This window comes from Patagioenas fasciata, chromosome 7 (genome assembly GCF_037038585.1).
Source record: "Patagioenas fasciata isolate bPatFas1 chromosome 7, bPatFas1.hap1, whole genome shotgun sequence".
NCBI lineage: Eukaryota > Metazoa > Chordata > Aves > Columbiformes > Columbidae > Patagioenas > Patagioenas fasciata.
The window spans coordinates 8,580,747-8,652,835 of NC_092526.1; the positions used below are offsets into that span (position 1 = coordinate 8,580,747).

Sequence of the window (72,089 nt, forward strand, 5' to 3'; positions counted from 1 at the left end):
TATTTCCAAAATCCCTTCACCCCTGCAACTTTTCTTGTTTTTTCCCTTGTTCCTTACACTTTACTGTGCTTCCCAGGCCTCGATCTATATATGGATTCACAGAGTTGTTCTTTCTGCACATTCAAGGGCAAGCCATCAACTGCATGAAAACAATCCAGAACAAGCAGGATGCTGAAAAGCTTCCTGCGTAGCTTGGCAAGTGATTTGTAATGCTTTTGTCTAGATATGTACTTCTTCAGGCTGAAGGACTTGTGAAATTTTAATATGTAGTATTGCTGGAGCTAGTAAATCATAGCTGCATCATGGAAAAGATTGGGACCCCAAGACTTTTATAAAAATTGCAGAAAGCTGTCTAAATATTCCCTCCATCTGAATCAAACTGTTAGGCTGCTCCTGTGTTTACTTGTTGACTAATAGAAATCCTTTCCTTCTGAGCTTTTATCTTCTCATTCCTTGTGCATTTGTATTCATCTGAATTGTCTCGTTTTATATTTACATTGTAAACTGCCTGGAGGCAGACAGCAACAGAAGGAGGATGCTCTGCAATGGTAATTACTTGTGTTATCATGGATATTCAGGAAAAGATCACCTGAAACCCAACTGTGCTTATGAAAGATGGGCTGGGGTGCTTCATAGAATGATGATATTTCTGGATTATGTCTGCTGTATTGGATGGCACCAGGTAAAGGCAATTTACGGTTTTATTGACCCCCATTCCATGGGTGAGACTGATAACATACTAAGACATTGACTCTACATATAAAAGAAATTGATTTCTGGTACACCATGAAACAGTGAAAAGCTTTGCATAAGCTTGGAACTGACTTCTGGCCAAATGGGAATGAAAAGACTCACAAAATTACACCATGAAAACAGACAGTAGGCCTTTCTTACTGCTCCTGTACTGAAGAAATAAGTAAGGGTTGGAAAACATTTCAAGGCAAGAAAGTTTCAAAACATATCAGTCAGCACTGCTATCCTGCCAGATCTAGCTGAATTTTAGCTTCATAAGCTCAATTTTGTAATTTGAGCACAAGACTTCTACGTTAAAAACATCCACCAAGATAATCCAGGTGCCAGTGTATGAAACTACAAAGGGTCTATAGAAGAAACAGTATAGAAATTTAGATGGATCTATTTGAATCTTGATGAGTAATATGCCAAACCTCTGCTTATGGTACAACAATGCGAGATAATATTGTTTAAAGAGAAGTCTTGCACCTTTATTTTATTGGACTGGTGCCTGAATCCACAGCCACCTAAAGAACTGCATCTGGTGAGACTAATAAAGTGAAACATGAGATTCCATGGCCAGGGAATTCAGCCTTTCAACTCCTTCCCTTACAAAACTATGATTGCCTTGGCACCTTGATATTGACAGAAATTCTGTGCTTTTTGGTTCTTACATGTAACCACTGTAACCTAGCAAAACAAAATGCACCAGTACCACTCTTTTTAAATGTCACTCAATGCAGACTCAGGAGGAACACAAACTCATAGCAAGAGATCACAATGGAGTTACTCAATAGATTTGTTTCATTTTCCATATGAACCTCAGTATTTTTTTTCCTGCTCAATGCCATACAATTTTGCCGAGAACACTTGTACATACGTGGAGGAAAGAAATAAATCTAGCTATGAGATATATTCTGTAGAGTGCATTACAGTAAGTGCTTGTGGATGTGATTTAATGTTTTACAGTGAAATTATGCTTCTGTTAGCAGAAAGTCATCAGCATACTTTTACAGCAGTTTTACTATCTGTCTTTTGATTTTGCTATTAAATCTTAGATGGACTAACTGGGAGCATTATTTGGAAACATTACGTAATAGAGGACAGTCAGTTATGGTATACTAATGATTGCACTGTTCCAAACTCACAGCTGGGCATAAGAACCGGTAGCACAGATCGCCTCTATGCCAGCTACATGAACTCTATAGCCAGGACAAGACCTGCCAGCTCCGTGATTTTTGTATGCCCCAGGCTTTTTGTCTCATGCTTCTCTGGGCGTCACTTGAACACCTGCAACTGGTGCACTAAGCTGTTCTCTCGTTCCAGGTCTCTGTCAGACACAGCAGCTGAACCTGCTGCGTGTATAACCCTGAATACCAGGTAATAATACCAAGAGGAAAGTGAAAAGTCCACCTGGTACTTTATATACTAACTGTATTTATTTTAGATAAATATGTACCTGTGCACACACAGAGGCATGTGCATTAAAAAATGGGCTATTTGCACTTCCTCTGAAAAGCTTTCAGAGATATTAATCTTTTGTATTCTAGCACAGCATAGTTCACAGGCTGTATAATACCCTGCAAAAATCCCTTTCATTATCTGTAAACTACCTCATAATGTTCTATTCATAATTTCCTTTGACATTAAAAATGTTAATATTCTCAGTATCTCCTTTCCTTGCTTATGTTCCTCAAGATGATCTGGCATCCCACAGAAGCCAGATGGTGGCTTGAACTTCACAGCTGAGCTGTCTAGCTGCTGCTACAAAAAGGGATGGTTTTCCTCCCTCCTATCCCTTCCTTTGCACTGACTCTTGTCTAACCCTGCAGTTAACTCTGGGAATGAGCCTATTAATTAGAGACAGCTTAAACTAAGTGAGAACCAATGTCTGAACAAGGAAGCAAGACCACTGTGAGAATACCTCGGGGGCTGGTGGCTCCCTAAGGAACACGGAGTTACCCGCAGTGATGCAGCCAGAAGGGCTGGGGACTCACCAGCCTGGGCTTGTCCCACAGCACGTGGCTGTGGCAAGAATCCAGAAACCAGATCATGGTGGTGAAAGAAGTCTAAGATGAAACCAGCATGTCAGACTGGAGCCCAGGACCAGTTATGGTAACTAGGGAGGCCCACAGGGACAAGACAAATCTCAAATCAAGCCAGAAAGCAAGGCCAGGACAACACAGACCTACAGCATAGCTCAGGTAAGAACTGAGGGCCCAAGGCTGAGCTTGAATGGGCTTCCTGTGGCCTTGGGCAGGGAGTGTGGGGTGGAGGCCTCAGGTGAAGCTGATTAGGGCCATTAAGGCCCATTAGTGCATGCTGAGCCCTGACAATTACTCCTTTTGATGGGCTACCAAATTGTCTTCAGCCTGCCATCAGATTACACCTCCAAGCACACATCCTCACATTGCCAAGGCGGTAGCAGCCAGAAAACGACTGAAAATACCTGAAAGCCCCAGTACCTGAACTAGAAAATAGCCTGTGGCTACAGGACACCGCGGGGCAAGAACTGGGCCAGAGCTGGTGGACACAGCTGCCTGTGAAAGGTGGAAAGAGAGAGAAAGAGCGAACCCTTGAACACCAGGGCCCAAACAGTGCATGCCCTCACCCGCTTTGAGATGAAAAATCCTTCAAAAGGAAGATGGGGGCCTATGGCTAAACCCAAGGAGCGATGGATGCTGCCAATGCTGCCAGTGGGTGTGCTGGGGTGGCCAAGCGGGGCCCCAGGTCTATGGGGTGAGATGGCAGCGAGCTGGCGAGCGGCAGAGCGAGCTGGCGTGGCTGGAGGCTGGAACAGCCGCCTGCTTGGCTGCCTGGCAGGTCCGTGCCACCCTGCCACAGGCTGGGGTTTGGTGCTCCTGTGGGTCTGCGGGTGAGGGGCTTCGAGGATTCCCTGTGATAGATGGCTCAGGGGAATTGGGTTTTCAGTAAGGCTGGGCTGCTCGGGGCTGGTGCTGTGGGATATTTGGTGCCTTCCCAGCAGGTGTTTCATTCACCAGCCCAGCTGGCTTGGCAAAGCCAACAAGCACCAGGAGGAGTTTTGCCACCTGCACTTGCCCGTCAGTGACACTTTTTCTGTGGGGAGCTCTTCGTAGAAACATAGAATGTCAGGGATTGGAAGGGATCTCAAAAGATCATTCAGTCCAATCCCGCACTGGAGCAGGAACACCCAGATGAGGTTGCACAGGAAGGTGTCCAAGTGGATTTTGAATGTCTCCAGAGTAGGAGACTCCACAACCCGCCCTGGGCAGCCTGATCCAGTCTCTGTCACCCTCACTGAGAAGAAGTTTCTTCTCATGTTTAAGTGGAACCTCCTGTATTCCAGTTTGTATCCATTGCCCTTTATCTTACTATTGGTTGTCACCGAGAAGAGCCTGGCTCCATCCTCCTGACAATCACCCTTTAAATTACATATTTACAAACATTAATGAGGTCACCCCTCAGTCTCCTCCAAGCTGAAGAGACCCAGCTCCCTCAGCCTCCCTTTGGCCCCTCAGCAGCAGGAAGTCTGATTCCTCCGTCGTTATCAGCACCCTCCTCACACCACACACCACACATCCCCATGTTCGCTCGGGTTTTCGCATTGAAACAGTAGCTCAGCTGACCTCGTTCCCTCGCCGCTCCTGAGGATGCTGGCGGCGGTTGGGCACGAACCCTCCCTCCCGCTCCGCTTCGCACCGCCTCGCAGGGGCGAGGCCGCGAGATCAGACGTCATCGCGGCCTGGGGTTGTCGCGCCCGCCCTCGCCGCCGTGCGCAGGGAGGGGCGGATCAGCCATCTTGGGCTCGCCGGGCCGTGCCTGCGAGCGGGCGGGGGAGGAGGGAGCGCCCGCCTTGCGGAAGTGCCCTCAGTCGGCGCCGCCGAGCCCCGCCGGAGCGCGCCTAGGGCTGCCGCCGTCCCCAGCACCGCCGCTACCCAGGAGCATGGCAGGGCGGCTTCCGGCCTGTGTGGTGGACTGCGGCACGGGGTGAGCGACGGCCGGGGCGGCCGCTGACAGCTCGGTGCCGCCCGGGGCGGGGCCGGGCGGGTTCCGTTGCCGCAGATGGCGGCGGGGGTCGTGCTGCCCGTGGCGGGGCCGGGTTGGGCAGCCGCGCTAGAGCCGGTAGTGGGAGAGCTTGGCCGGGTGGGGGGTGGTGAGTCGGCTGCCTTCCCTTCCCTTCCGGTCTCCTCCGCCGGGCCTGCCGCGGCCGCCCGCTGGGGAGGGTGTCCTGGCGCGGCCCCGCTCCCCGCCCTCAGCAGCTGGATGGCACCGAGGCCGCGCCGGCCGGGCCCCCTGCTTGGCCCCTCACCCCCCGGAGCCCTCGGGCCGCTCGGAGCCGCCGCCTCCGGCTCGTCGGCCGGTGCGTGTCGGGCTGCGGGGGACCCTGTGCGGCCAGGGGAGGCGAGCGGGGAGAACGACGGGGCGGCTGCCGGGTGCGGGCTCCTGAAATGCCCTCGCTCAGAGGAGTCACGGTGCTGCTCGGGAGCCTCTTATGTATTTATTATTATTATTATTTTAATATGTGGATAATGCCATTTATCCTGTGTTACTTCTCCCTATGGAAGAAAAAAACCCCTCCCCCTCCAGCGAGCAAGCGCAGAGGAACTTCCTTAGTTTTGTCAAAGCCTCTTCCTGCTTTCGGGCTTTTATACCTTATAAGGCAGTTTTCAGTGTCAAACCTGAACCAAATCCGTTCTAGAAACTCATCTTTTTATTTAGTAGGTACCAGATGATGAAGACAATGCGGTGCCAGTGATAAGTAGCATAAAAAGTGATTCGGAGGAGGCCCGTGGGATCCAGACTCCCTTTTCCGCGGTGTCTCGGCTCTTGGAAGCTCTGGGTTGGGAAACAAGCCCTTAGAGGTGTCTGTAGGAAGCCGACCTGGAAGGGCTGCGTGGTACCGCTTGCAGGAGTGTGCTCAGGAAGTGAAAACCACTCTATCACTTGCCGTCTGCAGTGTGATTTTTGAAGACGCAGTATTTAATTTTTGGCTTTATGCATCAGGCTTTTACTGGAAAGTAAAGTATTGGTATATTCTCAAGGCTCTTCCTCTTTAGCTAGTACTAATGACATGCTGATTCTTTACCTCGTCTTTTTGTTTCATTTCTCATCCAACTTGCTAAAAATAATCAAAGAAATTTCATATACTGTAGTATATGTACAAATATTTGCAATATTCTGAAAGGGCATGTTCTTTTGAAATCCAGGTACTTGTTTTTTGAAGGCACATGCTCATATTGTATTGAAATCTATTTGATGCATAACATTAATAAATTGGTCTTTAAGAAGAGCAGGCATGTATGTATCTCATGTCTGTCTGTTTAACAGTTGTATGAAGAAGCCATACTTGTAGTTAGAACAAGAACTAAAACCTTGCGTTTTGTGGGATTGAGGAAGGTTAGCACAGCAGGAATGAGAGTGTAACTGAATGTAATGGAAGTACACATGTGTTTAACATGATGTATATATGCACTGTTTATCTTTTAGAACAGAATATCTGTAATATACCCTGCCACATGCCACTAGAGGCTTTTTCCTGTCTCACATGTTTCTACATTGCAGGTAGTCCCATTAAAGTGAGTAATTATGTCTTTATAGGTTTGCAAAATAAAGGTTGTGATCAATGCAGTAGGAGAAATTTGCTTAGAGATTTCGGTGATACCAACCAGGAACAACATGCTAGCATATAGCTGCAGAAATTGCTTAGTCTTTTTAAAGTGGGAGGCATACCAAGGGATCTGGGTGTTAAAATAAGTGTGCCTGGGTAAGACCCGTGTGTAAGTGCTCCATTAATCAACTTCAGCGCACAGGGCGTGCTCTGTAACCTTCTTGTATATGATGTTTACCAAGTCTCGCTCCTATTTTATTTGTATATATCCATTCAGTCTTCAAAGATCTTTCTAAGGTACTGCTTTACTATGCACTTGTAGTTTTGTTGTTTGTTTTTTTTAACATGGTACTGCTTATTCTCCCGTTAAAGATTTTTCTTTCTGATGCACTTTGTAGTCTGAGGTGGTACTTCCATTAAGTTCTGCTTCTGGAAACTGTGGGCAGATTTTTAGCGTTGAAAACATTACAGAGCGTTGGAGTTGTTGGAATTCATTGATTTCAGTAGTCAAAGATTTGAAGTGGTGAATTTACAGAGGAAAAATGTAATACTTAGGATAAATAAGGAGCAGGTGGGTAGTAGTGTAGTGGGATGTGATAGCATAATCATGCTCATAGCTTTTTTTAATCAGTGCAGCCCTCCCACCCCATCTCTGTTAGTGTGTATAAGCCAGAGCATGACACATAAGTTGTCTGCCTTGAGCATTCTGTGGATCAGTTGAGGTCTCACCAAGCATACTGTCTTGTCTACCAAATAAAACAAAAAAGATGAAGATAGCCCCTGAAAACAGGAAAAGAGGTCTCAAAAATACAACTGAAGCAGAAAGGTTGAAACAAATGGCCTTATTTAGAACAGGCAAGGCTTTAAAAGTGCACGATTTTTCCAATAAGTAGGTTTGGTATTTTTTTAGATGGAGAGGAGGATAATTAATTTACAGTCCAAGGAGAATTTACCTTAGCAGCAAAAGAGCAGATTTAGGAGAGGTTTTAAGGGTGTCTTCCTACGTGGCTTGTGCATGTAGCTGCAGGTTCAGTTTGTTCATCTGAGTAATTTCTGTATATGTGTATGTGTGTGTGTGTGTTCATTTTTGCCAGCTAATATTGATGGGAAGGAGATGGATGAGAAAGGTGGCAGAGTTGTGATTTTCACCATCAGCCTGCACAAATTAAACAGATTTTAAGAACCCCTTTCAAAGCATAAAGAGACCAAAGCACAGAAGAGGTTGGGGAGATTATATGAACCTTGTTTGAGGCTTTAACAGGTTAGTCAAACTTTTTAGGACTCATCCAAGTACATGTCATAAACCTAGAGCTGCCATGTGGGTGAAGTCAGTGACACGGTAGTCAGATTATGGGTGCAGCAAAAGTTGTTCCAGTGTTACGTTTGTTATTTTCAAGTTTTTATTCTTGGTTTAAGTAAACCTGATATCTAGAAAATAAGGTACTGGATACCTACTAAGAGTGCGTAGAGACTGTGAATGGGACTTACGTCAGACTAGTGTATCTAAGGATTGCATACAAAAATAGTAATAAAAAAGATTACATTTAAAAATTAAAAAAAAAGTAATGTGATATTATTTCCAGAAAATATATGGACAATACACCAAAAAAAGAAAAAAGCTCTTTCTAATATTTTAATGTCAGTAGGCTGCAGTCTTTTGCTCTGTACCTTTTGGGTGATTGAATAGTTCTTGCTGCCTGTTCTATAGGCAAACAGCACGACCTGCAAGTCGTGATTAAAGCTCTTCCTACGCCACTTCAGAATTTAGCTTGATTAGATTGACAAGTAGATTTTAGCTGTGTCTTTCTGTGTGAATGCATTTTTTTTTCCCTTAATATAAACTTGTATAACACTGAATTAGCTCACTTGGGATGGCAGATAATTGGAAGTGTTCAAATTAATGACTCTTCAGCTGAGCTGAAGTAAGTGGCTGTGTAACCTACTGCAGTTCCAAAATGAGAGCTTAATTTTAGCAGTGGAAGTGATTTAAAGAAAAGTATTTTCTGTACCTAGACTCACTTTTCTATAGGCTGGTGTGCAGTTTTTCCTGTGGCTGTCAGGCAGATCAATTACCAATCAATACTTGAGTGTCATAGGTGACCAGCTTCTCTGATCTCCTCCGGATTCTTTTTGGTGGTAGGGTCAGTATGTTGGTTTGCCTTGAATAAATTGGTTATGTGATTGCGTGAAAAGAATTTCTGTTGTCTCACATCTTGCTTTGTTATATCTCTCTCATATGCCAAGCTGGGGCCCTTTTTCACTTCCATTTCACAGGTTACAAAAATTGGTGTGTTTAGGTTTTTATCTTCTTTTTTCCTGAATACTAGGGGAGAAGGAAAGGTTTCGGAGCTGGCTGGCTCTTGGTGGTAGGAGCATGAGAGTCCCTTGAAGCCTCACAACCATCTGGGTTCCCTCTGAGCTGAGAACCTGAAACACTGAGGCTGCTCAGGATTTCCAGCCTTGCTTGACGTGAACTTGCAAACTGTTCTTTGAAATGAATTGTGTCTCTGAGAGTTTCTTGGCTGTTCAGTTGCTATAACCATTTTTGGTGTGAGGGAAGGATAAACTTGGGCATGCGAAATCTCAGAGAAACTGAAATCCTGGCCGGTGCTTGAGTGGTGTGGGCAGTGGAGCGAGATTCACATTGGGGAGGTTCTCTACAAATCCTGTCTCTTTTGTTAATCTTAATGCAACACCTGTATGGCTTTCTGCTTTTAAGAGGAGTGAAGTATTTATGGGTTGAGTGTCCTTTGTTGTGAGAAGTTATGACAGGATTGTGTCATTCTGTTTCTCTTCTGGGTTTTGACCTGGTAATACAAATGAGTACAAGATCCGTGAAAACTAATAATGTTTGATAGACAGCAGAGATAAGTGAGGTGAGAAATCCAGTGCTATAAAAACAAGGTAAGGGGAAGTATTATAACAGCCTGTATTTTGTTTGCTCTGCAGTTGTTTTTAGTTTCTAATACTGGACCTTGAAATGATTCTTCTTTCCCAGCGTTCCAGACATGCGTTATTTCTGCAGATTCTCAGATCATAACTTCTCTTCAGTATAAATATTTCAGCACTGTGATGTTCTTGCAGTTAATATTTCAATCTTGTCATGACCTTTCATGGGTTCCAGTCTTCAAGAAAATGTGCTCTTTTGGGATGAGTTTTCTCTATGTTGTGTCATCCCAGAAGTAATTTTTCAGTGTGGAAAGCATGAACAAAATAATTCCTTAATGGAATATGGAAAAAAATACTCTTCCAGGATTTTGAGAGTATCTTTTTCTTGCCAGTAGCTGAAGTGGTTAGGGAGGGTTGGGGAAATGCTGCATCCTTAACGTGGAAAAACGAGTTGTGCTAGATTGAGAGATGTGGTTTAATATATATATATATATATATAATAATTGCAAATAGGTTCTGAAGACCCATGATGACCTGTTGTGTCTCTTAAATGATTCTAATACATCACAGTCCATGTTGTAACACTAAATGAGCCACTTTCCGTGTCCTGCTGGTGTGTGCAGGGAAGGTTGTGCAGCCCCTGAGCCCAGAGCGTGGCTCTGGCTGGGGGAGGTTGGAGGGAGGTGGGACAGGGCAGGTTCCCTGCTTGTTTCATGCTCCTTGTTTATTCACCACCATGAATGTTCTGCCCAGAAAATAAGTTGATTGCATGAGTTTAATGTGTAGTTGCTCATCTAAATTAATCGAAAATACAGCTTCTAGGAGTTCAAAACAACTGTACCAGTTCCTGAGTAGTAATCTGGCCTCTGTGTTGTTTTGTAGTAAAAGATACTTTGCAGTTGGTCTTCTAGGTCATGCAATTTAAAAGTTTCAACATTGTGTTTCGACATTTAGTTTCATCATTGCTTGCTTTCTTTGGGAAATACAAAAAGACTTTGACAATTTCAAATAACTTTTTATTTCCACTTGTAATTTTGGTCAAACAGTCCTCATCTAAAGCCTTTAAGGGAAAAATGTTAAATTTGAAGGTAAAATAATTGAAATAATATTTTAGTTTGTCCCCAATAAAATTCTTGAGTTCTTTCCTCCTCTGCTTAAGAAAAAGAATCTATATTGCTTTAGTTTTTAATTTTTGTTCTGTTTTAGTCACTGAACTAAAATATATTTAGGTGTACCAATCAGAAATCGTCCTTGGGTAGAGGCTTAAAAGTACCAATTTGATTGCAAACTTTTTCTTGTCCATAGCAGGATTATTTTAACCATCAAAATGAAGCATCTGTCCTTTTCAAGTGCTGGTGCTGAAATATTGCTTGCTTTCTTTTGAATCAATTGTCACAGAGGGTTATATCCAAAATTGGAAAAGTAATTATTTTGTCCACTGACTTAATGTAGGATATAACGTAATTCATTTTTATTTCTTTTTGTTCTGATCATGAGTTTGCATTTTTTAGACTAGACATGGAAAAGCTCTAGATAAATTTAGATTTTTTTTTTTCCCTGGGGTTTCCTTTTTCTATTTTTCTCTTGTGGTCATCGCAAGTGTTTGCAGCTGTGCACAGGATGTGTTTTGGCGTGCTCAGTCTGCAGAGTAAGATGCAGACAGGAGGTTATCTGTTGACGATACTTCATTTTGATTGTACCCTGCTATCAATGAATGAATCGAAATTTTGATTCTTTAGTTGATGCAGCATCTTTTACTTATCTATTTTTTCAGTATTAGCATTTTATTTGTCATGGCTTGCCTTAGATTTATCATGCTGTTTGTCGTCTGCAAGAGCTTTCACAGTATGACTGCTTGTGTATTTGCAGTCAGACTTGAGAATCTCTGCGATATGATTAAACGAGACCTGCTTTGTATATTAAACAAAATTCAGTGGGATGTTTTTGTCCACAGCTTAGCGGGGCGTTTTTTTCTGCAAGACAACTGTTTCTAATTGGAAGCTGTTTTTTACTAGGAGCATGGTGTAAGACAATAAATATTTGATCTGGTGTTTCAACGCAAGCCTGTTCTTGATGGAAAACATTTGGTTACCTGCTGAAGAGGTGACCAGAGTACTGGGCAGGCTGGAGTGTGCTGGGACAGTCCCCTGCAGTGCTGCTGTGGCTGCTCCTCTCCTGGCCCTGCTCTGCTTATTTGGTTTCATCTCACCCGCTGCTTACGTTGATGTGATGGACTGATAGTGGAGGAGTAGTCAGTTCAAAGCTGGAGCTCTCAGGTGCTGAAATTGTGCAAATAGCAAGCACAAACACTCAATTTGTTTTTGTTTTTAATGTGGAGTAACATTACAGTTTTAGCCACTGTATTGTGTTTGTTTGGAAAAACTTCCAAATTGAGGCAGGTTTATATCAGCTGTGGCTCTTTCTGCATCCTATGACTTGTGTTTTGCCTCTTTGATTTCTTCAAGTGCAGGATTTTTACTTGGAAATGATGTAGTTGTAGATTGAGTTGATCTCTGCTTGTCTTATCTGTTGAAAAGTATGTATAGTTAATCTATTCTCCTGGGCTTTTTTCTTCGTGACAGTTATCTGTACAATGTTCAGCTTATTTTGGGCACATGATGTAAAAGGTTGCCAAATTAATCCCTCCCTCGTAATAAGTAATTTATACTATTAAGTAATTAGTCATGGGGATGTCCAAACTTCTGGGACATTCTTTCTTCATTATTTGGAAAGATTACGTGGAGTAGTCAGGCTGTGGAAAATGCTCAGAAAACTTGCATAAAAATTAAATATAAACTTGTTTAAAGATCTGGCAGTAGAGGTTAGTATTGTGGGGGTGTGGTGTAACACAGAGGCACAGTGAAGACACTTGCTAAAATGAATTAGTCTAGAAGTCTCGAAGGAAGCAGTGAGTGAAAAGAGAGCATTCTGCTTTCGCCAACATGAACTACTTTCATTCTACAAAGATAATATCCAAAAGCATTTACTCTTCTTACTTTGAGGAAAATGTAGTCAAAGGAAGCTAACTTTATTTATATTTGTAAAATCCATTTCAAATATTGAATACTGTTAAGTACACAGAAAATAAGTTGACTAGGATGATAAATATAGATGGCAATATTGTCAAAATGACTGAATAGGATTTTGTGAGTCTTAAACACTGAAGTATGGACTGGTTTTCAAGCACACTTTTCATGGCTCAATCATAAGCTAGAGTATTTTGGTAATAAATGCTTCCTGTTTACTTTCAGGAGAAGAGCATTTTTCCAGAGTTTAGCTGTCAGTGCTGCTGTTTATTTTTATTTTGGTGCAAGTAAACATGGAGCAAATTTGAAAGTAGATTCCTTCTACTCCATACAAAATGTTAGTGAAATCAAAAGCTGCACAATGTGGTAGATTCCTCTCCAGGCTGGTGTAAAAACTCATTACAACGTAAGTGAATTTACTCTGCATGCTGTGCAGCACACGCTGCTATTGCCTCTGTGTTCCTCTTAGTAATACCTGGATGGGTCTGGTCTGCTCTTTGTGGCCATGACTTTGCGGCTTTTCACTATATATTTTTGCTACATTTTACAAGCATTATGGTCCTGTCTGTATTCTGAGTTGTAGCTGCTGATAAAAAGCAGCACTGGATAAATATTCTAGATAAAAATAAAGATACTTTGAAAGGTAAGTTAGCCTTTCTAGAAGTGTGTGTGTGTTTTTTCCTCTTTAGAAAATAAGTGTTTGTTAGATGCATTTCTCTGAAGCTGTTTTTGAGCTCACTTTTTAAATTGCATCTCACTTCAGTTTGCTTATAGTTTGTTTTACTGTGACAGTTGCCATATGTAGCGAAGAAGTATTTGTTGTAAAGGTGAAAATAGTTTCAGATACACAGTAATGTAGTTAATTCCAAGGCCAGGATTGCAGCTTCTCACATTTGTAACATCTCTGGTGTCTAGGGGTCCCGTATGTCTTTAAAATGTCACATTTTACCATCCCCTGTGTCTCATCTACAGCTTAACAAGATTTTTCGTCTGAGAGCACTTCTAATCTTGTGTGGTTTTGCCATTTATAGAGCTAATTCTTTGGCTTTCACTATTGATTACTTAAAACATTTTCAATCACCAAGTGTTTTAAAACTTGACAGAAGCAATTTCGATTTAAAATGCTAACTAGTGATGTGTAAAAGGTGATATATATTTTAGCTAAAGATAGAAAAATATGAAAGCCATGACTCATTTCAAATATTTTGCTATCTTGTGTTTTATCAAGGACATTTGAAAAGAGATAGTAAACTAATTTATTAATACAAGTCCCATTTTCCTAATATAATCAGTTCCTTCAGGGACTTCTCATCTGCTGCTACTTAACCAGTTTGCACCTGATGCCAGAGCTGGAAACTTTTTTAAAGAGGCAGAATGGCTTTCCTCTTTTGTCATTGTTTTCTCATTACTTCTCTTTATGGAGACTGGAAAAGTAAATACTCCCAAGGCTTTTCAGTCCCATCTGGTGTACAAGGAGGACGATAGATGAAAAGCAACAAAAAACCCCATAAAATCTTGTTCAGGCTTTTTAGTCACATGAGGCCCTATGTGTGAAGAGTAGGGACTCGTCCACGAGAAGTTTTCCACTTTTTTTTAAGAGCAGTTTTAGTATCAAAAGACATCAGACAAGAAAAGCGCTGTACAAATCTTCAATTCTGTCTAGGTAGAATTGATGCACTTAAAACAGGAAAGGATATTAAGCCCTTTTTGGTGAAACCTTTGATGGACAGACCATCTGTAAGGAGCTGGCGACTGAAGAGCAGGATAGAATCTCTTTTTCCATCCGGTTGAAAAACATGGAGTTTTTGCCATTTGATTTATTTCATGCCCTTTTGATTATATTATATTATATTATATTATATTATATTATATTATATTATATTATATTATATTATATTATATTATATTATATTATATTATATTATATTATATTATATTATATTATATTATATTATATTATATTATATTATATTATATTATATTATATTATATTAATTATTCTGTGTGTGTGTCCTCCTTAGAATCTCCACACTTTCTGGGCTTTTCTAGAGTGCCTTCTACAACCTGCTCAATTAGTTAAAATTTTCCTGGAGTTAAGATAACTCTGCCAGCAATGAATTTTACTATTGTGTGCACACCTGCAACGAAGAATTTACACCTTAAGTTTCATCTGCACTATCTTGTGTGCCTTTAGACAGTGGCCTGCTGTGAAACTGAAATTGTAAAATGAACTTTCTTGGTTTTGTATTTTTTATCTTGAGCCATTCGTAGTAATGCTATTTACCTAATAGTAATTTAAAGATATAATGCTCGAAACCTCATAAATTGAAATATTAAAGAAAAATATCGTGCAATCATTTAAACTGTGTCTCTGTAAACTTTGCTGTGCAGCACAGTGTCAAGCTATGATAGAGGAGATCTTTGTAAACAAAGGTTATTTTAGCAAGCAGATTCCTATACAAATCTTATAATGGTGTTCAAGTAGTACATGTGGAAAGTTTTTGTTGCTGTGGTGTCTTGAGAGAAGTGACATTGTGAGATTGGATTTAAATGGTGAGATGGTTTGCAGACCATGCTAATGAAGGCAATTCCTGTGCAAAGGCAACAGACTTGGTAAGATTCTTCACTCTTCTTTGTTTTACATGATCAAAGCTTGTGTCTGTTTTTGGAGTTTCTCTTTGCTCTTGGTTGATCCAAAGAAATGGCCCCATGCAGCCTTTTAATCTGTTAAATTATTTGGATTAAACCCACGAAGGAGCTTCAGAAAGCTGTGCATTTGGCTGCTCAGCGTGGGGTTTGGAGACATGAGCATCTAAGTGGGGATTCTCTGAGCAGGACAACAGAAAAAGCAGGGTATATTTAAATTTCCAGGTGGTAGGCATATGATTTCAAACTCTAGGTTAATAGTTTAATCAAATAATGATTTCCAGGCCTGAAACTCTGGGGTTGTGGTATCACTATTGCATTCACGAGTTAGCAGGGATTGTTTCTTTTAAACCACTTGTCTCTTACCGTTTCTTTTAAGCAGCCAGTGTTCCCTTGTGTGCAGCTGTTAATGTGCGGTGATGATTTTTGACTCTCATTGGCGTAATATCATTTCAAAAGCTCAAGATTTCTTCCAGAAAGCAATACATAGCGTGTCTGTACGGTATCTGTATCCATGCCTGTACGGTCGCGGAATAAAAATATTTAAACAGTCTTTGGAGTAGGGATCGAGACTTTAATTGTACCTCCTCTAAGATGTGTGTTGTGGTTACTGGGCAATCATCTTGCTTTCTGTCTTTGACCCTCATTTCTTGAAGTCTTTTCCACATGGTTACAGGAAAGAAATGCAAAGCATTCCTGCCTCAGGAGGATTTACAAGCAAATGGCAAGAGGCTCTTGTGGGAAATGGGAAGTTGGCTCTAAACCCGTTCGGGTGGTGGAAGATATGGACTGCAGATCTCCTGCTGCTTGAGCAGGTGTGGCACCTTGCAGAAGGCAGTATCAGCTTACTTGTAAGAATAAACACGGTTTATTGTGTAAAGCCAAATCCTATAGCGTTGCCTGGAGTGTGACCCCTTGGATGGGTTCTGCATGGGGCTTTGCAGAGGTGTGTTGAGTTAGAGAAACCTTGCTGGGCTTGTTGCACAGGCTGTAGTATACACCCAAGCAGAATTTTAGGACTTAAACACCCAAGCTAACATGTATGCTGTACGGGTTACTGTACTTGGGAAGCCCATTGCATCTGCGAGGTAGGATACAAGGCAATCAATGTGTTGTGTTTTGAGTGGGAGCTTGCACAGAAGGATTGCTGTGGCTCAGGTGGTGGACAGTAATTCAGAACCATCATGAAGAGACAGCAATTTGATGAACAAAAACAAGGAAAAAAGCCCTCTGAAAAATAATCCTTATATATATATATTTTTTTTTTCCTAACTTTATACGCTTTGAAGTTGAACCAGAAAGAGACTGTTGTGGTTTCAGCCTAGTCCTGACTTTCCAGAGAGGTTCAGGTTTTACTCCCACCTCCCTGCAGAGAACTGGTGGTTTCTGTTTGTTTTTGAAGTTGCATTGCATCTTTCCAGCAGGGCCAGTGTTGGAGTTGCATCTTATGCCTGTTTGTGTGTGCATTTAGAAAAGGTGTTCTATACATGAAATTGCTTTTAGGAATTCGGAATAGGTCATTAGGAATAGCTGAGGGGCAGGCGTTAGCCCAGATTTCTTCTGCAGAAGTTGGAGATGTGGTGACATTTGTCTTCTAGTGCTCTTCTCTGCTTGTGCTTGGCTAACTTGTCTTTGCATGGAGCTGTCAGCAAAATGATGAGGATACAACTCGTGTTGGGCCACCCCATTTCTGTTGTACTTTTTAGAGCAGCTAAACAACTGTATTGCCCACAAAACAATTGTCCCACTATTCCTCGTCCTTTTGTTAAAATTGCAGTTGTGCTAGAGCTAGGGCATACAGCTTGGCAGAATACATACAGAATGACATTGTTGTGGACAGGAAAGAAGTGGAGCAAAAGCACATGGTCATGGTTTGTGGTTTGCAGATGGATGTTCTGTTAATGACATTCTCATTAGAAATTCTTACCCTAAGTGCTGTTTCCTTTTGGCTTTAAAATTGTCTGCATGACTAATAGGTAAGTAACTTTCAAGTGACATTGCTTTCATGTTGTAGCCTCAGAAACATCTAGTCTAGGTGAGAGAGCACACACAGAAATCCCATTAGTGCATCTGAGAACATTGTGGAGAGCTTGTATCTGTCCTTCCAGAGATCTCCTGGCCAGATCAGCACAGAGCTACTTTGCAGTTTCAGGGTGTGAGTTTGAGGTAGATGTGACTCTTGAGATACTTCTCCACTGATAGCTGAGATGTGGTTTAGCAGAGTTAACTCAGATGGAACCTTCATTAGTGGCTTCTTCCACCCAATTTGTGGTATGAGTGTCCCCCACAAAAAAATCATACTTTGTTTGTCACATCATTACATCTGCATAGATGCCAGAGGATGGTGTGTGAGACCCCATTCACAGCCTTTTGGAGAAGATGTTGCAGGGCAGTCACTGGGGAATATCAGCACCATACATATAGAGAGAGAGATAGTAAGTGGGGTGTGTGTGTATGTTTCTCTAGATACCGACAAGCATGTGTATGGAGACTTTGTGGACTGCTTTTGCATACTTTGTAGCTTATCTTCTAAAGTAAATCTGAAGGTCATGATTATCCAACAGAATTTTTTGCCATGTTTGCCCCTTTCCCTCTCACCCCCCTTCTCCTTTTCTACTTCACTGAGGCAACAGGCCTACAGAAACACTTCAGGAATCTGAACATGGAGAAATAAAGGAAAACATCTGAATGATCAAGGTTGAATTCAGGTTTTCACCTTTGGGATTTTGTAAATCAGTTCAATGTTACAGATTTTAATAGAAGCTGGCTTATACCTTTATACTCATGTGTACAGTGCCTTGCTCTCTTACTGCTGAGTGCCCCAAATTCTGTGCGGGGAAAACTGGGATTCACGGCTCATGCGATGACCTGTGCCTTCTTGTTTCCATGGAAGTCCCTCCTGCGTCTCCTCAATGCGACGTTGCAAGCATGACAAACAGTGATTTACTGGAAAACTGTGGTCCAATATTGGTATTGCCTTACGATATCTTGAATATCAGGGATTGCTGCTCTGAAGAAGACAGGGTGTGCCTCTTTCCCCTGTGAATCAGATGTTAGTCAGACACACACTTTGCCCTTCATGTGGAAATCTAGCTTACCGGTGGTATCTTTTTTTCATGTGACTTGGATACTTACTTCAAGTGACAGTGGTAGAATAGATCTGATCAGTCTGAATAAAGCCTTATGTTTGCAGAAGTTAATTTTTTAAAAAAGCTCACTGTTATTAGATTGTGCATTTGGAGAACTGAAGGTTTTTGTCAACTTTTGTTCGTTTTTGAACTTACCTTTTTTGTGTCACCTATCACGTTTTTAAGCTCCATTTTAACTCAGGAGGATCTGTATGTTTAGTTATGGAAGTCAAGCTCCCTGTCAGCACAGCAGGGCCTCAGAAGGCGAGCCTGGGGCTGGACAGGCAGGTCTGAGGCACAGGAGGTGCCAGTGGGTCCCTGCCGCATGGGCAGGCAGCGGTGACATTCCTGACGCCCAGAGTGTGGCCAGGACATCTTGGTACAGTAGGGATGTGAAACCTTGTGTTGGAGACTTGCGGTTGTAATGCTTTAATATTCAGAGACCAGAAGCCACGCATGTTTTTTTTTTCCTTTTTTTTTTTTTTTCCTTCTTTCAGAAGCTTAAAAGCATTAATTTTTTTCTTTTTTTTTCATGAGTCAGGAGACTTCTTGCTGAGCAGGCCATAGTATTTTTAGATATGCTGATTTAATGTCTGGATACAAGCTTTTTATGTAAAATGCATCTTTCATTTGGCTGTTTTTCTTGCAGTCAGCTGGCTGTGTGTGTGCTGGGCAGCCTCCCACACCACAGGCAGCGACGCAGCCTGTTACCTGCAACAGTTCAGCTTTGCTTTTCTTTGAAATGCTGAGTTTAATAATCAAATGGTTTTAACTTTTTTTTTTGCTTGTTAAGGCACTTCTGATCTAGTTGTGAGTTTATGTAGCCTTCAGGCTCCAAAGTTCCTCTGTCGATTCAGCTTTAAAAATCCACACGTTGCGGTTCCAGATTTGCAGGGGAAGGTAGAGGGTGTGAGTCAGGATTCGCTGGTTTTCTTACTAATTTTCTTGTGGAACTAGAAGCCTCGTAAAACAATGTTGGTACAGTGAACGGTTTTATTCTGCACGACAGTTTAGAGAAACATCAAATTGTGGAAGTTGGGATGTGTCTTTTAGGAACTAGGTATTTAGGAGGAAAATTTTAAAAAATTTGTAACTTGAGTCTGCAAAATCCAAGTTGCATGTCCTGAGTTCAGACATGTACAGTGCATCATGCTGATCTCAGCAGGGCTGAATCTCTTTCTGGTATTTAGTTTCTTTTTTCTCTCCGTTATTTATCTTATTTTGTCTGTGAAGTTTTTCAGTAAACTTTCCTGTTGATCAATATGGGTTTTTTTGTGTGATTCCTCCCAACTGTTGCAGTGTGTTAGAGATGAGATCAGGTTTACAGCTTTAAAAATACTTACTCATGCAAAGCCTTTTTGGTGTTAGATGACCCTATGCCGTGTGATTTAGAGAGAAATATACCTTCCTTTTGAGAATGCCGTTTTTCCTGGCCCAGCACTAATGGACACAATTGTGTAGGCATTAGCGGGCACGTGAGCAGATTGTGAGCCGCTGCATCAGTGGCACCGCGGCCAAACGCATGGTGGTAGCGCTCCTCTTCCAGCCTCTTACTGTGTTTGCTGCAAGGCCTTTTGCCGTGTTATCGACATAAATTTACAGATTGTTAAAGTCAGCACTGCCTTATACCACCTGAGATCTCCCAGGTTTATATCCAAGTGCTGAAAGCTGTGGAGGTGCTACTACAGTGTTTTGTGCTTTTGCTGATGGTGCTAATTTAGCCAGTACAGCTGCCTGACTGTGCAAAGAAAAGAAGAACGTTGCCACGTCTGTGTTGGTTAAAAACTTGTATGTAGGCTGTAGCTCTTGAATGTCGTGTGCATTTTGGTCTGCACCCTTTAGAATTTGCCTGTGCTGCTGTTAACTCTTGCAACAACACTTCTAGCAGCTGGATGGTTTTTTAGTTGCTTCTCATGAATACATTTGTAATTTCTTCAGTTTTCTCACATCATAACAACAAAAATGATGTATATGTCCATAGCAAATTCTGGAAATTGGGGAGGGTGGAGGTGTGTAGTTCTTTTCCTCTTGCTTTCCTTACTCTTATTAAACACATTTGCAAGACTGTTTTCAGGGTGTTAAATGGGATTTCTTTTGCTACCCCTGTAATTATCAGCTCGCAGTACTTACCTCCTATGACATTACATCTTGGGAAATGCTTGTGAAGAAATGATGGCCAGCCCGGCCACGTGCCCAGTGGGCAGGCCATGGGAAAGGGAATCTTTTCCCCTGTAGTTAGCAGTTACAAAAACACTTATACCACTCTTATTATATGAAAATACTTCTATAGAAATGCTAAGGGAAGAACCACTCTGGTTCTAAGTTATACTTCTAAGCTTTGATAAATTGAATTACATACTTTGTGTTCTGTAGTAACTTTTTACTAGAGTAGAAGTTAGCAATGATGCTTGATTTGTGGTAGAAAGCATTGTTTTTCCTTTTAAAAAATATAAGTTTGAGGGTTTTTTAAGGAAATTAAGCGGGTCTTTACGGGAAGAGACTTCATTAAAAAAGGGGAGATATCTTTGGTTTTTGTGATATTAAGTATTATAACCCAACCTTTTTTGCCTCATTAGGTATACAAAGCTCGGATATGCCGGTAATACTGAACCCCAGTTCATTATTCCTTCCTGTAAGTATTTATTACTTGTGTGTGAATGCTCAAGTTACACTTGGAGTTTCTATAACATGCTATGTAAAAAACCCAGACGTCAAAAATGAGTGATTTGTAAAGACCTCTGGATGGTGACACAAAGTGACAGCGTGGCTCTGTTGTGTTTAGAAAGATACATTTGTTACAATGGCATACTAATATTTGAAGTTAGTATCTTGGAAGTTGAAACCGTATTAAAATACAGTAGTGTGGCTATATTTGCTTTTTAGGTTTTCCCCTTATTAGGGACTTATCAGGTTAAAGTTCATTTGATGTTAACTAGAAAAAAAAATAATCAGATTTTTAATATCTCTAGGGTTAAAAATGTTGTAATTCCCAGATATTTTTAGTATTACGGTCATGTTCCTTAATTCACTATGTTTTGTAAATAGAACAAGAAATAATTTAGCTCTTTTTTTAACATGTTAAAATTACTCATTCGCTCCCTTTCTTCTGAAGTGTTTCTCCCACCTGAAGTGATGCAGCTCTGTTCTAGAGAGTAGAATTCAATGGGTTTCCTTTGGAAATGCTTCACCTTTTGATCCCTACACCACTTGGCATTTTGTCATTGTTCATCTGTGCCAAAATAATCACGTATTACATCCTGGTAGAAAGGAATAATTAGTACACCCAGTTTTCCTTGTAAATGCAACAGGAAAAGATCTAGACCTAATAATACTTAAGCAATAGTAGCTGTGAAATAGAACTTGATAGTTTGAACTCTGTGCTAATTTTTCTGGAAAACATGCTTCAAGACGGAATTTTCATGGAAAGCTAAGGTTAATTGACTTAATGCATTATCCTGTTTTCATGCAAATGAGAAAATCCTTTAAATCTCCTTTATATGTAGTTCTTCATTTGTTTTTTTCAATTGAATTTCATTTGGTTTACCTCAGTGGCATATAAACTATACAGTTTTGTTTTTCGCACAAAAACTGGTTTTAACATCAGATATTTTTAGGTTACTGACCATTGAAAAAATCCCTTACGTTGCTCTTTAAACTTCATAGCTGTTTTTACATTAAAAATAGGCAAATGGTTATTTTATGGAATTTCATATAAATAGAGTTTACATACTTTTTCTGCATCTTTAGATTTGGTTTATTTAATTCAAAAATCGCTTTCTTGTAATTTCCTCATTTTTACTGTAATCCAAGCTAGATTATTTTACTAAATGCACCAGTTTGCATTAATCCTCTGCCTCAAATGAAATAAAATAGCACTGGTGTAATCCACATTAGAGAAACGAAAAGAGAATATATCAGTACCTAGTTTCAAAGTAAAATATTGCTAAAGGAAATTTGGTGTCTTCGATTTCCTTAATATTATCCACAGAGGAGCAACGGTTTGGTTTCTCCTTTGACTTCCAGCAGTGGCGGTTGCACATTATCAGTTGGATTCTCTGTAAAAATGTTTGCTGTTAAACAGGTTGGAGCAGCATTCCTTCTGCCTTGTTCTCCTCTTGCATATCTCATTCACCCCTGCTCTTAACAAATCTTTATCTCTTACATTGTATTCTTGATTTAATTCTGAATATGCTTCTGCAGAGATGACAAATGCTTGCTTGAAAAGTAAAGTGGATTAAAATACATTGAGCCATTTTTTTTTAAGAGACCTGAGTTCACTGCTTTCTTCTCTGGCTGCTTTTTAGATCTTAATTTTCCTTGATTTTTATTCACTTAACCCCTTTTTCCTGCTGTATGCTAAAATGGAATCAATTTATTTCCATTACCCAGTAGTTCTTCTGATTTGTCATCTATTTCAGTTTGTCTATGACAGTTTACATGTTAAATGGCCTTTCCTTTACCTTTAAAAGAAAAAAAAAAAAGGGCTTGAGTAGTGGGCAAGTGCAGAAATTGATTTGATGCAAGTATGTCCTCTCTTTTTCTGAAAACTCTTAATTCTGGTGCCAAGCAAACCAAGGGCAAATGCTCTGAGCTGCTACTGGAGTGCTGCCCATCTTCAGACACCGCCGTTTCAGCAAGATTTATTTTCCTGTTTGTATTTTCAGAATACGATCCTGGATTCATGTTGTTTCCTTCTCATTTCTGACTTTCAGAATGAGGACTGAGCAGGCTGGCTCCCAAGAAATCAAAATATTGAGAGCTCCCATCTAGTTTTAGACTTGTAACAGGGTGAAACCACTTTGATTTAAAAGTTCCTACAATCCTGTGGCAAGAGATAGCATCTTGAAACTTCTTGAGGATAACGCACATCTGGACAGAAAAATTTCCCAAAAAGTGTGAGCTCTGTAATGAGAACCTGAAAAATATTTGGCAAGATTCTTCTTTTCCCTTGCAGCAAACAGCAAACTGGCCTTGCGACATCTCCTTCCCCACCATTTTAGCTTCTACTTCCTATCTCTCCCCCAGCCCTTCATGTTTTTGGCTTCCTCCAGCCTTTTGCTTCCTCTCTGCTTTCCCGTAAGCTGCTACACAAGTTACAGGATGATTCGGTTTTCTTCCTGAAGAGCTCAAAATAATGTTTTCTGGTTTATCTTACTGAGTCTTTCACAACTTTTCAGTTTCTCTGTCTGCACAGCTGTATTTGTTGCTCTATATGGGGAGGGAGCATCAATGAACTAATGGTGCTGATTTCCAGATCCTGTGGCTGGTGGACTTGAGGCTGCAGCAGATGTTCTCATGACTTTTTAAAACCTTAGTTGTGAGCAAACAGAACTTCTTACCAAAGATAAAAATTAGTGAAATAATTCTGCCTTTGGAAGAGGTTTTGGATCGCATCCTTTGAATAATTGAGGCTGATAGTAATGTTTCTTATGTACATTAATTTCCTCGTTTGTGTAGAGCATTGTGTTTAAAGGCAATTAGTAGGAGTTGAAAAAGTACAGCAGGTATTGCTGACTCTGCAACACTCGTAGCTGGGGGGCTGATGCAAAAGATGAGGGAAGGGAACACGTGTATTCCTGTGATAACTAATCACTGACCCAACTTTCCAGGATCCTGTATTTAGCCTTAGCCCATATTTTTGTGATAAGAACTTTATGATGAGTACTAGAATAAATTGCTAAGATACAAGCTCTTAACTTTTGCCAGTTATTCCTGAAGTGAAGGAGAGATTTACAGTCTTGCTTAAAGGAAATTCCCCATCCTGTTCCTAACTATAAGTTAGGAGTAGGATTCAGAGGAAGAAATTAAACATGGACTTTGTGAAAATCTGGTTTGTGTAACATATCTCACTTTTATAATATGTCCAGAAATCAGATTGGTGCAAGTGAAGTAAAACATCCACTTAGATAGTCGCAATATGTGTTTTTTGTTTGGTTGTTTTCTTTAATTGCTCTTTATGCAACTTCTAGACCTGCATTTTTTTTTCTTTTTGAATTAGTAGCGCATGCAGAAAATTAGCACACTTGTTGAATACAATGAGATCTGTAGGGATACCTTACCTTAGTGATTGTTTTTTACTTTATCTCCCTGATTGCATTTGACTGTCATTTAGATCTGTATGGTGTTACTTTATAAATCCCTATTATGTTTACCTATGATTGGAATTCCAATTATCTGTTTTTGTTTAGCTTTTCTGTGCTTATGCCTGAAACAAAGGATGAATACAATTACAGTGTGTTCCTACTCTTGAATGTTGGCTTTTCTGTTTTAGTGCAGGATATCTAATCTATGGTATTGTTTGTGTTCTCTGTTAAAGGTATTGCTATCAAAGAATCAGCAAAAGTGGTCGATCAAGCACAAAGGAGGGTTTTGAAAGGTGTTGATGATTTAGACTTCTTTATTGGGGATGAAGCAATAGAAAAACCAACTTATGCAACCAAGGTATTAAGAGAAGTGTTTAAAATAACTTCCCAGTACTCTTTAGAAAACATCAACTATACAGTAAACAGTTTTCTATGGATGCTTTTTGGTTAACTTTAATCTTCTTTTCTTATTAACTCCGTTTAAATGGAAAATAAGGTTTGGTATTAGTTTTGTTGATCTTCACCACCCTGTGTGTGAATATGGGAGAGTGTTAAGCGGAAATATGACATTCTTTGGTGTTCTTTGGCATCTCCTGTCAGCAACGTCAGAGTCGGGATACTGGGATGGGGGAACATTTGATTTACCCTCGTGCCACTGTTCCATGTGCCAAGTGCCATGTGTTGTCTCTGCTGGTCAGGGCTGGAATCTGTATTTGAAATGGATGTCAGAGCGGAATATGGAAAACCTAATGCAGGGTTTCTTGCATATGTAGATCTTATGCTTTTACTGCAGTTCAAAACGCTGACTGCTTTTTTTCTTTTATCCTTGTGTTTCCAATTCTGCTTTGATTTTTTTCTGCAACAGTGGCCCATTCGCCATGGTATAGTTGAAGACTGGGACTTGATGGAAAGGTTTATGGAGCAAGTAATCTTTAAGTATCTAAGGGCAGAACCCGAGGATCATTATTTTCTTCTGGTAGGTAAAATTATGTGCTACTTATGAAATTGCAGATGGCTAGTAAGAATGTTTGTGCTGATTTATTTAATATTTCTTAAATATTAATCTGTTTATCTTGAAAACTAAAGTATATATAAATTACCAGAAGCTTTCCTGACGTGGCTTATCCCATCCAGGTTATTTAATTTTCTGAAGACATCAGAATATCGAAACTGCAGACTCCTTTCTGTTCTTGTTTTCTTCCAAATTACATCTGCTACATCCTTCCCCCCCCCCCCCCCCTATTGCTTAGCTACTGAATTCAATGATCAAGTTCATGTTTTTGAGGCAAAAAAGTACTCTTGTGTTTTGACTTGGTGTAATTTCAGTTTTTTTGTTTTTACAATGCTGCCACCTGGATGATTTGTCTAGAGAGTGAATTTTTGTTGTCTTTTGTGAAATCAGGATTGATTGTCATGTTTGGGCAGATTTGATCTGAATTAAGGTCAATGTTATTCTGAGGCATCTTCTGTTCCTTATTATTTAATTTAAGGCCATTGAAAGAGATAGTTTTATTGTGATATTTATAGAGCAAGTTTGGAGTTAGAGGTGTTGTCCTTACTCGTTAAAGAACTTCTAAGGCAATAATCTTCTCAAAGCAGGTCTGATTAGGTCTGGTTGCTCAAGGCTGTATCCAACCAAACTTAGAATATCTCCAAGGATCAAGATGCTATAACAACTCTGGGCCCCTTTTCCAATATTAGACCACCCTTACGTTACCTTTTTGCCTCCTAATGTCTCCTTAGGATTTCCCATGGTGTAGTTTGTCTCCTTGGCCTCTTGTCCTGTCAGTTTTGTGACCAGTCTGGCTCCCTCCTCTCTTTATCCTCCTATTACATAGTTGATGCAACAAAAGAGTGATTTTGTTGTTTCTTTTTTTGTCTGCTCGGTTCTTAGATATTCTGTAACACTATCCAAAATGCTCTTTCAGAGAAGAGACTTAATATCGAGTATGTTTGGTATTTTAATGCAAATTACAGCATACTATCACAGTGTATTGTATGTTGTTGTGAGCTTCTCTCAGTTAAGTACATTTCTACAGCTGATGATATCAAGTTGTTTTATAGCGATTGCCTTCTGAAGCAAAACAGCTTTTTTCTTTTATGAATATCTGAGAAATTTTAATAATTGTCATTCTTTAAATGTGCTAAGCTACATTCTTTTGTCATTTTTAGGCTCATGGTTCTTGATTCTTTCAAGTAAAATCAACAGTTGTAATGAGCTAACGAACCCACAAAGGGGGCCATCATTTAAAGTCTTAAGCAGTAATTACTACCATGTTTTTACTACACTTCTGGTTTTGTTTCCACTGAAGTCATCATGATTTTACAGTGCAGTTTGCATAAATCCTGTTATTGTCAGAGGAGTTTATAGATTTTCTTAATTGCACCATTTATCTCTAAAAAGCACCCTTTGCACATGACCATTTTTACGTTATTGTTGAATGTCTCATCTTACAAAACTTAGGATTTGTTGACTGTATTTAAAAAGTGATTTGGATGTAAGTAAAACTTTTTTTTTTGTCTCACAGACTGAGCCTCCATTAAATACTCCAGAAAATAGAGAATATACTGCTGAAATCATGTTTGAGTCGTTCAATGTTCCAGGGCTATATATTGCTGTTCAGGTAAGGGCAGGGCTGTTGAAAGTTAGAGTTACAGTAATTCTCTGTGTGTTGAAACTGATTTCACTGTGAAACTATATGAGTGGTGTTTGAAATACTTTACTTTTGGGTAGCAATTTCACCAGTGGATGTTTGATATGTGGACAGTGGATATTGATTCTGTGCTCAGTTCCTCTGTTACCTGCATTTTCAAGCAGCTTCTAAGCAGAAAAATGTACCTGTTGCATCTTAAATTTTTAAACAAACAAAACACCACCACACCACTTCATAATAATAAATAGTATTACTGGTATTAGACCAAGAATTGAATCCCTCTCAATATGGAGTAACAGAAAAATTGTTTGTTGCAACGTGGCTTAAAAGCATCAGGAGTCAAAAACCACATTTATGCAGCTTCTTTTTTTTGTGAGCTGTTGTGTACACAAACATGATGTTACTATATCAGTTTCCATGGGGTAAGTTACCAGGAGAGCGTCAGGCTGAGTGTGTTGGGAGGGCTCCTGGAAGGTGGGATCTGCAGTGTGGTGCTTGTATTAAGATTTGGTTTTTCGTACGTGTTCTTTTCCAAGGCTGTCCTTGCCTTAGCTGCCTCTTGGACGTCAAGACAAGTAGGAGAACGAACACTGACTGGTACAGTTATAGACAGTGGCGATGGTGTCACTCATGTTATTCCTGTGGTAAGTATGCATCAAAACCATTAAACTGGAGAACAGTTTGTTCTATAACTTCTCTGAAATTTACACTTATACAGACTGAATTATAGCTAGAAATGTTCAAAAATGTCACCTAATTTCCAGGGTTGTAGGTTTTTTGTTTATTTTGTAACGCAGAAACTCTCAACTCTTTGGCACGCAGAGCTTGTCAGGGTATATTGTCTTTCAGTGATTTATCTTGGCACAGCCTTGACAAATCATCTTCTAAGTGATCAATGAAATTGTATTCCTTTATCATATTTTCAGTTTGTTTTGCTGGTATTTGAATATGCTTTTTAAAATAGCCAGCCCAAAAAGTTTGGAAACTTTTTTGTTTAATTCAGTCAATTAGTATATAAAACATAAATAATGCAAAATATTTGAGGGCAGATATAGTATCATTTACAATTTTTCTCCATCTGTTGGCCAATATTTAGTAGTATGATATCACACATCAGGGATACAAGCAAAAAGAAAAAAGTTCCTACTTGACTGAAAAAAAAAAAAAAAACACAAAAAACCAAAACAACCAAAAAACCCCCAACAACAGACTTCTCACGTTAATTATTTTCTGTTCTAATATATCAAGTTGCTAAAAGCAAAAACTGGTATAATCGTGATGTTTTAATAGATATTTAGCATGCACAGCTGCAGTTTCTTAACTGTCAAATTATTGTTTTTGCTGTAGGTATGTGTTTCCTTTTACAAAGCTACATATTTGAAATTTTGTAATTGGGAAGCACTTGATAATGTTCTTTATTTCAAGTGACTGGTTGTATGTCTCTACCCATCTTTCCTTGGGAAGTGAAATGCGTGTCTAGACACCAGATGCATTCTTCTTTTCAAAATGAAGTTAGATTGCCATTTTTAAGATTGAAATTTATGCAAAGCTTTATCATGCCACGGTAACCTCAATTTTTCAAAATGTTGTTTTAGACCAAATAATAGCACTGGTGGTGATTAAATATATGCTGTCATGTGGCAATTTCTTATTAATCTTAGTGGAATATAGTGGCTAAATCTTTGTTCAATCAGTTCATCTGAGATGGCGTATTTTTAATAAGTAGGAAACAATTGACATTCCAAACCTTTTATAGGTAAACTTTTGAAAAATTGTATTTAATAGTTCAAATTGCTGTTTTAAACAGTTAAGCTTCCTGATCTATGGGTTTGTTTTGTTTAATTGAAATGAGTGGTTATTTTATGTCACTCATTAAGCTCCTTTGTAGAGTGATACTTGCTTGATTTCTGGAATTTTTAAACATGTTGAACAAATTGACAGCAATAGTATACCATTTTTATAATAAAATGGATAAAGAGGAGTTAACACAGTTATCACTATAGTGAAGCTAACAACAGTGGTATTTTTTTATGACATTATTTTCTGTGGTAGAACGTTTTATATGAATGTAAGGTGTATATAGGAAGTTTTAAACATTTAATATTGCTGTGATGTCTGGATTCGTCTGTTTGGATGTAGCAGGTCTGGTGAGGCTGAAAGCTGCTCTTGAATGCTTTTGGTTTCTGTGTTTAGACCAGATATTTGTAATGCCACGATACTGGCCCCCAGGACGAGTGTGACTTCCAAGGGGAGACTGATGGATGAGCATGGGCCGGTCTGATGTTCTAAGCGTCTCAATTAATGTGCTGAAATGATGCGTTTTCTCCCTGCTTTCAGAAAATTAATTTTGGTTCATGTGGATTGTAACGTCTTACATCAGTGGCTGTGACTGCAGAGCCACATCATTTATTCTAAAATAATATTTCACGATACAAGGTTCCTTGACCTTTTTGGTAAGAGTAACCTCATTTTGAAGAGAAAATAAAGGCCGAGGAATAGTGAGTATAGCTATTTGTCTGCCTTATGTACTAGTGACCTTTCTGTTCCTCCTGACTTTGTAAGAATTATGAACCAATGCAAAATGAAACACTAAAGTAAAATAAGGCTTCTGAAGAATTGGATTTTTGGTAATTAAAACAAGCCAGTGTTAAAGGGCTTCAGCCTCACAGTCGCAGGTAGTGAACAGAAATTTAGACTCCATGTCTTTATCTCTTCCTCCTAAGCTTTGTTGAAAGGAACTCTTGTCAATATCTTTCTCCCAATTAATTTTATGTACAGGCTGAAGGATACGTGATTGGCAGCTGTATCAAACACATTCCAATTGCTGGCCGAGATATAACATACTTCATTCAGCAGTTGCTGAGGGAGCGAGAAGTAGGAATTCCTCCGGAACAATCCTTGGAAACAGCTAAAGCAGTGAAGGTAAAGTGAACATCGCAGTTGTTAAGGTTATTTTAGATCGGAGCTTGATACCTGTTTTTAAAATACAATAATATCTTAAAACCATTGTCCTTCCAAATAAGGATGTTTTGTCTCTAAATAATATAAGAATGTCTAAATAATGTAATAATATCAAATAGCTTACATTTAAGGTATATTGTTGAGTTATACTCAATTAGGCCTAGAATTTCACTCTTCACTTGTAGTCTCCCCTTTCTCCTCCCTTCATTATTATTATTGTAATATTCAGTGGCAAATATTCTTGGTGGGATGTGCAATGCAAAGAGCTGTAATTGCTCTTTTATGTTGATATGTTCTTTCTCGTAGTACAAAGCTATTCTGAAAGACATCCAGCTTAAAAGTACTCTTAAACCTTGTTTCTATGGCAATTCTTCAATATGCTTTAGAACTCATTTCTCACCATCATATACGTTCAGAGGAAAAATAGAAGAAAAGTAATTGAGCTCAGCAAGATGTGCTTTCAGTGCTGCACAGAAATGATTTGTAGTAGCAGAGCCGTTATCTAACCATATACAGTAAATGTCGGTTCAGCCGTTTTGGGGGCCTTTTCTATATCTGCCAATTTAAAACTCCTATTTTTGAAAATACTATAGTAATTTAAACCTTTTAAGTTCATACCATCTTCTCTGCTATACTTAAGAAGATACTTCTAACTGTACATATTGAATTTTCAGGAACGCTTTAGTTATGTTTGCCCTGACTTAGTAAAAGAATTTAACAAGTATGACACAGATGGTACAAAGTGGATTAAACAGTATACTGGAATTAATGCTATCTCAAAGAAAGAATTTACCATTGATGTTGGCTATGAGAGGTTCCTGGGGCCAGAGATTTTCTTCCATCCTGAGGTAAGTTGATTTAAATTGTCTACACTTTGGTTTAGTTGCATTTTAGTTGAGAGAATTTGTAAACTTCTAAATAAGTGATTATTCTGACTTGTGTTTCTCCTTATTTGTAGATAGGTAACCAGCTATTGGAAGTCAGTGTGGCTTTGATTCTTGATTGTTAGTAATTTTTATACAAATTCAGGCTGATACCTAAACAAAGCACTATCTTTGAAATTTTTAAAGTAAATGGATTACTAAACTTATATTTTCATCTTGAAATATTTAATAGAATTTCCAGGTCTCACCACATTGTAGCCTGTTTTCTTACTTGTCTTTTGAAAAGTCAAGTTTCCAAATATTCTGTCGTCTTACCTTTATAACCCTCAGTCTCTCTTCTACTGTTGGGAAAAACTAAAAGGGAATAAAGCCTTTTTTTCTCCCTCTCTGTCCTCTCTCTGTGTTCTCCTGTTGCAGATTTTTCGTGTTACTCTGTTTTGCCCTGGTGCTCAGCATTTGAGAAGGGCGTGTGTTCTTTGACCTGTTGTGGGTAACAAAAGCTAAAAGAATAGCTGACAAAATATATTCTTCAGGTTTATTCCTTCAAACCTTTTATAAATGGCAACAAAAATAGCTAACATAACTATTTCCATTATTAGTTGTCATGACACCTCTGATATACAATTTGTGGTCCTACTTGTTGACTTCTGGTTTTATTTTTGATTACAGTTTGCTAATCCTGACTTTACGCAACCAATCTCAGAAGTAGTAGATGAAGTTATTCAGAATTGTCCCATTGATGTTAGACGTCCTCTGTATAAGGTCAGTAGCTATAATGATTTTTTTAGTGCTTGTTTCAGAATGCTGAAATAAGTATTTGAAACTATTAAAAAACAAAACTACAAACCAATGACAAAATTAACCATTTTTCTAGAAAGAAGTCCAATATGCAGAAGGCTTTATGTTGTTCATTTACACTTTTTTGAGAATATGTTTCATCACTCAAACTCTCTTTTAAAGGAAAGAGAAGTAAGGGAAACACAACCTGAGCGAGAGAGAGATGTACTAAGATAAAAATGGGTTTTAAAGCACAGCCGATTCTAATGTGGCAATCTCTTTGTATTCTGCCAGGCTTGTGTTAGATGATTTAAAGCTTACAGTAAAAGCATACCTGTTAACTGTAATTAAAATAATATATTTAGAATTTAAGAATTGAATAAGGTTGGAGATGTAAATTTTCAGCAGTAGTTAATAATTTTTGTTACTTAAAACAGAATATTGTCCTCTCTGGAGGCTCAACCATGTTCAGGGACTTTGGTCGCCGTTTACAGCGAGACTTGAAAAGGACCGTTGATGCCAGACTGAAACTTAGTGAAGAACTTAGTGGTGGCAGACTGAAGGTTAGTTCTTGCTGCTAATGTGTTTAACAGGCATCTTTCTCTCCCTTGTTACCTGGAAAATGTGAAAATACCGTATTGCAATGATGTTCTTGTTTGTTGAAATGTCTTCATTTTTATTTCAAGTTCTTATAGAAGCTTTTCAGAGATTCATATGTTGTAGAGAATTGTAGACTGGTACTGGAAAATATTTATATAATCCTTTCATTGTGGGAAGCCATAATAGTGCTGTTTCCCCTGATAGGCACTTGTGCTGCTTGTCCATTATTTTTGAACTGAATCAGTCTGGCCTAATGCAAGGATGGGACTTAAAAGCAGTTGGCCAAACCCCAGCTTTTTTTTGTGTGTATGTGCTTAGTGCTTATTGATTAGTTGTAAATCATCATCCTCAGTCTTTTCAACTTAAAGATAATTAGGAGAGAGGGAGCAGCAAGCTCATTGTGGAGCCACCAGGATGGTCAGAGGACTGAAGCACATGTCCAATGAAGGAAGGCTGAGGGGTCCAGCTTGTTTGGAGAAGAGGCTTTGGGAGCCTTGTAGCAGCCCTTTGGTGTGTGTGGCAGTGCAGAGTGGTGGGTGCATGAGAGACAATAGATATAAGTTGAAACAAAATGAGTTCAGCTTGGATAAAAGGAAAAACTTTTTCATTTTGGGGATAATCAACCATTAAACAGGCTGCCCAGAAAGGTTTTTACAGTCTCCATCCTTGGAGGTTTTTGAGATTCAGCTGGATAAAACTCTGAATAAGTTCCTCGCACCTCAAAGCTGATTCTGCATTAAGCAGGAGGCTGAACTAGAAACACTCTGGGGGGACCCTTCCCACCGAAGTTATCCTGTGATCCTATGAAATGACTTCATGTTTTCATTAAACTGCATGATGCTTAATTTTTGTTCTTTCCACTTTTGACCTCTGATCTACCTTTTGCGTTTTTCTGTTGACTCTGCATACATAAGATATCAGCAGAGAGAAAAATTATTTTGATTTTTCCTTTTAAGGCAAGATTGAAGTGATTTTTCCTAATACATTTTTTACTAGTAATCTAGCTAGATGAGCTCCAACAATCCTTAAAACCCGCAGTACGGCTTCATATATGCCATGTAGACAACTTTGAATTTTCAGTTATATACAGTACTCTGGCTCAAGCAACCTCATTTAATCTTAGTTCTCCTTACCAGACTTCTACAGCTCAGTAAGGAAACAGGATATAATAAAGACATCTGATTGGATTTTTCCTTTTTCAGAGTACTGGCATTGCAGGTGGTCACTGACTTGAACTGTGCAAATATATTACAAATTATTTTTAGATACTGTTTCAAATTGTTTAGATTTCGGCAGGTTGTACTGGAACAAACTACTTCTAAAACTGGTACGTGCGCTGCAGTTTTTGATAAGCACAAGTAAGGAATGAAGGCTTGTGTGGATATGAGGGAAAGGGGCTGACTGGGATGAGTGGTGTCATTTTGAAAAGCACGACTGGCTGTATTGGTCCTATAAAATTTCAGTCTGCAACTGATGCTTTGTTAAAATAACGATATGAAACTTAAAAATTAGCTTTCTGAAGTGCTTTTTTGAAAGGGGTAAGTAGCATGGACCCCTTTTTACATAAATAAACAGTCCCTGAAGAAATTCAGCAGAAAATAGAACGATGATTGGAGAAGAACACTCTTGGGAGAAAATTGGTGTGAATGCAAATAAATATCTCTTGAAGTTCATTAAAGGTGGTAACTGGTGATTTATAAACAAGAGCTGTTCTTAGTCTGGGTTGTACATTAAAAAATCTGATGCTATAACTGTAAGTTTACCTACTCAGCATTTAAGAAAATACTTGTTTTGAAAAGTAGGCTTGGAATATGCACTCCTTTTAAAAGAGATCTAGTTTTTACCAGCAAAAGTGACCTTTCATGTATATTTTTTTTTCCTTTTATAGCCTAAGCCTATTGATGTACAAGTCATTACACACCATATGCAAAGATACGCTGTTTGGTTTGGCGGATCAATGCTGGCTTCCACAGTAAGTTGGCTATAAAGTTTAGCATGTTTTAGTTACTCTGGCTGCACTTCTGGAGTTCTTATTTTTTGTTTGCTTTATATTGAATGCAGTTGGGGGGTTTCTGATAGGCCTCAGGTAGCAAATATACCCTCCCTGCCCCATTTGAAGTTTTTGCATTAGACTTTAAAGATTCAAAAGAACAAATGAGAGCCAAATTACAGCTTTGTGAGAGTTGTCAAATAGCACATTTTAGTTTTGCGGCAAAATACGTTGCTTGCGTTAGTGTTTAGTGATGTGTGATGTAATACTAATATCAGAACTTCCCAGTTATTTGTGTTTATTTTTTTCCATTTGCTACTGAAATGTTAAGGTGTACGTACCACTGACTAATTTGCTTTTTTCTCTCCTTCCCTTTACAGCCTGAATTCTACCAAGTGTGCCATACCAAAAAAGATTATGAAGAGATTGGTCCTAGCATCTGTCGTCACAACCCTGTGTTTGGGGTCATGTCTTAAAGCTGTGACCTGGCAGGGGTCAGGGCTGGGGAGGTGGGGAGGAAGAGGAGTCTTTCTGATTACTTGTTTGTCTGATGGCTGGTATTAAGGTAACAAACATGACTTGACAATAAGAAAAAGACCAAACACAATTAAGCAGGATTATTTTAATAAGTGTCTCAACATGCAGATGTAGTGGAAAGCCAAAATGATCACGTTTTTTCTTTAGATTGATTATTCGAACCTGTGCGTAACAGAACAAAAAAAGTGGATTTTAGTTCTTTCTGTGCCCTGATATTTTGTATATTAATGAATTATCCAAGATTTGATGGGATTTGACGGTGTGTAGATAGTCAGCTCTCTATTGCTTCCATTGTACCCTTTCATGGGTGCGGTGCAGGAGCTTGTTTATATTTCATACTTTTTTATACTTTGAGGAAAAAAATATGATTAAAGAAACTGTAATATTTGAGGAAAAGAAATTACCAGAGACCAACTTGAAAGTAAATTAAAAAGAAAAAAAGTCATGACTCATGCAACTCGTTCTTGCAAATCATGACCAGTCTAAATCCTGGGTTCCATACACTGCGAGTGCTTTTGGAACGAAGAAGCTAGTATCTTGGATTAACCGACGCCTGCTAGTGCTTTCTGATTACTTGGTGCATTTTCATACTATCTCTTGCTTTAAAAAAAAAAAAGACAAAAAAAAAAGACAAGACTGTTGGACCAGTATTTGCAGTTCTGTAGTGTCATTTCTAATTAAAAACCAAATAATCAGGTTATCAAAATTGGTGTATTTAAAGCCTAACACCATTCCAATAAAGGCACAAAATTTCTTTTTATGTTTGTGTCAGACTTGTTAATCTCCTTACACGGGAAGCTGTGAGCATGGGTTCCTACATATCCGCTGTGTTTTTTGAGGAGTCAGATTGGTCTGTGAGGTAGAGATCATTATGTGCATTGTGTAAACTGAAGTGTGAGCATTTTAGAAGTTTATATGTTCATCTAGATAGCACTTATCTATATAAACCTAACATCTCCTCCATTGTTAGGTTTGTTCATCTACTTTGTTCTGTAACTTTTTCCCCCCCACTTTCTTTCAAGTGGTGGTTTACAGGAGACAGTGCTGCGTTTTACATCTCTGTGGTTTTTCTGCAAGAAAATACCATGTAGATAAAAATAAAGTGAAAACAATCTCTTTCTCATTCTTTCTAGGAAGAACACTTCATATGTTGAATGGAATTACTTAAAATTTTTGTTAATATTTGATGAAAAAAAAACCTCTTTAGACACTTCTGAACTCACAAATGTAGTTGAGGCTGTTTGTGTAGAAGACCACAAGAGGGAGATCTCTTGGTTTCTTCTGAATTGTAAAGATTCCTCAGATTTTTTCAGAGAAGCTTATCAACTTCCAGAGCTTCTAGTTGCTTCGAAGCGTGATAAATGAGACTCCAAAATGAGGATAAATATGGGAAAGTCTTTTTACAGCAAGCATTATAAAACTTCACATGCTAGAATCGAATAGAATCTTGGTGCAAACAAGAAAATGTTAAATAATTGTATTACGAAACTATATTATTAACATGTCCCTATGAATGATACAATTTCTGAGAGTTTTTCAAATAGTGACTTCTCAAATAAGTGCTGACTGATTCATGTGGTAAGAAAGACCAATAGGCAAATGTGTGTAAAATAAAGAAGTTAATTTAAGCTGTGCTTTTCCGACAATCCTCTGGTTCTGCTGCTGTGTCACGCTCTAGTGACCGAGTTTTCTGATGCACTGCAATGACCTGAAGAAAAGGCAAGGTTGTGGGTTTTTTTCCCCCACTAGAAAGTAATCTTAAAAATTCACTTGGGAAAAATAAAAGGCAAAAAATTCCTGATACATAGATACACTTGGCACTTTGGAGGAGCTGGGGCAGTTGGTGAGAAGGCACCAGCAGAGTTAAGTTGATGTGGAGGAAACCCGAGGGGTGGGAGCTGCGGTCACGGATTTGGGGAGACTCCAAGAGGCAACAAGAGTTGAAGCTCTTCAGCAAATCTGATTTTATATGGATCCTTGACAGGCTGTGAGTTATTGAGATGGTCTTGGGTGCTGCAAAAAGCTGTCTGGATTAGAGTGGTGGTATCCAAATATTCACGATTTGGCTGTTCTTGGCTGTGGTGGGTAACAAGGAGAAGACGGGTGGTTCTCCTGTGCTGTGGCTCAACCACTGGGCTCTGGCAGGACAGGGGAGGCAGAATAGGAAGAAACAGGCTGCACCAGGAGGGCAGGTCTGGCAGGTTGGTATCTTGTAGAAATGGGCGCTCGCCAGTGGTGGGGGTGGTTGTAGGGCTGGTCACTGTATCTGACGCAATTGTAACCAGATTAGCAAGTTGCTTGTCAAAGAAATGAGCCAGCTTGTAAATGAATTCTTTGGTGGAAGAGTTGACATCTGAGTGTGAAAGCTGTCAGGCTGAGAGCAGGCGTTGCTGCCAAGTGTAAAATAAGTTGGGTTTTGCATTCCAGCTGTATTTAATGCAGGAAGTGCAGGTACTGCTGGGGACTTAGTCATGAATTGGGCATGTTCAGGAGTAAGGCCCAGACGGTTTTATTTTTCCTAGATTGTGAGTGAGCCCTGCTGTCAAAACTGGATAAATATAGCCAAAGCCGCCCAGGATGGTGTGGGTTTAGGCACCTTCCACACCGAACTCGTGGTCCTTTGTACAGAACTAGAAATCTCATGCTCCGGAGGGAAGCTGTGTTGCCTCGCTGGTGGACCTCAGGTCTCAGAAGAGGAGGGAGCACGTGTGCCCCAAGTGTTCCTGCGCAGCTCGTACAGTGCCTGGTGTGCTCAGGTGAGATGTGTACAATTGTATCTGGCTCCCTGCACATTAGTTACAAAATCAGGGATGTAGGACCTTAGTTTTGCATTATTGAAATTGTTGATTGATGGCTCCAAGAAAATTTCTTTAAACTTCTATTAGTCGTGTGTGGAAGAGAAAGGAGGGGAAAGTACCTGTAGCTTTACACAACGCTCATTTTCTTGTAGCTGTAACTTAAAATGATGTTAAGCTTCTCACAGAATGAAATAGGTAGGGGTGTTTTTACAATGTTGTGGGGTTTATTTCATGCTTTAGAGATAATTTTGGAGAAGGTACACAGCCATGGCAGCTCTCTGATACATTAGGGAACTAAAAATATGGGCAGCTCCCATTAACAACTTGGACTGAACACAAAGAGTCATCAATACATAAACACACAAGATATAATACTCTATTATAGTCTTGTACACTGAGAATAACTCTGGGAGTGGTTCACATTGGGGTGTTCTGCACCTGTAACACCAGATCAAAACATGTGGCAGTACAACGTGAATAAAAGGCCATTTCAGAAAATCCTCTGTTCTCCTTAAATTTGTACCTCCCATGGTTGTTCTGTGCTGGGTTGGCTTTAAAGCATCCAGAAGGTTAATTGTAAAAGGCAACTGTTGGTGTTTTGTTTGGTTGTTTTTTAAGGTTAGAATTAAGTGGTATTTTTTCATCTTCTAAGGCTCATTATTGGGGAGATTACATAAAGGCAATTACAATTTGCACCTGTGTGCAATTATTTTTTTCTCTCTTGTTTTTGAAATCCTGTTGTGTGGGTAATTAGCATCCCAAGGATACACTAAATCCTTTGCCTAACCTCTCCATGTTTCTTTGATGAAGTGCACGGGGGTAACCTGGCCAGGGATGGATGGATGCAGCACCCACCAGTAACCACCTTCCCCTCCCAGTGCTGACCTGGGGCAGAGCCGCGGCCGTGGGATGTGGCAGGTGGCAGAACTGGAAGCATCCAGGACACATGTAGAAATATGAGGGGTCAAAAACCCCATGCTGGTGTTTCTTCTTAATCATAAAATGTACCATGCAATCACCATGCTTATTGTGTAACGGAGGTTTTAATGGGATTGCTGTTATGGAGCAGCATAAAGGACACTTGTATTTTATTGCCCTGGTGACTGCCAGGTGACTTGGACCAGTGCTGCTTCTGCACAGAAAATTGCAAGGATCACTAAAAAGCCCTTGCAGACTGGCCTGCCTGAACTTGGCTTGCTTTTCCGATCTTCAGGAATTTGATTTATTCAGCTAGACAAAGTAGGACTCCAGGTTTAATTGACTTCATGTGCTCAAAAGCTCGTATTTTCTCGCAGCTGAACTTAAACTAAATCAAAGATCAATGCCAAGTGAGTTTAGGCTCATCTCTTCATTTTGTGAAAACGCTAGTGACCGAACGTTATTGTTGGGATGAACGAGTTATTTATGACTTGAACAGCTGAGCGCAGGCAGCTGAGGGTGCTGCTGCTGGTGGGACGTTGCAGTTTGTGTTTTCTGCCTACTGGCACTGCTGTGAGTTGGGCAGGACAACAACATGTTTATGATTTTTTGTGGCAGTTTTAATATAAACTTCATGTTTTAAAGAGAAGTTGGGCACCTCTGTGCTGTGTGGGTCCAGCCGATGGCTCTTTCATCTCTTAAAATACACACCATAAACCAGACTGCCAAAGGGAAAGCCCAGCCTGAGCTGTGCCAGCTGTAGATGTGCCTCCCTTGCACAAGGAATGGCACCTGATGTGTTTGGGTATACTGCTTAGTTATGAATCCCCATCCCAGCAGGCAGATGGTGATTTCTGGTACTTTGCTCTTGCTACTCAAGCTGCTTTTCCCTGTGTTGTAAAAATTGTGTAAGTTTTCTAGTAATCGTGGAGAGACACCCAGAGAATATGACAGCACTTAGTTCATAGGGACCAAAGTTGTAGTGCTTGATATAGAGAATGTAACACTGATATCTTTGGGAAAAGAAAAATACCAAGTAATTTTTTTCTTCTTTTCATTAATTAAAATAAGTATCAAGAAAGGTGTATTGTTTGAAAGTAAGATCAGCATAGAAGAAGCAATTTGTACTTCCTTAAAGCCCAGAAGACACTGCTTTATGGACATCCAGGGCAAATTTTTCTTAACATCTCAAAGTTGTTCCAATTTTGGTAAATATACTGTAACTGTAGCAAGGGCTTCAATGCATCTTGCTTTCCCAGCTAAATGCCCTGGCTACTAAGCTATATGGTAGCTTGTCTTGTTTGGGTGCCTGCTCCTGGGAGAAGGTTCATACCTCCCAGTTCAGAGCCCAGGCTCACATCTCTCTTGGTTTTGAATTGAGAAATGCATCCCTTTTCACCACTGAACTGGGTGACTGGCTGCTCCTCTTGCCCTTCTCTGCTGGCTGGGGTCCGGCTTTGCGTCTCCCCATCCCTCCCTTGCGGCAGAGCCCGGGGGCTGAGCCCGCTGTGCGGCAGCTTTGGTCTGAGGTGAATACCCCAGAAACCCTCCATCCTGCAGGGTGGTGATTAGTTTTGGTTTGTTTTTATTGTTTTCTTCAACTTTTCAACTCTGGGATTTAGCCAGACCTTGTTAACAGTGAAAAATAATAGTAGTTGTCCCCTAAAGAATAATAAATACCAGATACTTTATATTTGTTGTTAAGACTCCAATGAAGCCAGAAGCTAAGGAAGATGCAAGCATCTGTTATAATGCAGATTTGTTGCAGACTGCGGTGACGGGAGGAGGGTAATTTGCCTTATTGCAGCATGGCTGCACTTGTATGTGTATTTACTGATAATGTGACAGTGTCTGAGGGGCTTTGCCTGGCAGCAGTTTGCAGGCACGGTGCAGTCAGGATTTCGCACACAACCACACGATGGCACTTTCCCACAAGAAATCCGGCCTCACCACAGCCTGGAAAACCATTTGGCACAACCTGCCTGGAAAAAAGCGTCTAACAGAAGGAGCTCCATGGCAAACCTTCATGGAAAGGCCGATGCCTTCCAGTCACACCATGGCAAGGAGGATTTGAGCATTCCTAAATTGGTGTCTTCCTAAATTGGTGTCTTCCTAAATTGGTGTCTTCCTGCAGCTGTGGGTGCTCAGACACCTGCAAGATGCTTCAGCCAACAGAAATGGTGTGAAGTTGCCTACAGACGCAGAGCTGGACGGAATCTGTCAGCACAGGGGCTGATAGATGTGTGGGAGGGGTAGGAACGTATAGGGAGTTGTCACACAGAACACATGAAGCCACCTCAGGAGATAACTATGAGGAGGTTGTCATACTCCCATTGCAATTAATTTCTGGATTAATTTGACTTTTCTGTGCACCTGGCTGTACGGAGTGCACAGAAGACAGGCTGGGGATGCTATCATAGAATGGTTTGGATTGGAAAGGGCCTTAAAGATCATCTAGTTCTAATACCCTGGCATGGGCAGGGACACCTTCCAGTAGATCAGGTTGGTCAAAGCCCCGTCCAGCCCAGCCTTGAACACTTCCAGGGATGGGGCTTGGACAATGCTGGTGTCTTGTAGGACCTGATGCCCCCACAAGCACAGATAAAACCAGGCAGAGCTCTGCTCCATCAGAGCCTTGAGAGAGTTTTGTTGTAACTAAGTGCCATTAACTTGTTGTACTTGTCATCCACAAAGTGTAGATAATGATAATATTACCCTAATGTGATATTTACTGCACAGATGTCACAGCAATGTCATCAGTATAGCTCATCAGGTGTTTCTAAGTAAAATGTGCTTTTACCTAAAGGCTGGTTTGTAAGAGTAGAATGTTTCTGCAGAAGTTTTCCACCATTGTGATGTTTCCATCAGAAAGGTTTCTCTAGTCCATGATCAAATTTCCTGCCAGCGTCCATCTCCAGAGCAGCTGCTGGCCTGGGGTTAGGGTGTTCCTGGGCCCCGACCTTGATCCCATGCTCCTTAATTCAGGATGAAAATCAGCAGTAGGGAATATGGCATTTCTACTTTTGTTCTGTTTCTGACTAAATATCTTAATGCCCGAGAAGCGTTGTGGGGCAGCTGTAAGGCTTCCCAGGTTTGCATAGGCTGCAGAGAGCCCCTCGTAGGCTGGGACCCCCAGCCTGACTGCCTGCACTTTATCCAAACTCTCTCTGCCTAAACCAGCTTAGTTATTTTTGCTAGAAAGGACATTGTGAGCGTGATGGGTAGAAATCTCCCTGCCCATTGCTTTCGAGTCTGTTTTCTTGTTCTGCTGCTGTAGCCATGGCAAAGCCACAGCTAAACCTCACACTCCTGGTGGGTGCAGGGACTGGCTGGCACTGACAACTCCCTTGCCTGGCTACGGTTACACCGAGCCTGGGGGCGGATGTGGTCACACAGGAGGGTCAGAGAGGTCTAAAAAAATAACATCAGGATTTGTTCGATGGGAAATGTGGCATTAGGGAGTCACACACCAGGACAGTCCTCCCCCTGTAGCCCTCTTCTGGGGAGCTGAGATGTGACCAGGGTGTTTTGATGCAGTCACAGTGCTCAGCCTGAGCAGGGGACCTGGAGACGGTCCTGAGATGGGACGGGGTGGCAGCTGTGTGTGCCCCTCACCTTTAATGGGTCTCTGAGTGTTTTTAGAATTCCTCCTCTAATTATTGCCTAATACGCTTTGATTTTATCAGAGTCGTGACCTGACAACCTTCAGCTCCTCTCTCCCTTCCATTAACTCATTTGACTTATAAAATGACAAATGTGGTTAATTTGCCAAATAGTGCAAGCTGACAACGAGGTCCAAACCTGCAGAATACACCTTCCCTCCTCTATGATGCTCTTGGAGCATGGGGGATGATTTTGCTATGTCTGTTCCATCACGTCCAGCTGGTGGTCCTTCCACTGCTCCTTTCCCTGCTCACCCTGCAGGTTCTCTTGCAGGACATGGCTCGCAGCAGCACCCTGGAAGCTGCTGAAATCTGTCGGTCAGGTGAATGGGGACCTGTCTCTGAGGCGAAGGCAAGAGAGTGTCTGGTGTCTCAGGAGAGCTGGAGGGGCTTGAGGGCAGGTTAGGGAGCAGGTGAGTAGGTGCTCTGTGCATGTGTTCTTGACAAAGCTGCAGCCCGTGCGTTTCCCAGGGTAATGCTGAGCTGCTGCACCAGCAAAGGCAACCGAGCTCGTGCATTGGGAAACTGCAGTAACAGCAGCTCTCTGCTGGCGCAAATGCTGCCTGTTAAATACCTACAGGCCCTCGCTCCCTCTCCGGCTGTACCTAGGGAAAGGGTTTCTCATTTATCATCTTTGCCCTATTTAGATAGGTCAAAACTAATGATCAAAGGGATGACAGGAGACGATGCTCCACAACCTGTAGGGTCAATGTCTCATTTTGTAGCACTCTGCAAGTGCCTTCTTCTGGTTTTTTTTTTTCCTTTTTATTTATATTTTTCTTTTTTTTTTTTTTTCCTATGTGTGCATCAGTCCTTAATGAGCAGGATGGGTTTGGTGCAGGAATGGCACCGGAGCTGAGCACAAGGCTGAGGAACGGGAGGAGATGCTGAGGACCAGGGGCTCTGTGTGATTTGTGGTGAGGTCCAGGCCAGCAGTGCTGACTGTACACAGTGCTCCCCTTCACCTCCTATCCTGGCTGAAAATCCTGCCTGGATAGCAGGGCTATGTAAATTCTTTCTCCAGGTGATGGCTGCCAGAGACCACACACTGTGACTCAATCCAACCCTGAGGAGAAACGCAGCTGAGGCTTTTTTATCCTCTAAAAGACAGAGAAATCAAATGACATGCTGTTTTTAAACACCCTGAAAGTTTAAACAAGTTGTAAATGGGTGCATTAAAAGGACAGATAAAATACATCTAGATCTTGTGTAGATAGAGAGGTCGGAGTGCTATGAAGTAGGGTTTGAATTAACAGCCCTGCAGCTGCATGGCTCCAGCAATCTCTGTTTTGGTGTGGCAGCTGGGGTTTCCAGGTTTTTCCTGGCCACAACCTCTATGCACAGCCTGGACACCTGGCTTCCGCCTGAAAGGTTAATTTTCCTTTAAATGAGGAATCTACTTGACCCCAGCAGCGTTTGCCTGTCTTGGAGCAAGGTTAAGAAATTATAAGGAATGATCACAACAGGGAAGAAAGGGCAGATTTATTGCCTCGCTCCTCAGCCCATCTGAGCATCTTGCTTGCCAGCTTTTGTGACCAAAGAAATGCTTTCTGCTATGAATGCAGGCTCTTGGTCTTTCAGAGTGGCATTTAATATTGCTGTATAAATAGCTGAGTAACAATTTATTAAGTTTAATGCAATTCTTGTTTGTTAGGACATGTTGGTGCTAGGAACTCGCTTAAGTGAGTTGGAATGACTTAAATAAAAAATGGAGAAGAATATTCACAGGAAAAAAAATGCTTTTAAAAGTTGTATTCAAAACATACTGGAGACCTGAAATGTGGGAAGAAAACACATGTGCCTATCTGATTATATCTGAAGCATTTTTCTTTCTTTGGGGGGCAGCGCTGGCTGCTCCTGGTAGACTCAGCCCTGATTTAGGCGATTCCCTGATCCTCTTCGTAAGCGTGAGCCCTACCTACTTTAAGCTCATGTGGCTAAAGTGAGAAAGTAATTTGCTTCTTGGTTTGCTTTTTTTTTCCCCAAGGAAAAAATATTTGGTTGTCTCTGTAGCTGGAAAACTTGAGGGGAGTTAATCAAAATGCAGGATTTATTTTCTTCCATTTTGAATGCTTTCTTTTAGTGATGGAAAATGTCTGAAATCAGAATTTCCTTCTCCGGGAGCAAGGCTTTTACGTGTGGATATATCTGTAGCATGTCTTTCAAAAGGTGGTGTCTATGTAAACTGCAAGCCAACGAAAGGGGCATTTAAAAGGATTTTAAAGATGCTCAGTAATCAGTTTGGGTTGGGTTGGAAGGGTAACAGCAAACACCAGGAACTGGAGACTCTCCATAGGTGACTTACCCCTGATGGCGGGCAGAGACACCCCCCCTCTCTTTTGGCAGAGTGGATGGAAGCCCCTGGGATTGTGTGTTTTTGCCTTTAAAACTTGATTCACATTGAGTATTTGTCCCTTTTTGTCCCCCCTTTTTTCTTGTTCAGCTCAGGGATAACTTTGCATATTTTGTTTGGGGTGTGAAGGAGAGAAGACGAGGACTGGGAATTCCCAAAGACTGTCCTGAGAAGGGAAACAAATACCCAGACATGAAAACGAAGGTAGTGATGGTACGGTGGCTGCTGCTCTCCTGATTGGGATGGCAGATCAGGAAAGGCACTTTCCCAATACCTGAGGCATGATCAATACCTGCTGAGGGAGCAGAAGGCAGGAGTTGGTCCGCTGGGAGACTCCACGCTCCAAACCACACGTCGAGATTTTGAGCACCATTGGCCCAGCCCTGTGGCTTCCATCACCTTCCACCCCTCGGCCACAGCTTCACTATCGAGATTCAGAGCTGTCTTCTCAGAGTTCTTGCCTTTCCTGCTGCAGTGAGGTTAAAACTAAAGGTGTCAGTATTTCAGCAGAGGAATGATGCTTGACGCTTCACACGGGAATAAAAAAGGAGCAGGAGAGCGTAAAGAGGCAACTGCAGAGATATAAAAACTGAATTAACTTATTCTATAGTACTTATATTCACCTTAGTAACAGCTTTGGCTTGCCTCTGAAACGGCATGCTGGCTCAAGTGAGCATGTAAAATGTGCGCATTGATGAGGTAAATAAAACTGACTTTTTGATACCGTCTTTATATTGATATCAAAACAAAACTGTGTATAGGCAGCATTGAAGCAAAGGGGTGTTTTATACATTCATGGCTGGATCACACACCATGGAGCTAATAATGTATATTAGACTTTATACAGCAGTGACTCTAATAACTCTGTGTCCGCCCTTTTAAATTAAAAAATCAAGATGTGATGGAAAAGACCATTTAACAGCCAGGTCTTTCTATGATAAATACAAGTCTCCTGTGAATTGCTGCATGTTTGTTTATGTGGTGCTTAAACCTTGGTTTTTTAGGTGTTACTTAGAAATAAGGTGATAATTAAAATTTGGTATAATGTATATATGTGTGTCTGGGGTCTCTCCCTGCAGAGGCTGCTACATGTCTCCATCCTCCTCCCCTCACCCACCCACAGCTCCAGCAGCATCCGGCCCAGGACCTGCTGCTTCAATGCCCCTGCACAGGGACCTCAGAGGTGGAAATGCCCAGGGGGTCAGTAGGAGCTTCATCCTATGTGGGTGACAGCAAAGACCCACTCCCTGCTTCGCTGTGTGCCCTGGTATTGAACAGCACCTTAAGGTCTTTTGGGAGGGAATGCTGAGAAAAGCCAGCATTTTGGGAAAAGTCCAAACCAGGTTATCAGTTCTTTCTGAAGTTTTTCAATAGGATACTTGGTTGACTATGTTTGTTTCTTTTACTTCTTGGTTGTTCAGTGTAGAGGCTGGATAGTGGTGCTGCATATCTTCAGGGGTCCCAAGAAATTCATATTTCTCCAATAATAGCAGCATGTTTTGCTGCGTCCCAGCAGCACTGGTGGAAATCTCTGTAATACCTCTTATGCTGGCATCACTACCGGGTTTTAGACTTTTACAAAGCAGTTCTGTCCAAGGAGAACGCATTGCTGGCACCAGCACTACATCTGTTTTCATATTATTGCTTCTGATGAAATTTTTAACTAAAAAACTACAGAATATTACCAGTGATGCATTAGTGATAAAGGAGAGCTTCCCTGGATCCCCTGTACTTGCTGCTCCGCTCTCCCAGCAGTGGGTGCAGCACAACTTCCCCACACCAAGGAGAGGAGTAACTCACCCCAGGTGCCAAAACAGCCCAGGGGCTCCAGGGTCAGCTGAGTTTGAGATGGAGTTTCAGATGAGCAGCTCCACAGTAAAATCATGAAGTCTATCAGGAGCAAAGGATGGGAGGGAATTGGCTGTTGTTGTTTCTTAGTGGCAATAAAATAGCAACAGTAAATAGAAATTTAAATTAAATTGCTCCCCAAGATTACAACACAATAATTGGTCAGGGAGCCACACAACTTACAGAAATCTAATTTTTACCTTTTAGGTCTATAAAATGTCTGATGCATCTTCTCTCTATTCTTATCTTGCAGGAGCACAGACCAGTTTATCTATCTATTAAGTCCCACATCAGATAGAAAGGTTAATATTACTTGGGTCATTCGACCGTATCATTTGTTGTGCAGCACTATTTTGGGGAAGACCATGAAGTGTTCAGAATACAATGCACTACAACTGCAGAACTTCCTCATCCCTTCTTTGGCTCACCTGACTTTAAAGCACAATCTTCTCATAAAACAACCCTGTAGACAGCTGGGTGTAATTCAGCCCACAGCTTGTGCCGCCCTAATTCAGAAAGATCAATTTTCAGAGTGGAATCCTCCAGCTGACCTATTTCAGGTGGTGCCTTCCTGAGGGGAGGTGGGTGACAAATACAGGTGGCCTGAAACAAATCAAAGGATAAGGATGTGCTGCCGAACAATGTCGCGTGCCTTCTGTCTGCAGGTATGTAATGCAGTTAATAAGCAGCTAACATAGCTGCCTGATTTGGCAGGAATTATTACCTGCTGAATAACTTAATAGATTTCTAGTCCCTACGTGTATAATTTTGACTAATCCCCCAAAGAAAGCTGGGTGATGTTTGCCGTAGCTGTTTGTAGCATTGTGATGAACCACAGGTGTGCTTTGAACTTCATAAACCGCACGTGATTATGTCCCATTTTGTCTCTTGTGGGGCTGTAATTTCTTGGAGCTCTTCTGGGGCAGCGGCTGCTGCTCACGATGTGATTTTCCAAAGCAGGATCTTAACCTGCCTGGCCTCTCTCTGTCACTGCGGTAGTTGCGCTGATTAACTGTAATGCATGGACATTGGTAAATCAGCCCAAATAACTCCTGGGCAGCTTTGAAATATGTTTAGTGATTTTATAAGGGCTATGCTTTAAATAAAGCAAGAGCTTGAAAAACAGTCTTGAAGAGATGTGAACCTTTTTCAATAGCTTTAAAAAATAATATGTTTAAATAAACAACATGGTCACAGATTTAATCATTTAGGTAGCCTACCTTATAGGAAAATAATTCACTATTTCAGATGCTAATTCAAGAGGAAGAAATAAATTCTAGCTGTTCATAGAAATCGTAAATTAGATTCTGATACATCTCTCCCTATATTAAAGGGGGAGTGGTGTGATGTGTGTGTGAAATGAAGAAAAGGACCCACTCGTTGAGCTAGGAGGGGTCCAACTCACATTTGTTAATCAAGGTGATTGCAGCAGCCAAATATTTGATTAAAAGCATGTATAAAAATAGCCATTGAAAAAAATAAGCCTGCATGGGTCTTTGGCTGTGGTGTCTGGAAACGACATAACACTGGGACTGTAGTGAGCAAAGCAAGAGAAAACTCTCTCAAGTGCCCACCTAAGGGACCCATGAAAATTAATGGCACAGCAGAAAGGCTCTTTAAAGGTCAGCCAGAATGACACTGGGGGTTTGCATCTGGAAGCAGTCTTTTAGCACAGGACTGGCTACTACAATTGTTTTCAGAAAAGGGGTTTTAATTACAGTAATACTTTGTGCATCCAACGGTGCTTTTTGTCAGAGGAGCTCACAGATCTCTCCACCTAAGGAGTTGTTGCTGCCCACTTGAGGGCTGTTTACTGGTGGTTAAATGAAGTTATGCTGGGACTGACTGACCTGTGTAGCCTCCTGCAATCTGAAGGAGGGTACAGTTGCGTTGAAAGGGATGCAATGGGGGTGATTTGTCTCTTCCAGTGTGACCCTCTGCAGCAGGGCTGGTACATTCTTGTACGAAAATGGGTACTGCCCATGGCTTGGGGATGGTTGCTTGTGAAGTGTTTCCTTAAAAATGTACCAGAAGTAGTCCTGAAAAATACTGCCTTGAAAAAAACAAGCAAGCAAAAACTTTGATGCTCTAAGGGCACAAATGAGGAAAAATCAAAGAGCTGTAAAGAATCTTTAAAGCTCCATTTTTGTTACTACTGCCACTATCATTGCTAGAGCTAGCTTAAAAAACCCTCCCATCTCCAATGGCTTTGCAAGTAGGAAACAGAAAGAAAATCCAAATAAACACTTAATGGTGAGGACAATCACTGTTTATTGTGAAGAAAATCATGTTTTCTTACCATGGACAAAAAGTAGAAATTATCTTAAAAGACGACATTTCTGTGAGGATTTTTTGTGCTGAAGCTCCACCTAAACTACTTGTTGCCAGCACCCCTGGGGAGGCGGCTCGCACTACTCCAAAATGGGGGCATGATGCTCCAATCGTGCCTTTAGGAACCTGCTGGACTTCACAGGCTGATCTGTGATTTGGCTGCCAGGGAGGTTTTCCTGCTCTTCTAGCTGGGTATTTACATTCCCTCCACATGCAGCTGTATTGAAACCCACTTCATTTCTTTGGATACTTTCATCTTGCAAAACCTTCAAGCATGTAGCTGTCATGTCTCCTGCGTAGCCCCTCCAAGGCTGTTCTTGCTGCTCAACAGTCCTTACCATTCTCCTCCCTGACCCTGCTGGTGTGTCTGTCCAGTGTCAGTACCACCTTCCTGTATTCCCAGCAGGGCAGCAGAGCCTGTGCTTAATCCACGGAGCAGCCACAAGGTATAGCCAAGTTTTGGTGACATCTACCAGTTTCCGCTGATGCTTACTTTATTTATTGTCTATTCCTGTTCTTGGACTACTGCTGCATTATTGCTTTCCAAGCTTCACTTTCTTTTTGAATAAAAATTTCACATTTTGGATTGTATTTCCTATATGTGCTGTGTGGCCTTTTCCCTTTCTCATTTAGCTGTTTTCTATCTAATTCCATTATCCTCTCTGGACTTCTTAGCCTCTGAATTAGTCTCTGCTACAGATGTCATGAATCTGCAACTGACTCCCCTACCTGCATGGTGAGTGACCCTATTAAATAATGCTGGTTCGAAGAGGTCCCTTTGGTGCCCCCGTAATGCTTTAACCAGAATTATTGCATCAAATAAGAGGCAAGGAAACAACCTGGGGATGTCTTGCCCTCTGTGGGAACTCAGCAAGCACTGGATGAGAGCAGCAAGTCTTTCTTTTTGAAGCCAGGGCAAGGAGGCAACATAGAGATGTAGCTCATCCTGCAAGTTCTTTAACTTTTCTTAAATAGGTAGGTGAGGTCTAAAACCTACACTCTGCTCAGAGACCTGGAGCACGGTGCTGGGGACCTGCTGCCCTGGACTCCATACACAACCTGGCTTCCAAAAACCACACGTGCTGCCTTGTGGCCCTGATCCCACCAGTGGGCAACAATCCCTCTGAGCATCACCACCAGAAGGGAACGCCAGTTTTCATTTACATCTTTGACCTCTAGGTCATTGTTTCTTGCTTTTCTCTGACCATTTCCAAAGATGCTTTCATTTAGCCCAGGTGAAAACAATGGGAGCTTCCCTTGAGGAAAAATGCCAAATCTGTCCTGCTGGAGAGAAAGGACAGGAAGGAGAAATTACAGTGTTAGAATGAGTTTAAGAGATGGGATATTCAAGACTCATGGGGGATGGGCTGCTCTTCTCTACATCTATTTATTGACTGCATTTTATATGTGGTTGAGGTAGAGGAGAAACCTTGAGTCTAAACAATAATAATAATAAAATAATAATTCAACAAGCAATACAAATCTTGGGAGCGTGAGTAAAATGTGAAGCCTTTTTGCTCAATGTACTGCAGAGCCTCAGTGTATTCTGGAGAATTTCATAAATCTAATGAAGCTTTCACACCTTTGGGGACAGGGCTTAAGCTTCTGGGCTTCCTATCCATCTTGGGATCAATAGTGCAGTTAAGTAAAAATCACCTGCAAATAAAGAACACAGAGCTGGAAGTGCAGCTCATCTCTCACAGAGGAAACAGAATAATAATCAAAAAGCCCAAGCCAGTGGTTTTCAAACTTGCAACTTCATCTGCTATGGTGCTTTTTTTGGGATGACCCAGCAGTAAATCAGGAAAATGATCACAGGGGTGCAGGTAATTTTGCATGTGGTAGGGCCCTCTATTGACATATGAAGAAAATTAGTGTGAAGATGTATATGAAACACAGCAACAGTTTGTGAACTCCCCCTTTCTCCCCTCTCCCTGTCCACTCACTGCAGCATGGCAATCCTGCAGTTCTCTCTGCATAACTGCTTGTGGGGCTGCCTTGTAAACAGACTCCTGAAATTGCTTAAATGAAGAGCAATTCTTGCTTTCTCATTTTGGCAAAATGGGGAGTCAGAGACCCTTGTACCCTGGCTGCTTGCTCTGGGAAGCCCAGGCCTTAGCTTAGGTTTAGGGATGGGATTTGGCTCATAAGTCATGTTTACCCAGTCCCAGGTGTGCTTGCAAAAAAGTGTTTAGCTTGCTAAGCTGTTTACACGGTGGATCTGCCTAACCCCTGGATTTGAGATTCATCTGCTTTTCTTTGGGGCCATGAGGCCCTTCCAGCCCCCTGCCTGTGCAGAGCTGGTGGCTGCAGCCCCATCCCTGAGGTGGGGCAGAGGGAGAGGCTGTGGAACTTGGACTATGGAAACCCTCTGAGATGGGACATGGCACTGGAGGGATTGCTGGTGGTGCTTAGGGGCAGGTTTCCCTTCACTTGATTGTCTCCTTGGTGGCACCTCAACTCTGGGGGCTATGGCTTCAAGGCACTTGGTAAAGAGCAAGATCTCAACTGAGTCACCAAGCTCAGCAGAGCCAGTGGGGAAGCAAGAGACACAGGCTTGTATTTATTGTTATCTGTGTAGGTGCTGGGTGTGACCCTTAACAGGGAAATGTGCACAGGCACAGTCAACAAATCTGGGGTACACTGAGATTTGGCTCTTGTTGAGGTAGGACTCACCCTTTCATTCGAACCCAAACACAAACAGAACTCAGAATAATTACCTAATGACTGAGGTACCTTACAGCACAAATTATTTCCTGCTACTGTAGAATTGTTCTTTCTTCTCTCTTTTCTCTTCCTCGTCCTTCCTCCTCCTCCTCCTTCCTCCTTCTCTCTCTTTTCTTTTTTCCCTTTCCTTTCTCACTAGTCAGTGTGGCCCTGACAGTGGATAAGAGGGAAGAGTTCTGCCTTAGGAAAGTAAATTAAATTTTTACTTTTGCCTTTGTAGGGGTGGGAGAGCTATAAATTTACTCACCTCTAAGAGGTCATTGCATGGCAATGCTCTGCCGCCTTCTGAAAAGAAAAAAAGTAAAATAAAATTTGTGTTCTACAGGGTGAAAAGTAAGGGAGCTGACTGTAGTGGTTAAATACGTCATGCATCCCTGGGTTATGTAGTTGACATGAAGCTGTGTGATGCCCAGAAGTGAAATCAGAAAATTTTGGTAAGGGAGTAACCAGCAGGAAAAGAGACAGCAAAGCAGAGGACAGGTCCTGGGAGTGGATGGCTTCAGAGGGCAGTTAACCAAGGGGAGGACATCAGCGAGGACGCAGGGATCTCCCTCCAGGCTGGCAGCCCTGAGGAAAAGAGGTATTAAGCTTCAACCTTGCTGGTGTTGGGGAAGAAGGAGGGTAGACCTCTTGTCAGCCCACTCACATGGGCTCTTGAGGAAGCAGACATGCTGCAGGAATGATGGTCACAGAATCACAGAATTTCAGGGATTGGAAGGGACCTTGAAAGCTCATCCAGTCCAATCTCCCTGCTGGAGCAGGAACACCCAGCTGAGGTTACACAGGATGGTGTCCAGGTGGGTTTTGAATGTCTGCAGAGAAGGACACTCCACAACCTCCCTGGGCAGCCTGTTCCAGTGTTCCGCTACCCTTACTGAGAAGAAGTTTCTTCTCGAATTTAAGCAGTCCTGTGTGTCCCAGCCAGAGGTGGGAGCTTGCCAGGCTGGGTAGGACACAGATTGAAAAGGAGAGATGGAGATGTGAGAGAATGCCCTGCTTAGAGACCTGGGGGTCTCGATCTTTCCTCTGCTTGCTTTGCATCTCAAGGAGAATTAATATCTTTGTGCTTTCTGACCAAGTAATAAACTTGTGTTGCTTTAATAATCTCTGAGGTCCTGGATCTCCACAGGAAAAGAGTAAATGGTTTAAAAATTAGCCTTTTAGTGTTAGCACTGGTTTTGCTTCTGTTTGCTAAGTGCAAAAGCTAAAGCTGTCCTTTATGAGTTATATCTATCTGAAACTGAAGTGAAGGATGGGAAATTAAATGTATCATTGATACAGGCTCAAATTTCATGGACCATCAGCATCCCTTGGTGCGTAGGGCTGTGTGTCTGAGGTTGCCAGTGAAGTGGCTGTTCACAGAAGGAAATGGGGCTTAGCCATCACTCCTGCCAGCTGGCTCTGTCTGCAGGCAGGATTTTATCTTAAGACACACAGATTTAAAGATAACTTTTTCCCCTCCCTTTTTCTTTTTCTTTTGCTTTGGTTTTCAGTCTGGCACCAAAGCTAGAACATCTACAGCTTGTCACAACATACAGGGAGAGCTTGTAGAAGACTAATGACCGAAAAGCACAAGATCTGCCGGTAACTGCTTAATAACATAGTGTTTTAAAATGCTTCTCTGACACTTCCATTTTTTATTTATAGAATGCAGAGTACATGCAAATAGAGTGTCTTTGCGATTGCATGCTGAGCCCTGGGGCATTCACAGATCCCAGCTATAAATCTGGAATAAGGCAATACATACTGACTGTGATATCGTTACTGTTGTAATAAACATGGTATGTTTGCTCTTTTCATTCTTTTCTTCATTCAAGATACTGCAGGTTTGTACTGCCCAGTTCAGTAAGGCACCCTTTGAAGACATCAGGGTTCCCAAACTGGCAGGTCAGCCCTGGGCTGCTTGTTTCCCCTTAAAGCTGGTGGAAAGTGGGGCTCAAGTTCTGAAAGGTAACTCGTCACCTAACTTGTGTTACTAGCAGGTGGTGACAGCAAGAATTATTTGGTGAATTGACACTAAAACCTTGCCAGAAACAGAAAGTGTTGAAAAACAGAAGAACTGGGTAAAGCAGAAGGTGAAATGTAGTCAGTAGGATGATCATATAGTCAAGTCAGGAGGATAATGTTAAACAAGGGGACTAACACAGACGACAAGTGCCTGGAAATACAAAATAAATTATGTGAAATGAAATGAGAAGATGGTATGAGAAAAATATGTAGGACCATGTAAGGCATGATGAAGTCCTTCCTAGCAAACTTAAAGAGACAATGACATGTAGGCTGGTGTAGACATGACAGGAAAGAGTGATGGGGGCAGATTTAAAGTGAGGATTTCTTGAGCTGCAGTAATAATGAAGAGAGATTCTGTAGCTGACAGAATGAGGCAGATAAATTGTATTATGCAGAATTATATGGAAAGCGGTATGTTATTCTGCCATCTTCCAACTACAAAACAGACTCAAATTTCACACCTTATCACCTCCAGAATTTGGAAAAGTTGTCTCTGAACTCCCCTCTCTAGAGCCAGCTGAAATAACAGCCAGAAAATCCCAAGAAGTGACTGCAGCATTTGGTACCACTGCCTGTGGTACGGGCTGACTCAGGTGCAAGCAATGGGTAGGATGTGGCATTTTTAGTAATTCTTACTCAGGCTCCAGGTTTTTCTCTATGCGGTTTCATTGGTCTTTCCCACTTATTTGAAAAGGTCATCTGGAATGCAAAGCACAAAGAGAAATTTTTGCTCAAGAAAGATTTCAAACTGGGACCATGTGTTTTGGTTGAGTCCCCTTTGTTATCTGCTTCTTTCCCAGCTCTACACTGACCAAGTGCAGTGCTGGTGATTAGAGACAGCCAGTGAAAGCTTTTGGCTTTTACTCAGGCATATCCTCTTACAGATATTGCCCCATCCTTAGGGAAGAAGTGATTTGGTCCATGTTGCAAAGAAGCTGCATGTATTCTATAGCAGCAGGGAAGAGCTGACAGGACATCTGTGCCATTTATCGATACTAAGCAAATGGATATCAGGAAAGTTAACAGTCAAATTCATTTAGAGTTTAAACAACTAGGAAACAAACTACAATTCAACATGCACATCTTTCTTAAATAATGAAAATAATTCCAGCTAATAAAAAACTTCAGAAAGCAGAATACGTTCAGGAATTTGTATAAGTAATATGTCCAAAAATTAATAGCAATAAAATACGTATCATGTTGTACTTCTTGCTGCCTTCCTTCAGAAATGAACAAGCTGACAACATTTCAAAGAAAAGGAGGGTTATGTCTTTGAACAGATTACTGCTCATGCCTTCAGAGTGTGGCTTGGACCATCAGAGAATTCTTCAGCTTAGAAAGAAGTGCTCAGAAATGTCACTTGGAAGCCAGGCCCATTGCTGAAATCCTAAAAGAAACAACTTGCAGGCAGCTACTAGACTGGGCCTTAACTGGCCCAGCTGAAAGGTCTTGCCTGGGAATAGTGACAGGTGAAGTCATCGCTTGGATCTGTGATTTGTATCCCAACATCACTCTTGAATAATATTAAGGCACAAAATGCTTTTTTGGGGACTGTGCTCCCATCTTACGGTCCAGTGGGGCAGACATCTGCAAGGCAGCTGCTCAGGTCACCTGCTTCAACGTGGGTATCTGGTGCCATTCAAGATGCCCACAGGGCGCACTGGTACACCTCCATCTGGGCGGGTATCCCTGGGTCCTGTGCTGCGTCTACCTTAAGGATGTCTCAGGTACCCTTGAATCACCTCTCAGATGGCACTAGCTCTTCAGGCAGTTGAAGGGAGCCCTTGATATCGTCGCTGCATGGGGCAGACTCCTGAGATGAGAGCGCACCAGTGCATCATGTGCTGGATTCATTCAGACTGAAATGAGACCAGTGAATTACTGGCAGAATTGAATAAAACAGGTTCAAGCACCTCTGTGCCAGCTCCCAAGGCAGCTGTTTGATATTGCTCTGACTGTCCCCAACACTGGGTTCTGAGCCTTTGTGGGCAGGCCCTGTCCATTACTGAACTGTTCTCCTACCAGCCAGGAAAGTGTTAATTAAACCTGCCTCTGCCCCTCATCTGGAGGGAGAAAACAGAGGAGAAGCACCGTTTGAAATGGAAACAGCACACACCTTGGCTATCTTGCCCGCTGTAAGCTGTACATTATTAAAGGCCCAAGTTGTGTTTATCCCAGGGCTCTTTACTGGAACTACAACATGGATAGAGACAGGAACAAGGGCACAAGAAACCCTTCCCCAAGGCAGCCCCGGGGCTGTGAGCCATCTCCTCAGCCTGCCTGTGTCCCATCACTGACAGGATGTTGAGTTTCTCTACTGCTTTCCATGCAAGCCTTTCAAAACCTTTATTTGAGACTCAGAAACACCTCCCGCAGGGGTAAGCAAACCCCCTTCATTTTCCAACGCTGTGTGACAGATGTTTCTGAGGACCAGGGAAGGCAACAGGGGGGAAACACAGGAGCAAAGTGTTGCTGCTGCTGCCCACTCACTGGGTCACCTTCAGCAGCTTTTAGCAGCCAAAAACATTTATTCTTGCAATTTCTGAATGCTTAGAGAAAAATCCTTAAGTAGGAAGAAGCTGATGTCTGTGTAACTGCCACCCTGGGGCTTCTTCTTTGCTGTGCTCTGGCCCTTGTGAATGGGTCTGGGAAGTGTAACCGAGGAGGGGAGGGGATGATATTTATCCTTTTCAAGCATTGATACCTGCCTATGGCTCTATGTTGGGCAGAGTGTCCTGGGGCTCTGAGGTTTGCAGTTGGAGGCACATTTTGGAGCCGGGACCCTCTAGGTGATCATTCAGAGCCCATCATGGTTTCATCTTGGAAGTGCATACCTGCCTAGAAACCCTCAGGAAGCTCAAACAGAAACATGTGTTCAGTGACAAAAACAATTAAGACAATATGTCCTATAGCCCATTCAAAATTTTCCATTTGAGTCAATAACAGTGTCTGGGGAACAAGGGCAACAAAATGGGACCATAAATGGAGAAGTTGCCATACCCAGGCCGAGCTGTGCCAATGATTTGTGTGCATGATCTGAGCCCACTGGAAATACCAGATAGTTGGACTTTGCTCATCCTTTCCTCTTGCAGACAAAACTAAATCAGTATCCTTCTGTTTGACTCATGGTACAAGCATGGACATACATAGTTCCTGCAGCCCAGCTGCTTCTTGTAAAGTTTTCAAGCCAGGATAACTTGTTTTTGTGTCTGAACACCTATTTAAAGTCCAATGTTTTGTGTGTACTTCTATTTCTCTAAATCTCAGTGTGCTCTGTGAAAGGAATCAGTTGGCTAATCTATAACTGAGGTCTACTGAGTGAATTAAATATGCTGTGTACTGGTTGGTGATCTTGTTGAAAGAAAAAGCAGAAAAACATAGAGAGGATAAAGAATGTTCAGCCTTGGTATTTTAAACAATTAACATTTTGAGGCCCTTTAAAATGGAAGAGCACATCTGTTAATAAAAGAAAAAAATGAGAAAACCAAAGCCTCTAAAAACAATTATGCGAATCAGCAGCAAAGGCTCAGATCTGTCATATGCTACTTTGAATTTTCTAGTAACTTTTAAAATCCTGAGTGTGGAGCCACAAATGGATTTATTTGCATGTAAAGCAATTTCCAAAATGTGAAAGCTGACCAGCATGCACAGAGGCAGAAGAATAAATGGGAGCTAGACAGGAGAAACATGCAGTGTTTGGAGAGGCAGTACTGTTGCCACATTCAAAAACAAAAAAGGGAGAAACTCCATCAGTTTAGCAGAACTAATGGAAAGTGTATATTTCCATCCCCGATAGAAATCAGATTTTCATAGAAAATCTGAACTGACTGGATCAAAAACACAAAAATAAAAATGAAGTGGAACTACCTGCCCCAGCACATCAAAGTGTTGCTCTGATCACTGCATTCAAAAGGAAATCACAGCAAATCGGTGTCTCTGCAATGTGGCTGCACCTTTATAGACCTGTTTTCCCCTCACTACAGCCATCTTCCCCCATCCCAGGCAGCTCCGTGAGTTTTGGCCTAATTAGCTACAAACAAACGAGCTGCCCCAAAACAGCAGAGGGGCACCGGTGCACTCCCCAGGCTGCCTGCCAGGGCTTCGCTTACTGTCACTTTTTGCTTTTCTGCTGCTCAAGATGTGCATTTCTTGTAACTGCTGCTCTTCTGGGAGCAAAGGGAGCTAATTTCTATAGCTGCAAAATGAAAAATATGTTCCAAACTTGAGAAGGCAGAAATGGAAGGGCTGCACCTCTCAAGCTGACAGGGTGACCTAGAGGTGAAGTAATTTGAATTAAAAATCAATTCCAGTAAGTACCAGACAGAAGAAAAATCCTTGTCCGGGAAAAAGAATAAAACCAGAAAGAAGTTTCCAAACTGTTAACAAAATATGTTTCATTCGTATTTGAAAGACTAAAACTGTCCAGGCTTTTAGTGCGAAGTGATGGGGAAAAGGGAAATATATTATCTGTCAGCCCACATGTTTCTAGCCAAGGACATCAAGTTTGCTGTGCAGGTACCTTACAGAAAGACTGAACTGACTCCCAGCGCTCTGCTGTGCTGTTTCACGCGCTCAGTGCTCCAGGGCAGGTGCATTTCACTGAGCATTGAAGCTGCTGCTCTCGGTTGCTTTGACTCCATTAGCAAATCAAACAAGAAATTATTACAGAAGTGTGGTTGGAGGGGGAGGGAAGGAAAGAAAGACGGTTAAAATGCATTAATACTGTACTGCAGACCATCTGATTTAAGATTGCTTGCTGCACTGAGGGCTGAGCTGGCTGTCCTGTCTGTCCTGGGGCGCTGTACCATCGTGTTTCCCGCACAGCTGGAGTGATGGACCCCTGCCCGCCGCGCTGTGCTGCACAGAAATCACACCAGCCAGCAAAGAGGCAATGAAGAAAACCTGGCATTCAGTGTGAGTTTCTCTGGTACTAAGTTTGCCTCCAAAAAAATAACTCTCAAACTATTTACTCCCTCCCTCCCTCCTAGAAGGTAAGATGTGGCTCTTCTATAATCTTTAGTTATAAAACTTAAATATTAACTCATGCTTTGCTTAGTATTGACCCTTGTGCACCACAAATGAGGATGTACATGTCCAGAAACTGGCCGCTGCTACCGATTTTCACACTTGCTGGCATCTGCTTCTCTGCCAGGCACTCAGCTCTGCAAACACACAATCCTTTATTTGCCAAATTGTAAGCTACAGCAGGTCCCTGAGGAACACCTGCCCAAACTTAAGACAATACCAGAAACAAAGAGCTGTAGAGAGCTTCCTACAGAGGCTGTTTCCCAAATGATTTCAGTGATGGAAAGATTCTGTCCTGTTATTTCTCTAAGGAAACCCAGCAGGCGGTGCCTGGCACTCCCATTAACAGGAGCTACCTTCTGCTGAGAATGGTAATAGTGTTTTTCTGGCACTTGTTTTATTTTTGTTATTTATTTTGGCTCTGGTTTCTAATTTTGCAGCTGCAGATCCCATAAAATGTAGGAGATAAACCAGATTACTCATTCCTGACTCAAGGAATGCATGAAGGTGAATCCTGAGGGGCATTTCTCAAGGCACACACTGAAAATACAAATAAATCTTCCATTTTCCCATTTTCCTTAATTCCCCCAGAGATGATCAAAACCCCATTGAATTATAAATACAAAGCACATCAGAATTATGTCTGCAGCCATGGAGACATCAAGTAGTGGAATTCACATTTCCTCTTTTACAAAATTGAAGTCCAGAAGGTCAGGCTTGTAGCCATGGCCATCACAGGGTCTGCAAAACCCACAGCTCCAGGTGCAGGATTGCACAAGGTGGTGGGCGAGAAAGGTGGCAGAGGGTGAGGCTTTCACTGCCACCTCTCTGCCATGCCCAGCCTTTGTTTTCTTGGTGTCATTCTTGTGCTGTAAATAGCAATTTTAGCTAGGCTACTAAAATCAATCAGGGAACTAGTTTTGAGCCTTTTATCTTGAATGAGCTGGATATAACAGTACAACTGGAAGGAAAGAAAGATAGGGCACCTGCAGAAGTACTGTGGTGAAAAATTATGATACCTAAAAAAAAGAGGTCTATAAAATGTTGAACAGTAGTTTTACAATTGCTCCTTTCACATCTCCTCAGGGGTGAAGTGGCACTGGTATACAGCACTGAGAGCTCTGGCTGCACCTGACATATCAGCACTTGCTTGTTCTAGTTATTATGCTGCCTGCATAGAAAATGCCTCAAAAATGCAGAGGAGTGTAAATACCATTGTACTACATACACCTAACAGCTCTTGTGAGACAGGAGGGGTGGCTGGAGCTGATCTAGAGGGATGCAGGAGCTGCAGCTCACCCAGCCCAGCTGGCTGCACTCTGCAGGATCAGCTACAAAGCCAGGTAGTCCCTCAGCTTGTTGTCATAGCTCACAGCTTTGCAAAATCAGGCTGGGAAAAGGGCAGACGTCACATGGGTTCTTGTTAAGCTGCACACAGACCTGCCACCTGCCCCAGGTGGCTCTGGGGTCAGCGGAGAGGAGCATCCCTGGCACCACTGTGCTTCATCAAGGGAAAAAACCAACACAGATTATAAACTTGTGGCTGATACAAGGCAAGAACTAGCACGAGGAAGGAGAAATCTATTAAAGTCATGCAGATCACTTGGGAGGCAGGGCTTATTTGGGCAAAATGCATTTTAATTTGGTTATAATGAGACCAATATTTTAAAAAAGGATGTTGAAGAACACTGTTGAGGATATAGAAGAAAAAGCTGTACACAGAATTTCAGGCTGAAGAGTTGTTTAGGCTCCATCTGAAAGTGGCAGCCTTAAAGAGCTTAAATGTTTCAGATTATTGAAAAGGAGTTGGAGAGGTAACTTGATTATGGTGGAAATCCACAGGGAAAAAGTAATGGTTACTATAGAGTTAAGTGGCTCAGGGATAAAAAAAAGGTATAAAAAGAATGAATAGCTGAAAGCTGAAGTCAAATAAATTCAAATGAGAAATCCAGCACAGTTTTTAGTAGTGAGGATGATTAATCACTGGAACAAATTACCAAGTGAAGCAGCTGATGTACAGTCTCTCAATGCTTTCAAATCACAACCAGTTGTCTTAAACCCAGAGTGGTCATCCTCAGTTAAACAAAAAGTATTTGGCTTAATAGAGAGGTAACAGAGTGCTATTGCGTTACAGCACGAGTGACCAAGCTGGACCTGCAGATTTTCATAATCAGATGTGAGACCACTTTCCCCTCCCTCCTTCCTCCCAGCACCCAAACCTCCACATGCCTGGGTCACAGCTCTGACCTGGGATGGCGGGACCAAGCTGCCCTTCCCGTTCCTGTGAGGGGTCAAGGGATGGGGGCTGGCACTTGGACCAGCAGTGCTGGAAGCAGTTGCAGAGGCTGCCAAAACTCCCCTTAAACCTCACCTCTTGAAGTCTCTGGCCCTGCCAGGGCCCCTTGCACCTTCCGCAGCCACCCCACGGCTCCCCATGACACCCCATCCTGCCAGACACATCCTCGGGCACAGCTCTTGAGAGCTGCCTGGCTCATCTAACACAGGGCTTGTTTGGAAACAAGTCTGGGGTTTACCTCACTGTTGCATCGCTTGCCACTTTTTGCTGGGTTTGTTGAACACAATTATGTTTTAGATATTACACAGAAAATTGGACTGGAGCTCTCTCTGGCAGGAAACTCACCCAAATGGACTGAAAAAGAGAGATTCCCACATGCAAGGCAATAGCTGACAACTTCCATCTTTTCTCAGCTGCAGTGCTACATTTATAACGTCAGGTGAAGCTATGCGAGCAAGTAAATGCCAGAGCCATCCTCCCACAGCCCGGCACAGAGTCCATTAAGAAATCCTGTTGGCTCTCTGGAGAACACTCAAAGCACAGGCACTAAGATGCTGCTTTTAGAAAGATAATGGATAAAGATGAAATCAGTTTTTCAGATGAGTCTTCCCTTTCCATAGAGGCTGTCTTTATGGTTTCAGTGATGTAGGATAAAAAAAAGGTTATTCACTTCCTAATGAAATGAAAAATTTCATTAATTTGGGGATATTCATTCCTTTAAGAGCTTCACTCCTTGAGTTCATTAACTCTGAGGATGCAGCTTGTGCCGATGCTGCTCCGCAGTCCTTGCCAGGATTTGCTCTCTGTTCTCTGGTCTAGGCCAAGACACAGACACTTTGCCAGCTCCCAATATAATCCCTGCGGTTACCGAGCAGATATGCAGAAATATTTCATATTGATAGGAGGAATATCATCTGATATTCTCAGCTGTTGGATCTGGCTGACCTCTGTAGCAATTACAGAGCTCATTCTGGCCCTTCAAACTGTCCAGAACTTGGTAATTTGTGAGACCTTCAAGGAAAGTCGTGTAAGCTCATTTGCCGTGACCATGTGAAACGTGGCAGTGGTCCCAGCTGTGTGGCTGGAGAGGCAGAGCTGGGGAGCAGCTCCGTGGGGCTGCTGGAGAGCCTCGGTGATGTAGAGCCCCGTTAGCAACACTGAGCAGGGGTTTTTGGGTTGTTTGATGTAAGTAGCCTTCAGGGTGTGTAAAGGTTTCAGCAGCAGCATGAGATTTGGAGAGTTTTTCTGTTTATGGCACCAGAGGTAGGCCAAAGGGTGAACATGAAGACTTAATTTACAAAAACATAATTTATGTAACTGTTTTCTATGTAGTTGAAATGATGAATAAAAAAAATGGTGAAGAAGAGGGTATTATAGAGGCTTAAAAGTGAACTGATCATCACCTTCCTCTCTCTTTTCTGTCCCATTTCTCCTAAAACACGTAACATTCTTGGGGCTGCATGATCCTTTCTTCATGTCAGTTGAACAATTTAGTTCTTATTCACCTTCAAGGGATAATAAATATTCTGTGGTAGAGATATATCCACTTGTAAGTTGATTAACATGCTTGCATACCATTGCATTGTGGAAATCATCTTAGCTGTAAAATTCTGCAGAAAACTATCTCTAAAAATGAAAACAAATAAAATCATGGACTGAAACTTGCTATTCTTCCTTAAGCAAAAATCTAACTTCATTGAGTGTGCATTCCACTGCTGCAAGATCAGCAGCATTTTGTCTTTTGTATTCAAAGTAAGCGTCATGCAATTTGAATATGAAGTTTTGCAGTATTTTTGGATTTTGTTTTCTAAAACTAATAAATTATGAAGATTATTTAAAGAAAAGCCATCTATAATATAAATATAAATGCACTAAAAGGAATAGATTCCGATGACAAACAAACATATTGCTGTGGTGACAAAGTAGTGACTTGAAATTTCAAAAGAAATATAGAAAGTAGAAAGTGGGTGAGGTTATAGAAAGTGGAAAGAAGGTGACAAACCATGCTTATAAAAATAATCTTTGATCCACACTGAGTTTTCTTCCAGGAGTTCTGCTATGTCAAGGAAATAATGAACATCATGCTCTTGCACCCCTGCTGCCCCCCCAAAAATAGCAAATACTGAAATATTGAAGGAGGAGTGTGGCATTTAAAATGTTTGAAGTGGTGTGTACATGGCAGTCTGGGAAGGTCTCACTGGTGCACTTGGTACCATCCCTAGTAAAATGAATAGGGCCTGCCCGAGGGAGTTCAGAGCTACCGAAGGTGAGATGTATGAGCAAAGACTGAGGTGCTGTATCTGCGTCCTGTAGAGGAAAGGGGATCGATGGAAGACCTCAGTCCTGAAATATAGCTGAGAAAAATGTTGCAAAGAGAAAGAAACTTGTTTCCAGGGATATGACAGGTAAAGGAAGAAGTGCGGGGCTTAAATTGCAGCAAGGGAGACCGGGGCATTAGGAAGACGTTTGTACTTCTGGGCTAGCTAAGCACAAGGGCACTTTGTTTCTATGAAGACACACAAAATACATCATGGTGTGCTAAAATATAGCCCAAATCAGCACCTTTCAGACTGGCAACTGACTCCCTTGGGAAGCAATTGTGGGCAAGGATTTTCTTCTTCCTCCATCTCTCTTTTTCATTTGAACCTCAACGCAAAAGGCCATAGGATTTCCACTGCTGAGGTTTAAAGGCCAAATTAGGCAGAGGTTTGCCAGTTTATTTTTCTGCCTGTATGGGTTTGATATGTGGTTTCAATCCCCAGTGAAAAAACCTGCAAGCTTTCAAGATTTCCTATCAACCAGAAATTCTAGGAAAACAAACAAACAAACAAAGGAGGCTCCTTTCTAGCCTCAGTCCTACCTCTGCAGCAAGAATTTGGAAGCTGTCAGAGCCCAGCTTCATTTGGCACCCGTAGGGCTTTCTAACTTGCAGAGCTGGAAGGCCAATTTCCGGAGTGTATGGCAGAAATGAAACAGTCTTGGAAAGGCTGACAGGACTTGGAGATAACATCCCTTTTCAGAGGAAACCTGCCTTGTGGCAGATCTGCCTTAGATCTAAGGATCCTGGCAAGATCTGCCTGGAAATCAATGCCACTCTGGGATCCAGGCTGAAGAATCTGCAAAAGTCCACTGAGCTAAAGATGTTTAGGGACAAATATTTCATCTTCCATGACTGTAGCTATCTTCTGATGAGTGCTCCTGATTAAACTGGACCAGTTTATGGTGTGATCTGTGTCTCACCTCTGATCTCAGAAATGCATTATTTAGCAGCATTGAATTGCCTAGAAATCTGTCGGGGTTTTTTGACAGGAGGAAAGCCTCCTTGAAGGGCTACAAGGCATGTGCTCCCCAGAGGCTGGCCATGCAAGAACGCTTGGAGCTGGCTCCTCTCCATTTTGAATTGCCCCAGAACTGCAGCCTTTGGTGCAGTGAATAAAAGCCTGCTGTAAGGACGGGAGGGCAAATAATCATAAATGGTGTGTCTATAACTGTGTGTGTGGGGGGTGGGTATGAAATGAACAGTGCTGTAAATAATTCAGCTAATGAATTGAAGTAAGATATCCCCCATTTTGGTACATTGTGCACTTTGCACACATGGAGGGTTGCAATCAGTCCAGGGCAGCTTCTCTCTGCAGGACCTTCCTCCTCACACGTTTCCCCTACTCCAGCCTGGGCTCTCCATGGCCAGAGCCCCTTCAGGGACTGTCCCTTTGCTCTGGCATGGGTCCTGCACAGGCTCTGTGTGGGTGGCTGATCCCCTATCATCCTTCCACTAGCTGCAGGGCAACACCTGTCCCAGTGCCTGTTCCCCGTCCTCTTCCCCAGACCTGGGCACTCGTTGGGTGGTTTCTCGCACTTTTTTCCTCACTGCTTCTGTGGCATTTTGCCCTTTCTCGAGGGCCAGAAGCATTGCTGATGGGCTCAGCTGTGCCCTGCGGCAGGACCATGGTGCAGCCTGTTGGAACCATCTGGCACCGGCTGTGTCTTGCAGGGTGCTGCCATGGACTCTCCTCACAGCGGAGCCCCCACAGCCAGCACACAGACACGCATACCCAGTACAAGGCTAGACTAAAACCAAACTTTTAGCCACAAATGAAAAAAGAGAAGGTGATAGTTGTGTGTGAGAGAGACAACGGCCTGGGTGTTTCCAGGAGCAGGTCCCTGGCAGGTCACCACGTCCCCATCCTCTGCTGTAAGTCAGCTTTGTTGTTTTTACTTTTCCATCCATCCATCCATCTATCTATCTATCTATCTATCTATCATTCTTCAATGATTCTCAGATCTCCCTCTTCGGGAACAGAGTTTAGGAAAGCAACGCTTCTTTTGCAGCCATGCCCGCAGCTGTACCTGCCTTGGGGCTCTGCCTCAGTTATCCCCAAAAGGACTGAACACCCTGATGTGGTTCTGGTCGCCCACCAGGGCTGACCCCAGCTGGGTCGTTACCCATCTCCAGCAGCACCAGGGCTTGCCAGGGTCACACAGCTGAGGGGAGTGTGGGCTGGGGGTTTATGAGCACCTCTCAGGCAGCTTTGTGTGCTTTGGCCTTGGGAGGTAACAGCAGGGGCTGAGCTGAGTGTGGAAAGGCAGCACTGCCTCAAAATAGAGAGATGAAGGTAAGTGTGTGTGCTTTGAGTCCTTTTCTCCCCTCAAAGCCTCTGAACAGATTCTGAACCATGCTGTTCCTGAGTGTTCTATTGGCAGTGGCCAGTGGCCTTTTGGTATCAGTAAGGTTCTGGAAGAGAGATATGTCTGTAGCCACCTGCATGGTGCGCAACCCAATTCCTGCTCGCAGATGCCAGTACAGGATGGCTGCATGGGTACTGGAGAGAGCTGTGTACCCATGGGACCACCTGGCATAGTGGCTGGAGAGCTGTGGGTTACCGATAGCCATCTCTTTAATTTCTACCCCTTCTTTCAAGTGGATCCCTGCATTATAGCAAAGGGAAAGAACTTGTGAGTCATGAGAGAGGTGACTACTTAAGGCTTGCTCAACTTGTTTTACACTTGTATGCACTGCAATGTTTCTTGCTGATGCTAGTGCCATCATTCCCAACAAAACAAGGCTACAAAAAATTATTAGATAGTATATTTGTGAATCAAATATGCTTGTCCATAATCACAAAAGATACAAAGATAAAATCACTGTGGAGCAAATATAGCTGAAAGGTAGCAATTAAACTTGAACTTTAAATTTGCATTAAAAAATTCTCTGTGGAAAACTTTGAAACTTAATTTATTTCATCACCTGTATGAAATAAAACCTTTCAGATATTTCATGTTTTATCATGAGGGGGATGGTACCGTTGAGTGCAAGGAGCCAGCGTGATATCACAGCTAGTCTAATTAAACTTGTCATTTCTTCTAATGTTAGATGCGGTCTAGCATCCAGACAGAGTAGTATAACAATTTATCATCAGTGTGGGCATTTCCAGTAAAATAGCAAATCTAATAAACCATAATTACTTCTTGGCATTGGAACTGCTATACTGAAACTCATTATAGTAGTCATTGATTTCTGTCTTTAAAAATCTTGTATTTGTTTAAAAAATAAAAACATCGGCAAAAGCAAAACAATTTATCTGAAAAATGTTAGGTTTTTTTTCTTTTTTTTTTTTCTATGGCAGAATGGCAATTGTGGCACAAGAAGTTGTGGGTCTGAGTGTCTGCCGTGTAGCCCCAGTTCTGGATAGGCTGGAGTAGCAATTCATTTCATAAAGCTGAAAAATAAAATAGCAAGATGCCATTCAAATGGAAAATACTGGAACTGGTAACAACTTTCTAGCTTATACTTTTGTGTTTTCTTTAATTGAATAACTTTATTCTTTTTAAAATGCTTTAATTCTCTAAGTCTTCTTGTCATTGTCTGTAAAACAACTTCAGCTTTGATCAAGGGTTTGCTTTAGTTTCAGTTGTGATCTCAGGCAGTGAGGTGGTAAATAAGCAGTTTTAAACAAATGTCAGCGTGAAGATGCGCAATAATAAAATGAAGTTTCAGAATGCATGAATTTAAATATGTGAGCTATAAATTACAATTTCACTGGTTGAAGGGAAGCAGAGATTCTGAGTTTAAAGTATCAGAAACTGTTTTATATGTTTTCCTAAAATGAACAGGTGTGTTTAAGGTCTGCTACCATTTGAATACTATTACATTGAGGACCTCAATTCAGCAAACACTTCTACCTGCCACTGCAGACTGCAGGATTTAAGCACGTACTGATATTTGCAGGTTTCTGGCACCTGCTCTGAGCTTTAACAGTCCGGGATTGCCTTTCTATCAGTAATACTGCAATTAAGTTACCCACACCGAAATTCCCTTTTCGACCATATCTTAACAGATAAATGTGTATTGTGTGCTAGCCAGGTGCAATAGCAAAAGTACTTTTTCCTATAAGACTCTCAAAAACGGTGTATTTATCCAAAAGCAGTTATGGAGAGAAAAGCTTCTGACATTTTCTCTTTGTGCTTTCAGAGACTGCTGATAAATGTGGCTGTAAATGCTTTTATTTTCTGATTTAATGAAAGTGATGGCCTAGTAGTCCTTACTCTCTGACAACCTCCGTAGCTCCTTCTGGCTGGTGAAGCAGTCAGGGTTTCCTTGGTGGTGCCGCCGTCCTGGGAAGGCAGAACGCTAATAGGATTGCAATGGGAAAAGGGGATTGCCAGATTGCTGCAGCAAAATGCTTTTCCTTCTGCAATTATTCACCAAGTGCCACAGCAGAGATTGAGAGGACCCTGCTTATCCAGCGGGGCCGTGAGCAGCAGCTGCTATACGTTCCAGTTGTGTGTGGGTGTGTGTGCACGTACGGCTCGGCTTCTCAGCGTGGCTGGATGCAGCAGCGAGGAGCGCTGAGTCATCTGAGGAGACTTTCTCTGAGTTTCGTTAAAAATAGAAAGGGAGGGGGAGAAAAATGTTGTTCCTATGTGGTTGTTTGGAATTACTGCTGGTAGGGACCAGATTGCAATTACAGATGCGCTGAGCGCAGTGCCAGCTCTCTTGACAAATTCGGTATTTGTGCTGCTGTCCACAGTATCTATTTCAGACAGCGTGAGCCATAAAGTGTTCTGCCTGGAAGATTGAGAGCGTGAGTAGAGCTTGCAGATGCTGACAGAGCCTTGAGTTTGTGTTTCTTGTGTACATTCAGGCTGATTGCCATAATGAGGAGACCAAGCAATTTTTAATATCGAGGTCCATCAATTTTTACCTTTTTCTTTTTTTTTTTTTAATTCTTATACAAGCTTTATGCCTTTCTGTAGACTAAAAACTGAAGTTTAAAACTTCAGCTTTCTTTGCAGCTAGGCTGGCCAGTCTTTATATTCTGAAAGAGTAATATTGATCTGAGGACATTATTCTAAATTCAGTATTTTCTATCACATTTTCTAGTCATCCAGTTGTTTGATTAGATTCTTTTTGCCATTGCTCTGCCTGGAGCAGAGAATTTTATTTAGCTACTCAGGAAGATGCTTTGTGAATTTAGAGTTGTGTAACATGTACAGATAGCTCTTCTGGAATGTATCACTTGCATTAGCCAGTGCTGATGCTTATCTGCCCTACGTGAATAGAGAGGGTAGCTAAAGCATAGCTTCCTAACAGTGAGTGCTCTTAGGTGTATGATTCTAATGTATGTTAGAGATAAGGAATACTGACGCTTCATAAAAGCCACTTAGAGAATTTTAACTAATCTTAACCCTGCAGATACCACTTTTTTTATGTCCCCATTGCTTATTGCTTTATGAGAACCTTGTCTTGCAATCACAGTTGATGCATCCATGGCAAAAAACCAACAACAACAAAAACCACAACATCTGACTTAATGTTTTTCCTGTCACTTTGTGTATGATATTTTTTTTTCCCTGAAAGAAGATCTTAAATACTAATATACTTGGAGTAGGAATTATTTCTGAAAGATTCCTCAGCACTGAGCATGTGCTTCAGGCCTCCAGAAAACAATCCTCCAAGACCAATTTTCCTACCTCTGGATTGGTTTGTTGTGAGGAGCTGTACATTCAGGCTTCATTTGATCATTATTTCATTTCCAAACGTGAAATAAATGAGAGTCAAAATGCTCTGCCACGCAATAGCACCTCTTCTGCACTGCTTTCTGTGTTACTCTGGCCATGGTTCATGCAGGCTGCACGACTACCAGAAGAGCATGAGACTGCATTTGGTGTCAGTCAGTAGTCAATAATTCACCTGTAGTCAAATGAGTTGTTGAATGATAAATAACAAATCAAACACAGCCTCAGTTGAATTGCAATTGGAAAAAGGGAATGATTGGAAGGGAAATATCCGTCAGGGGTCAAATAGGCCTTTCATCAAAACGTTTATTTTGGAAGGCACTCTAACCTCTAGGTGAGCTGATGCTGCTCAGAAGCAAAGGAAAGATGTGGAATACAGAGGAGTACTTTTTCTGGGATGTAGAAAAGGATGAAAAGCCAATTACTGCTCTGGGTTTTATAGGTGCATATTTCTGATTACATCTGAAATGTCTAAATATCTCAAATAACAATGCTCTGGCGCTAACTGAAATGTTTCTGTTCTACAAGTTTATATAAGTTATACCTAATGAGATGTACCTTTTAAAGTAAGACACTTTAGGAAGAAGGACTTAAAAATTCCAGATCCGGTATACCACAAATTCCAACTCAATCCAGGATGTAATCTATGAGAAACCTGAGGGTAACAGCTCAATGAAATTTGCAAGTGGTCCTTAATGAAAAAGGTGGGGGAAAAACAGTGGTTTGGTAGTTTTAAGTTTCCCAGATGCTAATTTTTAAATCAGAGTTGCTTTTTACAACAATGGGTGGCTAAGAACATCAACACAGTAACAACCAATCTCCAAATCCCGTCATTGATCACCAGGAGACTCTGGGGTTGGGTGGGCAGGAGGGTTTTGTCCTTTGTTGTCCTGCAGCAGGACCATCTTCCTGGTCCTTGTATGCCCTTGGTTCTCCTCATGCAGCTGAGAAATAGAGACCAGATTTCCCAGAAGCTTTGTTATACGTGTGTTTACACACTCAGTTGTTTTAAATTATTAATCTGAATTATAGATACCTTTTAAAGGTGAAATGCAGTTCTTCGGCATCTTTGTCACAAAAGCATTGAAATAAGATCATGGCGCTGCAGAGATGCACAATGAACGCACTAAAGCTTGGTGTGAAGTGGCTGCTTATGAGAGATGAGTCACGCCATTGGAAGTATAAAATTGCTTGTTATTTCCTTGAAGAAACCTGGTATGAATAGCTGTATTTTTGATATTCTAAAGGACTTGTATGGTACAAATATTCTCATTAAATCAGAACAAGCATAATGAGTTCATTAACAGATACATTTTTGTTCTATTTAAATTCATCTATCAAAAGTGCTCAGTGAAATACTAGAAGGGAACTCACTAGTAGCAAAATAGATTAATTTCAAATTCTAATGGACAGGAATTGATCTAATCATCACTCCAGGTTTCTTGGAGAATTAAACAAGAAAACACAAATCCCTCAGAAATAAAATGTTTCACTTCTTGGACATTGATAGAGGTCAGTAGCTCCAAAATATGGAGAAAAATGTTTTTCCCTGCTCTGATCTTAAGATATATGTCTACATATGGATCGTGTACATGTGAATTGTTTACATGAAAAAAAACAAACCTCCTTCTTTGTAATAAAGCTGTGCTATCCTCCAACCCTTAGAATATTTTTTCTAATTATACAGAAAAAAACAAGCATAATAGAAACTATGTAATTCAAGCTGAAGCTAGTTCTAACTTCAGGCTGTGGTTTGTCTGGGATGGAAGCAGAATTTTGGAGCATGAAGGCTCGTTTGTACTCTGAACCAGGGTGTCACTGGGGAGCCTGTAGGACCTGGGTTTCAGCCACTGGATCTGTGACTTGTTGAAGTACTCTGTGAGTGGGAAGTGATTGGGAAATGTCTGAGAAGGCAATGCCAGGAGAAGTGTCTGGCTGTGGAGAAACACATCAAAATATGCAGCTGAGGTGTTGGACATGGCTCCTCTGCTGGTGGCAAGCTTGAGGGGCAACGTACATCTTGGGCTTCTTCTGTGTGTTACTCCTGGGGAATCCTCTCAAACCAGGTTTGGCTTTGATTGTGTGATCTTAATACATATAGTCAAATTTTAATGGTCTTCCATGGTCTTTAGCCTTTTTTCAAGAGGGTGGTCTGCTGCTATACACAGTGAGTGGGATTTTTGGAAACTGCTTCTCCCCTCCTTGTTCTCTGCCTTGTCTCAGCCCTCAAGCTGCCTCGCTCTGTTCCCCCACTTAGAAATACTTTACATTCCTGTGAAGTTGATCTTGGCCCTATCTCTCAAATCCTATCCTCCCACAAACCATTTTCCCCAGGGGAAACTCTTGCACCTTTTTCAGTCCTTCCTTGTTGCCTACTATCAACCCAAAGCAGGGACCCCACAAGCTCATGTACCAGTAGGTCCTTCCAACAGCTGGTAAAGTGCTCCTAATCTGCCCAGGTAGAGAACTGCTGGTGGACCTGTCTCATCCTGCGGACAGGTTGCAGAAGGTCCTCCAGGTGAACCAGCTCCTCTACTTGGAGACATTCAAGCTTGTCATCAACAAGCCAAGCTGGAGTGAAGGGGAAGATATCCAGCATGTGTGTACATGAAAGGCAGTGGAAAGGAAAACAGGCAGTCAGTGGGTGAACCAAATTTATCTGAAGGTCCTTGCTGTTCCCTTCTCACATCTGAGAATGTCTCGAAATATCAGTGAACTGCATTCACAGGAACATTACACAGCATTTAACAAACTCTGTTTGCATTTTTCAAGCTGCTCTTATAATTGTTGTGGAGAACAGAAAACTACTGCATGGTCAGCATCATCCATTCTGGTGCATTCTGGTAACTCTGCTTAGCCACGGCATGATTACATGTCCAGTAGGATCTAACAAAACTTCCCATTTCTACCTCATAAAGAAATGCATGAAGTTTACCTGTGTAGTTGCAGGTTTTTACCCTTATTACTCTTATCTCCCAGCCCTAATTCAATGCCTGTTACACTCATTTGCAATTACATTGCATAGAACTAATGTAATTACTTTGCATGACTGATTAGTATCTAACACCTGCTGTACTTCTAATTTAAATAACAACCTTAAAATTATTCACGAGGACTGTATTTTGCTAAAGCTTCTTCCTTTGGCAGTGTAGGTAACAGTGCCTGGTTGTATGGTTCTGAGGCAAGAAACAAATACACTTTGTTGCTTGCAGCTTCCTCCAGCCACCAGTGTGCCACAAGATGTATTTTTCTTCAGAATGTTTTAACTGAAATTGTTGAATCAGAACAAAGTTGAAGGTTTCCCTAGAGCAGATGGCACAGGAATGTGTCCAGGCAGGTGTGAATGTCTCCAGAGAAGGAGACTCCACAACTTCTCTGGACAGCCTGTTTCGGGCTCTGGCACCTCACAGTAAAGTTGTTTCTCCTCATATTCAGATGGAACCTCCTGTGCTTCGGTCTGTGCCCATTGCCCCTCATCCTGTCATTGGGCACCACTGAAAAGAGTCTGGTCCATCCTCTTGACACCCACCCTTGAGAGGGGATCTTATCAACACTCATAAATGTCTCAAGCCTTCTCCAGGCTGAACAGACCCAGCTCTCTCAGTTTG

General features: G+C 41.6%; 1 protein-coding gene across 1 annotated transcript; it reads left to right on the plus strand.

Annotated features, from left to right (window-relative positions):
- The first annotated feature begins 4,515 nt into the window (after positions 1 to 4,515).
- On the plus strand, positions 4,516 to 35,257 carry ACTR3 (actin related protein 3). Its single transcript, XM_065840940.2, has 12 exons — positions 4,516 to 4,701; positions 20,588 to 20,643; positions 24,328 to 24,452; positions 24,960 to 25,070; positions 26,623 to 26,718; positions 27,285 to 27,392; positions 29,527 to 29,670; positions 30,384 to 30,557; positions 31,263 to 31,355; positions 31,808 to 31,933; positions 33,859 to 33,942; positions 34,341 to 35,257. Exons 1-12 carry the CDS (start codon positions 4,658 to 4,660, stop codon positions 34,434 to 34,436), a joined length of 1,257 nt encoding a protein of 418 aa, XP_065697012.1. The 5' UTR covers positions 4,516 to 4,657; the 3' UTR covers positions 34,437 to 35,257.
- The last annotated feature ends 36,832 nt before the right edge of the window (positions 35,258 to 72,089 follow it).

Coding starts and splice junctions, on each gene's coding strand:
- ACTR3 (XM_065840940.2), top strand. CDS start 4,658: ATGGCAGGGCGGCTTCCGGCCTGTGTGGTGGACTGCGGCACGGG. Junction 24,453..24,959: donor AACCAACTTATGCAACCAAG/GTATTAAGAGAA, acceptor TTTCTGCAACAG/TGGCCCATTCGCCATGGTAT. Junction 30,558..31,262: donor AGATTTTCTTCCATCCTGAG/GTAAGTTGATTT, acceptor TTTTGATTACAG/TTTGCTAATCCTGACTTTAC.